General features: G+C 44.5%; 1 protein-coding gene across 1 annotated transcript; it reads left to right on the top strand.

Annotated features, from left to right (window-relative positions):
• Positions 1-33,626: 33,626 nt before the first annotated feature.
• ARGLU1 (arginine and glutamate rich 1) lies at positions 33,627-68,036 on the top strand. Its single transcript, XM_038758996.1, has 4 exons — positions 33,627-34,094; positions 46,578-46,803; positions 49,199-49,282; positions 67,763-68,036. The coding sequence occupies exons 1-4, from the start codon at positions 33,691-33,693 to the stop codon at positions 67,925-67,927; spliced, it is 879 nt and encodes a 292-aa protein (XP_038614924.1). The 5' UTR covers positions 33,627-33,690; the 3' UTR covers positions 67,928-68,036.
• Positions 68,037-72,089: the final 4,053 nt, after the last annotated feature.

Genomic DNA, 72,089 nt, shown 5'->3' with positions numbered 1-72,089 from the left:
CCTATCTGTAATTTATTTTGGTGTCTGTCATCTCCACTACACTATAAATTCCCCGAGGCCAGGGTTCCTTCATGTTCTAATAAGAAGTAGCATGGCCTAGTGGTGTTTGGGAGTCAGGATGTGGGTTTTAATCCCCACTCTGCCACTTGTCTGCTGTGTGACCATGGGCAAGTCACTTAACTTCTCTGTGCCTCAGTTACCTCATTTGTAAAGTGGGGATTAAGACTGAAAGCCCAAAGTGGGACAGCCTCATTACTTTGTATCTACCCCAGTGCTTAGAACAGTGCTTGGCACATAGTAAAAGCTTAACAAATACCGTTATTATCATTATTATTACCTACTAATTCTATCATGCTCTCCCCAGCACTTAGAACAATGTTTTTGCATGCATGAGATGCTCCAAAAATACTGTTGATTGATTAGTCATTTTTACCCTATTCCCTCTTCAAACTTACATTTTATTTTAGAATGGAGGTTCCAGAATCACTCTGCACCTCTAGCTTCCTCACCTGCTACTCTAATCAGATAAGCCAGTCTATTTCAAAGTAAACCACATATCCTGATTTTTTTCAGAGAATTGCACAGGTATGATAACGGTCGATGATGAAAATGAGCCCTACGTAGGACACGGGCGGTGGGACAGCTGATTATCTTATATTTACTCCAGTGTCTACCACAGTTCTTGGCACAGAGTAAGTACTAAATAAATACCATCATTATAAAAGCCACCCTCTTTGGTTTGACTAGCTTCCATGCAGTGATTTTATAATTCCTCTTGTTAATGAGCTCTGAACATTAAGATGTTGTTGTTTCAGATTTGGGTTTGGCAGACTTTCTCCCTATCCCCTGCCTCTCTACCCCCAAACTCTGGAGAACACAGCTGAGGAGGTAAATGTACCCCACAGAATTGCTCGAGGGGGTTTTCCCTAGACCCAGCCAGCTTCAGCTCTTTCCACTCTGCCCTTCCAGGGCTACTCACAGGTAGATAATAATAATGATGATAATAATAATAATTGTGATATTTGTTTAGCACTAGGATAGAAACAGGATGTTCAGGTCAGGCACAGTTTTTGTTCCATAAGTGGCTGGGAGAAGCTGGGGAATGCTGTTCTCATCTTTCTATGAACACCTTGAGTTCACCCCAACTTGTTCCTTTTATGTGAGTTGGGAATACAGGTGGTGAGGAGAACAGAGAAACTGAACCTCATTAGTAGTCTGAACTTTCTCAGTGTAGTGAAAACAAAGTAGCTGGATAAGCACATGAATAATCAATCAGCAATATTTAATGACTGCCTAGAGTCTGCAGACGTTTAAACACTCGAGAAAGTTCAAGAGAACCAAAAGACATAGTCCCTTCTCTCAAGTAGTTTTCAAAATAAAGGGAGAGATAGGCCGACCTAAAGTATTTAAAAGTAGTGGAAGCAAGAGGGGCAATTACATAATTAATGATAGCAAGTGCATGAAAGATGGATAAGTGAATAATGAGTAGCAAACTAGACCGATGTATACCTCTATTCTGCATATCAATAGATGTGCATTGGTGCTGAGGGTGGGTGTAATCACACTAAAGTGTAAAGTGTGTTTACTGGGCTGATACAGCAGAGTAGGAATTAATCAGGGAAAGATTCCTAGAGGAGGTGGAATTTCAGAAGGGCATTGAAGACAAGGAAAACTTTGGTGGGGCAGAATTTAGAAGGAGAGGGAGTTTCAAATGCGGGGAATGACTTGAGCAAGGGGTTGGAGGTAGAGGAAGTCTAGAGTAAATAAGAAGGGGCGATCATCTTGAACAGTGTTTAAACCCTCATACTTAAACAACATCATTTCAATTCATAAACTGGAAATCGCTTAGGCATTTTGGGAAACTGCAAAAATTATTCCAGGCTACTGGGCCACAATGATCTCATTTAGCAAATTACTAGCTCAGTGCACTAAAATGGTTCCATTAGTGTCCTGGAAGCACCTTTAAATCACATCGTACAAAACCATAGTGAATGCATCAACAAATTTAATAATAAACACATATATACTAACATTGATTTTATGTGATATGGTTTTATTACTGCATTTGAGTTCCAGCTAAACCTTTAAATAGATTTATACCTGCTATTAATTTGAAATTGCTATTTCAATTATTTTTGTACTCTGCAGATTCTGAGAAGTGGTTCATAATCACCTGCACGCCTTTTCGGGTGTGTTTTTGCAGAACACAGTCATTAGCATTTAGGAAATCCAGTATGAGTGATTCAAGAACTAATGTCCAAAGAATACTCAATTAAGTACCAGGCTGGAACTAGAAAACCCTTGTCACAGCTCAGAATCTCCATCAGCAAGATGCAACTGGGCAGCAGCCTAGAAAATGATGCAAGGATGGATAAAGAAGTGGAAAACCAAATCAATAACAGAGAGACACAGAGATAATTCTTGGTGCCATTATGTCATCATGATTCAGATCAACTTAAGGCTATAATGTAACTGTAATATACAACCTTCTTTGTGGCTCCGGTCAATTAATAAGTAGTATTTGTTGGGCCCTTATTCAGTGCAGAGCACTTTTCAAGGTACTTGGGATCAATAAATAAATGGCATTTATTGAGAAGTGCTCACTATGTGCAGAGCACTGTACTAAGCATTTGGGAAAGTACAGTACCACACAGTTGGGAGGCGTAATCCCTGCCCACAAGCAGAATGCATTCTGGTAAGGGAGACTGACAATGAAATAGGAGAGTTAGTAGAGTATAATAATATCTAAATAAGTATTGTGGAGTTAGTATGAATATCAAAGTGCTTAAGGGATACACAGCTTGGGAGAATACAATAAAATCAGTAGAATGATCTGTACACTGTAACTCGTTGAGTAAAAAGGATGTGTTTCTAATCTTTCATATGTATACTAAATGTCTCACAGTGTTATACACCTTATAAGGCCCTCAATAAATAAATTTGCAGATATATTCTGGAAGTAGATTGAATCACCACCTTCAAGTGTTCAAACTGTTGTTAAACCTAGAACTCTGTGCCAAACAGGAAAGCAATGGGCTTTTGGTTTCTACAGAGGCGGACGGATGTCATTGTTTCCAACTGTGAGATTTTTGAGAGGCTCCGACATGGTGGCATTATGTAATGCTTAAAGTGCAGCCTTATAATGATTTTCACATCCTCTCAGAAATCGTAATACAAGAAGGATCATTCTTTCCCATTTGTACTAACATGGAAACTTCCATCCAGTGGCCTTGAAACACCATAGAACTGTTCACTAAGACTCGTGATTCCCCTTGTGAGGGCCCTGACAATAGAGAAAATAAGAAACACAGCGACAAAGAGATTTCATTACACCAGGTCACATGAGTTAGCGACAGAATGGGACACAGGCTACGGCTTTCCCTCACCAACTGCTGGCGTTAGTTCCTGAAGTCCCTGTGGTTGACAAAAATATGGTTGGTAACACCAAAGGCTTACAGGACCAGGAAGTTACAGGGTCCACTGGGAATCCTCAGTTTCCTTATGAGTCTCACAGGAGACTCATTCCCACCAAAATGCCTCTCCCAAGGCCCAAGGCATGCTCCGTATACTAAATGAGCCAATGTTCTACTCTTTCCAAAGGACATCATCCTTGCCCTCTTATCAGATTACAAAATTTCCTTTTTACTTAGAATCCGTGATTCAGGGCAATGAAGATAGCGGAAGAATCTGTAGCCCTGAATTCGATCTGTAGACACCACCACCGTCATGAGCCAAGTACATAGACCACCCAGAATGGAGAGGGGGACAGGGAAAAGAGGGCTTTAATTGAGGAAGGCCTCCTGGAAATGTGACCTTAATAGTGCATTGAAGGTGGGGAGAGTGGTGGTCTGGTGTATATGGAGGGGGAGGGAGTTCCAGGCTTTAGGGAGAATAATAATAATAATAATAATTGCATTTATTATGATGAATGGATGAGATTGTGGCACAGTGAGTAAACTAATGCTAGAGGAGCGGGGTGTGTGGGCTGGGCTGTAGAAGGAAATCGTTGATGTGAGGTAGGAGGGGGCGAGCAGGTGGAGGGCTTTAAAGCCAATGGTGAGGAGTTTTTGTTTGATGCAGTGGTATGGGCAACCACAGGAGGTTCTTGAGAAGTGGGAAGATATGGATTGAATATTGTTGTTGTTTTTTTTTATAAAATGATCCATGCACCAGAGTGAAGTATAGCCTGGAGTGGGGAAAGACAGGAGGCAGGAAGGTCAGCAAGGAGTCAAATGCAGTAGTCAGGGCGGAATAGGATGAATGCTTGGATCAACGTGTCGAAGGCAGATGAGAGGTCTAGGAGCATTAGGATAGAGGTAAAGCCATCAGATTTGGCAAGAAGAAGGTCACTGATTACCTCCGAGAAGGCTGTTTCCGTGGAGTGATTGAGGAGGAAGCCAGAATTCAGGGGCTCAAGCAAAGCCCCTGAAGAGGAGAAGAAGGGGAGACCGTGGCTGTAAACAACTCTTAAAAGTTTGGAAAGGAATGGTGGAAGGGAAATGGGGTCATGACTGCAGAGAGAAGTGAGGTCGAGGGAGGGGATTTTGTGTGTGTGTGTGTTTTTCTAGAATAGAGGATACTGAAGCATGTTTGAAAGCAGTAGGAAAGAAGCCGTTGGAAAGTGAACAGTTGAAGATGGCAGTCAGGGGTATGAAGGGCTGTGAGCCCACTGTTGGGTAGGGACCGTCTCTATATTTTGCCAACTTGTACTTCCCAAGCGCTTAGTACAGTGCTCTGCACACGGTAAGTGCTCAATAAATACGATTGAATGAAAGAATAAAGGGCTGGGGTCAGAGGCACAGGTGGAGGGAGTGTATTTAGAGAGGAGGTGAAAGATCACTTCTTGAGTTACTGCAGGGAATAATAATAATAATGATAACATTTGTTAAGTGCTTACTATGTGCCAAGCACTGTTCTAAACACTGGGATAGATACAAGGTTATCAGGTTGTCCCACGTGGGGCTCACAGTCTTAATCCCCATTTTACAGATGATGTAACTGAGGCACAGAGAAGTTAAGTGACTTGACCAAAGTCACACAGCTGACAAGTGGCGGAGCTGGGATTAGAACCCACAACCTTTGACTCCCAAGCCTGGGCTCTTTCCACTGAGCCACGCTGCTTCTCTAAATATAGGAAGAATCTAAGAGGGTGGGAAGAAAGGGGGGATTGGAGAGGAGCAGGGGAAATTTTAGGGAGATCACATCTAATTGCTTCACTTTTGTTGATGAACTATGTGGGCAGGCCCATTAGGGGAAATAATGATGGCATTTGTTAAGCACTTACTATTTGTCAAGTACTGTTCTAAGTGCTGGTTCTACTGTTTCAAGCAGCGAGAAGCAGGGTGGCTTAGTGGAAAGAGCACGTGCTTGGGAGTCAGAGGTTGTGGGTTCTAATCCTGGTCTCCCATACCACCTTGCTCTCCCCAGCATAGTTTTGAGAAAACTTGCTTTTCAATGGCCATGGATAACACGCTCTGTCATTTTCTAGACAGTGAGCCCGCTGTTGGGTAGGTACCATCTCTATATGTTGCCAACTTGTACTTCCCAAGCGCTTAGTATAGTGCTCTGCACACAGTGAGCGCTCAATAAATACGATTGAATGAATGAATGCTGTGTGACCTTGGGCAAGCCATTTAACTTCTCTGGGCCCCAGTTACCTCAGCTCTAAACTAGACTGTGAACCCCACGTGGGAAAACCTGCTTGCCTGGTATCTGCCCCAGCGCTAGTGCTTGACACACAGGAAGCGCTTAACAAATACCGTAATTATTATTATTACAAGTTAATCAAGTTGGGCACAGTTCCTTTCCCACATGGGGCTCCCAGTCTTAACCCCCATTTTATGGATGGGGTAATTGAGGCACAGAGAGGTGAAACGAGGTTCCCTCAAAGCAAGCAAGAGGCGGATCCGGGATTGGAGATGGTGGGGGAGAACAGGAGCCTTGTGGAAGGAATTAAATGTTTGGAAGAGCTGGTGTGGACGGTGGGTATGGGAGTGAATTAGGAGGGAGAAATATTGTTGTTGGGCAGTGGAGAGGGTCTAGTTGAAGCAGATAAGAATGCTTTTATGGTGCACAAGATCAAGCAGTGTGGCTCAGTGGAAAGAGCACGGGCTTGGGAGTCAGAAGTCATGGGTTCTAATCCCGACTCCGCAGCTTGTCAGCTGTGTGACTTTGGGCAAGTCACTTGACTTCTCTGTGCTTGTTACCTCATCTGGAAAATGGGGATTAAGACTGTGAGCCCCACGTGGGACAACCTGATCAACTTGTATCCCCCAGCGCTTAGAACAGTGCTTTGCACATAGTAAGCGCTTAACAAATACGATTATTATTATGTTTGGTTAGGGAGACCAAACTGGGTAGGATGACTGTAGAATATTAATAGTAATTATTATTTAAGTGCTTACCATGTGCCAGACACTGTACTCAGAGCTAGGGTGGATAGAAGCAGCGTGGCTTAGTGGAAAGAGCACGGGCTTGGGAGTCAGAGGACCTGGGTTCTAATCCCTACGCCTCCACTTGTCTGCTGTGTGACCTTGGTCAAGTCTCTGCACTTCTCTGTGCCTCAGTTACCTCATCTGTAAAATGAGGATTAACATTGTGAGCCCCATGTGGGACAACCTGATTACCTTGTATCTACCCGAGCGCTTAGAGCAGTGCTTGGCACATAGTAAGCGCTTAACAAATACCATAATAATAATAATACAAGCATATAGGGTTTATTAATAATAATAATAATGGCATTTATTAAGCGCTTACTATGTGCAAAGCTCTGTTCTAAGCGCTGCGGAGGTTACAAGGTGATCAGGTTGTCCCACGGGGTTTAGACACGGCCCCTGTCCCTCGCTGGCCTCACAGCCTCAATCCCCATTTCTCAGTTGAGGTAGTTGAGGCCCAGAGAAGCGAAATGACTTGCTCAAGGTCACAGAGCAGACAAGTGGCGGAGCCGGGATTAGAACCCATGACCTTCCGACTGTCAGGCCCGTGCTCTATAAACTAGGCCATGCTACTTTTCTACAATATTGGAAGGGGTCAAAAGAACGAAGGTCTCTGGGTGGGGGGAAACAGGGCAGATTTGTGAGGAGTGGGTGTTTGGAAAAGAGGGAGGAGAATTAAGGCGTGGGGACATGAGAAGCAGCGTGGCTAAGTGGTTAGAGCAGAGGCATAAGAGTCAGAAGGCCCTGGGTTCTAATTCCGCCTCTGCCACGGAGAAGCAGCGTGGCTCAGTGGAAAGAGCCCGGGCTTTGGAGTCAGAGTTCATGGGTTCGAATCCCAGCTCTGCCAGTTGTCAGCTTTGTGACTTTGGGCAAGTCACTTCACTTCTCTGGTTCTCAGTTCCCTCATCTGTAAAATGGGGATTAAGACTGTGAGCCCCCCGTGGGACAACCTGATCACTTTGTAACCTCCCCGGCACTTAAAACAGTGCTTGGCACATAGTAAGCGCTTAATAAATGCCATTATTTATCGTTATGTCTGCTGTGTGATCTTGGGTAAGTTACTTCACTTCTCTGGGCCTCGGTTACCTCATCTGTAAAATGGAGATTGATTGTGAGCCCCATGTGGGACAGAGACTGCGTCCAACCAGATTAATTTGTATCTGCACTTTAAACAGTGCTTGGCACATAGTAAGCGCTTAATAAATGCCATTATTTATCATTATGTCTGCTGTGTGATCTTGGGTAAGTCACTTCACTTCTCTGGGCCTCGGTTACTCATCTGTAAAATGGGGATTGATTGTGAGCCCCATGTGGGACAGGGACTGTGTCCGGCCTGATAAACTTGCATCTGCACTTAAAACAGTGCTTGGCACATAGTAAGCGCTTAATAAGTGCCATTATTATTATTTATTATTATGTCTGCTGTGTGATCTTGGGTAAGTCACTTCACTTCTCTGGGCCTCGGTTACCTCATCTGTAAAATGGGGATTGATTGTGAGCCCCATGTGGGACAGGGACTGTGTCCAACCTGATTAACTTGTATCTGCACTTAAAACAGTGCTTGCCACATAGTAAGCGCTTAATAAATGCCATTATTTCTTATTATGTCTGCTGTGTGATCTTGGGTAAGTCACTTCACTTCCCTGGGCCTCGGTTACCTTATCTGTAAAATGGGGATTGATTGTGAGCCCCATGTGGGACAGGAGGACTGTGTCCGACCTGATTAACTTGTATCTGCACTTAAAACAGTGCTTGCCACATAGTAAGCGCTTAATAAATGCCATTATTTCTTATTATGTCTGCTGTGTGATCTTGGGTAAGTCACTTCACTTCTCTGGGCCTCGGTTACCTCATCTGTAAAATGGGGATTGATTGTGAGCCCCATGTGGGACAGGGGACTGTGTCCGACCTGATTAACTTGTATCTGCACTTAAAACAGTGCTTGCCACATAGTAAGCGCTTAATAAATGCCATTATTTCTTATTATGTCTGCTGTGTGATCTTGGGTAAGTCACTTCACTTCTCTGGGCCTCGGTTACCTCATCTGTAAAATGGGGATTGATTGTGAGCCCCATGTGGGACAGGGACTGTGTCCGGCCAGATTAACTTGCATCCGCACTTAAAACAGTGCTTGGCACATAGTAAGCGCTTAATAAATGCCATTATTTATTATTATGTCTGTTGTGTGATCTTGGGTAAGTCACTTCACTTCTCTGGGCCTCGGTTACCTCATCTGTAAAATGGGGATTGATTGTGAGCCCCATGTGGGTCAGGGGACTGTGTCCGACCTGATTAACTTGTATCTGCACTTAAAACAGTGCTTGCCACATAGTAAGCGCTTAACAAATGCCATTATTTATTATTATGTCTGCTGTGTGATCTTGGGTAAGTCACTTCACTTCTCTGGGCCTCGGTTACCTCATCTGTAAAATGGAGATTGATTGTGAGCCCCATGTGGGACAGGGGACTGTGTTCGACCTGATTAACTTGTAACTGCACTTAAAATAGTGCTTGGCACATAGTAAGCGCTTAACAAGTACCATATTATTAATAATAATAATTATTATTATGGGAAGTGTGGAGCTGCAGCGGGTGATCTGTAGAGCAAAGCAGATTCCTCTAGTAGGTGGGGACTATGTAAAACCCAGCTGGGGGGGAATCCACAGATTTTAAAACTCTCATTAGCAAGTCGTTGTAAAGGTTGTCCAGGGCGTTATCATAGTCGTTAGTTGTAATGGGTGGAGGTCATTATCGCCTTTGGGGAGTCCTTTGTCCCGCTTCTTTGGCAGGTGTCAGAAACCCGCTGTGCTAAGGGGTGAGGCTGATGGCGGGATTATTCATTCATTTAATCGTATTTATTGAGCGCTTACTGTGTGCAGAGCACTGTACTAAGCGCTTGGGAAGTCCAAGTTGGCAACATCTAGAGCCGGTCCCTACCCAACAGCGGGCTCACAGTCTAGAAAGGGGAGACAGACAACAAAACAAAACATATAAACCAAATAAAATAAATAGAATAAATATGTACACGTAAAATAAATAGAGTAATAAATATGTACAAACATATATACAGGTGCTGTGGGGAGGGGTTTAGAGATTCTTTCCTCCTGAAGTCCCAAATCCTCGGAGGGAAGGAAAGGGGGAACGAAGAAGCGTGGCCTACTGGCTAGAACACGGGCCTGGGAATCAGAAGGACCTGAGATCTAATTCATTCACTCGATCTTATTTATTGAGCGCTTACTGTGTGCAGAGCACTGTACTAGGGCTTGGAAAGTACAATTCGGCAACAAATAAAGATAATTCTTACCAACAATGGGCTCACAGTCTAGATGGGGGAGACAAAGCAAGTAGAAAGGCATCAATAGCATCAAATTAAACAGAATTATATTCATTCAATCGTATTTACTGAGCGCTTACTGTGTGCAGAGCACTGTACTAAGCGCTTGGGAAGTACAAGTTGGCAACATCTAGAGACGGTCCCTACCCAACAGCGGGCTCATAGTCTAGAAGGGGGAGACAGAGAACAAAACAAAACATATTAACAAAATAAAATAGAATAAATATGTAGAAATAAAATAGAGTAATAAATATGTTCAAACATATATACATATATACAGGTGCTGTGGGGAGGGGAAGGAGGTAAGGCGGGGGGGATGGGGAGGGCGAGGAGGGGGAGAGGAAGGAAGGGGCTCAGTCTGGATATAGACACATCATTAATAAAATAAATATAATAATAAATATGTACAAATATACGCAAGTGCTGTGGGGCGGGGAGGAGGGGAAGAGTAGAAGGAGAGAGTAGGGGTGATGGGGAGGAAGAGCAGAGGAAAAGGGGGGCTCTGTCTGGGAAGGCCTTCTGGAGGAGGTGAGCTCTCAGTAGGGCTTTGAAGGGGAAAGAGAGCAGTCTAATCCCGGTTCCACCACTTTTCTGCTTTGTGACCTTGGGCACGTCACTTCACTTCTCTGTGCCTCTGTTCCCTCATATGTAAAATGGGGATTAAGGCAGTCTATGTCGCCATGTCTTGCTCCCTTTGCTCTTCCCTCCATCTCCCAAAAGCCCCACAGCATTTATATTTATATCCGTAATTCTATTAATCAATCAATCGTATTTATTGAGCGCTTACTGTGTGCAGAGCACTGGACTAAGAGCTTGGGAAGCACAAGTTGGCAACATATAGAGACAGCCCCTACCCAACAGTGGGCTCACAGTCTAGAGCCCACTGATAGCTGTTTCCCTCCCTCTAGATTGTGAGCTCCTTGTGGACAGGGAATGCCACTGTTTATTTTTGCATTGTACTTTGCCAAGCACTTAGTACAGTGCTCTTCACACAGTAATTGTTTCTCCCCCTCCTCCCCCTCCCCATCCCCCCCGCCTTACCTCCTTCCCCTCCCCACAGCACCTGTATATATGTTTGTACATATTGAGCCCACTGTTGGGTAGGGACCGTCTCTATATGTTGCCGACTTGTACTTCCCAAGCGCTTAGTACAGTGCTCTGCACACAGTAAGCGCTCAATAAATACGATTGAATGAATGAATGAATTACTCTATTTAGTTTACTTGTACATATTTATTCCATTTATTTTATTTGGTTTTTGTGTTTTGTTGTCTGTCTCCCCCTTCTAGACTGTGAGCCCAATGTTGGGTAGGGACCGTCTCTATATGTTGCCAACTTGTACTTCCCAAGCGCTTAGTACAGTGCTCTGCACACAGTAAACGCTCAATAAATACGATTGAATGAATGAATGAATGAAGTGCTTAAATACTTTTGAATGAATGAATGAGGGGAGGGGAGGGGGAGATTCCCCCCTTGACTCAAGTTTTTTGGCCCCTGGCTTTTTAAGTGGGCAATGGAAAGGTCAGTGAAGCCTGGACCTCCCAGATGCTCTTTATAATAATAATAATTATGATGAAGGCATTTATTAAGCGCTTCCTATGTGCAAAGCGCTGTTCTAAGCGCTGATCTCTGCCTGTGTTTGTTCTCCTACCTACTCAGCAACTAAGTGGAGCTAGAATACATAGACTTTATGTGCATTTGGCTTCTCTGGCAGAATCCTGGAAGTGATAGACTGTGAGCCCACTGTTGGGTAGGGACTGTCTCTATATGTTGCCAACTTGTACTTCCCAAGCGCTTAGTACAGTGCTCTGCACACAGTAAGCGCTCAGTAAATACGATTGATTGATAGGAAGCAAGTTCCAAAAGTTGGCTACAACGAAGATCAATCCTGCAGGCGTCCAAATTTTGAGTTATCTGTAATACTCAAACATGTTTCAGCATAGAGGCTCTAAATCACGTATACTTTCAACCTCACCTTGTTGACAAATAAGATATCAATTTGGCAAACTCATCCAGAGCATTCTGAATTATTTTCACCTCTGGGTATTTTGTGCCAACAGTATTACAATCTGACCCAATCTTAATTTGACCAGAAATGTCATGGGAAAACGACTCTACCAAAGAAATCTGTAGCCAAAACTGTTTATGAAGTAAACAAGCAGCTTGTTGCTTCCCACATAATAGGGAAACAGTTGGGTTACACATCAATGTCTGGATGCTTCAAACAATACTACCAGGAAGTTAATGGAACTGGAACAAGGAAATTACTATGACTCTGCAGTCCATAAGAAAGTTCAATTTATCATCAGAAAAACAATGGAAGCTTTGCTGATAAATTAACAAAAGAAAATGCACCAACTACGTAGCCCTAATGGAGTAAATCAGCTATGTGTGTCAGATTAATCGTATTCACAAGAGTGGGCGGTCTAAATTTAGTGGAGAAATATGTAATCTTACAGAACATTTCTACCCACCAATAAATGTGTAGGTGTTATGGTTGAGAATGAGAAGAGCATTTGATGTCATCTTTGAAAAGACCATTGTATTCAATTTTTCTATATTACAGTTTTGCTACGTTGAGATTCTATAAATACCATTTTTGAAGTAGAGAACAAGCAACTTCTTATGTTAAAAGGGATCTGCACTGTAGAATAGTTAACTCATAGGTGTAATTATGGATGTATGTGTAGTTATATAATAAGTTTAGGTATGTATAGATCTCTTGTCTTTCTCTGTCGAGTTGGCTCCCATCCACGGCGACTCCATGGACGCATCTCTCCCAGACCGTCGCACTTCCATCTGCAATCTTTCTGGTAGTGGATCCATAGAGTTTTCTTGGTGTAAATCTGGACGTGGTTTACCATTGCCTTCTTCCACGCAGAAAACTCGAGTCTCCACCCTCGCCTCTCCCATGCCGCTGCTGCCCAGCGTAGGTGAGTTTTGACTCATAGCAGATTGTCTTCCACTCGCTAGCCACTGCCCAAGCTAGGAATGGCATGGGTAGGCCTCTGCTTGATTCTCCCTCCCATAGCCAAGATGGGTAGAGGACTGAAAACTCTGCAGGTATAATCCTGAGAGGGGTATATAAGCTCTAGTTACACAGAAGCATAATAAAAAGATCTGTTCAGGTTGAAGCTAATGCTACTGTTAAGGAGACAGATGTTCCCTGGGGACCAGCAGTCTGCCTGCTGCCACCACTATAGTTCCTTCCTCATTTCCATTTTTAGTGGTATTTATTAACTGTTTATTACATAATAGGATATATCTGTACGGGACTGGACTTGGTGTCTCTGGTGAAGCAATAATGATAATAATAATGATGGTATTTGTTAAGCACTTACTATGTGCAAAGCACTGTTCTAAGCACTGGGGGGTACAAGGAGATCAGTTTGTCCCACATGGGGCTCACAGTCTTAATTCCCATTTTACAGATGAGGTAACTGAGGCACAGAAAGTTGCCCAAAGTCACACAGCCGGTAAGTGGCAGGATTAGAACCCATGACCTCTGACTTCCAAGCCCGTGCTTTTTCCACTGAGCCGCGCAGCTGTTACAAATAGGTTGTGGTAACCATCTGCATCCAAAATCTGGGTCAGGGGTATGTCTCCTTCAGATAAGTGATAAGTTACAGTCCTGCAGATGTCTCCAAAATCTAACCAGAAGCTGTCCAAGAAGCATCATGGCCTAGTGGAAAGAATATTAGTCAAGGAACCAGGGTACCTGGGTTCTAATTCTGCCTCTGCCACTTGCCTGCTGGGTGATCTTCACTTTTTTAGTAGGAATGGGAAGAGAAACAGGAGACGGTTTCCCATGGGGCAATGTCCTGGACTGTGTATCTGTTTAAATATATTTATGGTATTTGTTACACGCTTTTTATGTGCCGGGCACCAAACTAAACTCTGGAGCAGATACAAGATAATCAGGTTGGACACAGTCCATGTCCCATAAGGAGCTCGCAGGATTACGATGAGGGAACTGAGGCACAGAGCAGTTGTGACTTGCCCAAGGTCAAACAGCAGGCGAGTGGCAGAGCTGGGAATAGAACCCAGGTCCTTATGATTCCCAGGCCCGTGCTCTATCCACTAGGGCACACTGCTTCTCCTGCATACCCCGAAAAATTAGTACATATTCATAAACATTTTCACCGTTGCATTGCACCTCTTCAGCACAGAGGTCTCCAAAACCCCAGACTCCATGACATGGGCGATTTGTACCCATTCGATTACTGCCTAAAATTTGAAATTAAGATCTGGTCCTGAAGGAGAAAAGGGGGGATTCTTTTAAACCGATTGTTTGGCTTCTGCCTTAAATTCGTACTGTACGGGGATCAGTTGACTAAGTAGTCAGAACCGGTCATTCCACGGCCAACAGCACCAACACCATCCCTGTTCGATTCATTCATTCCTCAAATTGTATTTATTGAATGCTTATTGTGTGCAGAGAAGCAGCGTGGCTCAGTGGAAAGAGCACGGGTTTGGGAGTCAGAGGTCATGGGTTCAAATCCCACCTCCGTCAATTGTCAGCTGTGTGACTTCGGGCAAGTCACTTAACTTCTCTGGGCCTCGGTTCCCTCATCTGTAAAATGGGGATGAAAACTGTGAGCCCCCCATGGGACAACCTGATCACCTTGTATCCCCCCAGCGCTTAGAACGGTGCTTTGCACATAGTAAGCGCTTAACAAATACCATCATTATTATTACTAAGCGCTTGGGAGAGTACAAGATAACAATAAGCTGACACATTCTGTGCCCACAGTGAGTTTACAGTCTAGAAGGAATTGATCCCAATGTGTTGATACTGGATCCTGCTGTCAGACCTCTGGCTTCAGATGGGTAGCTTGTCTAAAAGTCCTTCTTTCTGCAGGAAGAGTATGGTTTTTTGTGCTGCAACCTTATAAAGAGGAAAACCTGCTAACTGAAATCTCCCTACCTGAAGAAGGCCTCTAAGTTTGCTGTTCCATAGCTTTTACAGGCCGGCTTAAGCTCTCTGCCTAGTCTCTCTCTTCCTTTTCATCTATCCCTTTCATATGCAGGCCAGGAACTCGCCCTACCCCAGTAGCCTTGATTTTCCCCCAGTCCAGGATTCCTGTGCACATTCGCTCTTTTGGGATAGCGTTTCCTCTGTTTCTTCCAGTATTCTCTCAGCTTCGCTTCAACCACCTAGATGCTAGCAGAACGGTTTTGTGCTACTTACCGTACACGGATGTTGCAAAATTCATTCCCAATCAATCAGTGGTATTAACTAAGCCCTTCAGGTGTGAGGAACACTGCATTTCCAGGGGCTGCCCATCAAGCAGAATTGTCAAAGCAACGCAGACATTACCTCCTTTAGGGCTCAATCCTAGCTCTGTCCACCTTGATGCAGGGCTGAGGTTGGACGGGGTTCCTGCAGAGAAGTCCTGCAGTCCTTCTTAGAGAGGAAGGACTCTCTATTCCTACTCCCATGACAAGCTGTAGGAGAGATGCAGGATAATCAGCTCAGGCAGTCTCTGAGGCTCTGTGCCTTCACAACCTAAGAGGGAGGGACGGCTGGTTTCTTAATCTCATTCTACAAATGAAGAAACTGAGGCACCAAGAGGGATACAAAACCGATGGCATAGGAGGGGATGAGATCTCTGGTCTCCTGACCCCCAGTGCTACGCTTACACTAAAGTCCACACTTTTTCTCAGTGATGTTTAGAGTACCAAGACCACCGAACCTTTAGCCCATCCTAACCAGTGTGTTAACTCACTCACCCACCAAGTGCTGGATGATGTTCTCACCAGCGATGCTGCAAGGATTTATATTAGCATACAGACTCTAGGCTTGATATGCTGGGTTTGAGTATGGGCCAACATGGCCCTCAAGGAGCTTACTATCTAACGGGACAGACAGGAAGAGACAGATGGTCACCCACTAGAGAAGCAGCATGGCTCAGTGGAAAAAGCACGGGCTTTGGAGCCAAAGGTCATGGGTTCAAATCCCTGCTCCGCCAATTGTCAGCTGTGTGACTTCGGGCAAGTCACTTAACTTCTCTGGGCCTCAGTTCCCTCATCTGTAAAATGGGGATGAAGACTGTGAGCCCCCCGTGGGACAACCTGATCACCTTGTATCCCCCCCCAGCGCTTAGAACAGTGCTTTGCACATAGCAAGCGCTTAACAAATACCATCATTATTATTAGAGGGGAAACATAGATAAACTGGTAATCCAAATCAGAAAAAATGAATAAAGAAGTGGGATAAATAAACCAAATCATACAGGGTTAGGGGTAGGTGATGGAATGAACAGTTTCAAAGGGGTAGTTTTATAGAGGGGCATTAAAGGTGGGGAGAGTTGTTAGACTAAAGAGGGGAGGAATTTAATACAGGGGAAAGTATGTATGCTAGGGTCTGGGGATGGGAGAGTGAAGAGTGAGGTACAGCTAGGTTGTTGGCTAAATGGGTAGCCCTCACAGAGTGAGAGCTGAATATTGCAGAAGAGAGTGGAAATGCAAGAATGGAGATAACTGCTGAAAGTCTTGAGTTGAATTGTCAGGGGGTTTCGCTTGAGGTGGAGACAAGTAAGTTTACGTTTTAAGTTGTTTTGGTTTTTTTATGAAAAGTGATGTGCCCCCAAAGAAAGTGTTTTAATGAGATGAAAGAGATGAACTAATACTGGGCACTAAGCACCAGCAATTCTCCACTTTTCTGTCTCTTTGGCCCCACACCAGAGAAAAAATAGTCTTCTGTGTGACTTTGGGTAAGAACCTTAACTTCTCTTTGCCTCAGTTACCTCATCTGTAAAATGGGGATTAATCAATTGTATTTATTGAGCGCTTACTGTGTGCAGAGCACTGTACTAAGCACTTGGGAAGTACAAGTTGGCAACATATAGAGACGGTCCCTACCCAACAGCGGGCTCACAGTCTAGAAGGGGGAGACAGAGAACAAAACCAAACATATTAACAGAATAAAATAAATAGAATAGATATGTACAAGTAAAATAAATAGAGTAAGAAATATGTACAAACATATATACAGGTGCTGTGGGGAAGGGAAGGAGGTAAGACATCGGGGATGGAGAGGGGGAGGAGGGAGAGAGGAAGGAGGGGGCTCAGTCTGGGAAGGCCTCTAATCCTTTGAGAACCTGGTTTCCCAGAGATGTGAATTTCTTCCTTTATGATGGTCTTATTTGGGTCCTTTTATGGAGTCTGTGGAAAGCTGGAGGGAGATGTGCTTATTGATGAGATTTAATGGCAGTTACCCTCCTGGAACAGATTCTGTCGAGTTTTCACTTGTAAGGTTTCCCAAACAGGAATATCTCTGCTTTCTGCCTTCATCACAATGGAGGACATAGTCCATTAAGGATTAATCCTCCATTAAGGAGGATTAAGACTGCAAGCCCAGTGTAGACTAGGAACTGGGTCCAAACTGAATATCTTGTGTATGTCCCAGTGGCTAGTACAGTGCCTGGCAACATAGCGCTTACCAAATACCACAGAAAAGGCAGTCTGACTTTTCCTCGTCTCCCAGAAATTATGTGTTTACGACCAAAGCGGTCACCTACTTACTGTTATTTCTACTTTCCAGTCTGGTGTGAAAACTACCTAAAGAGAGGAGAAAACAGATCAAGTAACACTTTCCCTGGGTTCCTGGGAGTGGATGTGGCCCTTCTCTGGAGAAGAAGGGCAGAATCTGATCCAGCCACTCAACTTCCAACTTCAGTGCCCACCACATTTGAGTTCTTCTGAGGCCCAAGAGAAGAAGAGATGGCCTGTGTTCCCTCCCTATAGTCTCCTCTCCATCTTGTAAATTCCAGAATTCAGATGACCAGTCCTCAAGACTCTGACTCCAAGGGAAAAGGAAGGTGGGGGTTTGAGGAATTAATCGAGTTATCCAGTTGACTAAATTGAATCAACAGCCAAAATTGAACATATCAGGGTCCGATGCCTTTTTTCATCAATAGCAAGGTTTCGGCCTTAGATTATGTTTTGGCCTTAGATTATCAAGGGTATTGTCTTTCTCTGCACACTATCTCTGCCCATTTCCTCACAATGGGTAGAAGAGTCTGAATAGGCCCCGACTGGAAAGACAATGAAAGAGCTATCCGTGGAAGCAGAATCTGAGCCTTGAGTTCAGGAAAATGTAATATTATTTTCTTTCTCACTTTTTTTTGTTCTGGCTTCTTTTTTTTATTCCTCTTTTTCAGTGACTCTGAAAGTATGGCATCCTCCTTCAGAATTTTGTTACAGCTAAACGAATTCACTATACAACTGGATGTACAAATGTAGACAATAATCAGGCAATCCCATCATTCCATCCTGCCTGAACCCAGATACATCAGAGGGTAAGGAAAGGTCAGAGAGAAACTCCAATCTTATTTCTTCCTGGGAGGGAACATTGTCATGACCCTCTTGGGATTTCCAGGGAGAATTAAGTTCATGATAAGTCTCTTATCATTATTATTTTAAAATCAAGAAATAATCAGATATTTCAAATTCCCTTTACATGCATACCTGGCCCACAAAAAGTGAGGATTGTATTACTGTGATTCATTTGAAATTAGGTCAATGCTTTTTCAGAATATATTTCCCAGTGAACTTAATAAATACCTTCAACGTTCAACTGCTTTCTTCATCTGAGGTTTATGTTAGAGGATCAGCTGCGTCAGTTGCTTTGAGGACCAAACTGGGAAGTGTGTAACATTTACTACATGCATTTATTACCTCCGTCTTTCTTTATGGGTTAAGCTTTATTGTGTTTTGGGGTAAGCGGACTCTGGGTCATTGCAAGCATCGTTTTTCACTTGCTGACTCTTACAAGAGATTTGGTTTTGACCCATTTCTCCATATCATTATTATGATTATACAAATGTTTTGTATTTGTTTAAAGAAAAAGAGAAAGTATGAGTGCAACAAAGCTGCACTCGATTCCTCCATATTACAATGATCTTCACTTGCAATAAATATCATCAATCTGTTGTATTTATTGAGTGCTTACTGTGTGCAGAACATTTTACTAAGCACTTAGGAGAGCTGGTGGACTCATTCCCTGCCCACAAGGAGCTTACAGATTAGAGGGGCGATATGGACAGCCCTTAGAACAGAGCTGGGCACATAGTAAGTGCTTAACAGATACCATAATTATTATTATTATGGGCAGGGAACATGTCTGCTATTTCTGTTGTACTCTCCCAAGCACTTAGTAAAGTGCTCTGCACACACTAAGCCTTCAATAAATACCACTGATTTATCCATAGTTGGCAGGATACGAATTGTTCATATGTTGGTTTATATTTGGCATTGGCTATTCAAAAGTCCTGAAATGTTATCACAACACCAATATATTCTACCGATATATAACTCAATTTCTCTGAACTCAGGATTTGCACGTTTCCTACATCCTGCCAAAGAAAAAGTCACATCCTGTGTTTAAAGTTTACAGTTTAGTGTTCTTGAAATGATAGGACCTCTAATGTAAAGTCCCTTGGTCCATAAAGATCCCAAGAAAGGAGTGAGACAGAGCACTCCTTTTTTCCACAAAGGAGCAGCAGGATTTTGAGGCTTGACCTCATAGAAAGGCAAAATATGTGCTTCTAATGATTTTCGTAGCCTAAATTGTGATTCCTATGTTTTATATTTTCACCCTGGGTTGGAATATTGCTAATTCAAATGATGTAACTATATATTCCTTAGAAGGCAATGTTTGTATACATCAACATATTGATTTGACAGTAAATCTCTTTCTTGGCCTCCATCAATAATGTTTACTGTGCAGCCACTGTGAGCTGGGATGCTGTACATAATAATAATACTAATTATCATCATCATCATCGTATTTGTTAAGCACTTGCCAAGCGCCAAGTGTTAGATGTAAGATAATCAGATGGCACACGTGGGGTTCCTTCTAAAAGGGAGTAGGAGTTTAATCCCCACTTTACAAATGAGAAACTGAGGCACAGTAAAGTTGGGTGACTTGCCCCAGATCACAACGACAAGCAATAAACCCAGGAATAGAGCCCAGACCTCCTGACTCACAGTCCTGTGCTCATTCCACTAGGCCATGTTGCTTGAAAGAATAGAAAGAGGTAGAAGACAAAATCCCCGCCCACAAGCAGTTTTCTATTGAACTTTGGAGAATTATTTGACCATTATATTGTCCATATCTCATTGCCAACTGGATCTAAAATGTTTGAGAGGAAAAATCAAACTCATATTCTCTTGTGTTATTTCACCCCCATTCTAGTTTCTGAATTATGTTCTTCAGCTCCATCGCTTCTACCCCTCTTTCCCTTCTCCTCCCTCTTTGCTTCCTTCCCTCCAGCTACAGAGCAGCAGCTTTGAGACAGGACAGAGCCGGGAGCCCTCTCGCAAATGACCAGAACCCCATTTGTGGTGACCACATGTGAATGACAAATTTTAAGCGACTGATCCTTTGAAAAAAAGGACTCAAAAATCTTATAGCTTTCTAATCTTTGACATAAGTAATAAAAACTATAATTTGAAAGCATATTGGAAAAAGAGTTCATTTTTATACAAAGTCCCAACTCTCACCCACAGGTAAACTTTTTTTAATTTTTTTTCTTTATTCACCTTCCACTGGACTGCTGCTCTACTTACCCTGCTTTGCGTTAGCTAGTTATTTTGATATTTATTTAATGTTTGCTTTGTGCTAAATCCTCTCTAAGCCACTGGAGTAAGTAAGATCCATTCAGACACTGTTTCTGTCCTTTGGGGTGCTCAGCTTCTGGAAACAGTCATTCAAGAATTATTGCATACAAAGGACTTCTTCCTAAGAATTCACACCCAAGACATTCAAATGATCGTAAACCATTTCATCGTATCAGCCAGGCATTAATAATAATGATGATGGCATTTATTAAGCGCTTACTATGTGCAAAGCACTGTTCTGAGCGCTGGGAAGGTTACAAGGTGATCATGTTGTCCCATGGGGGCTCACAGTCTTAATCCCCATTTTACAGATGAGGTCACTGAGGCACAGAGAAATTAAGTGACTCGCCCAAAGTCACACAGCTGACAATTGGTGGAGCCGGGATTTGAGCCCATAATAAAAATAATGGCATTTATTAAGCGCTTACTATGTGCAAAGCACTGTTCTAAGCACTGGGGTTGATACAAGGTGATCAGGTTGTCCCATGGAGGGCTCACAGTCTTAATCCACATTTTACAGATGAGGGAACTGAGGCACAGAGAAGTTAAGTGACTTGCCCAGAGTCACACAGCTGACAAGTGGCAGAGCAGGGATTTGAACTCGTGACCTCTGACTCCAAAACCCATGCTCTGACCACCGAGCCACGCTGCTTCTCGCTGTATTACAAAATGATCATAAGTCTAAAGAAAACCAAGCTGAGTGTACCAGCCTGCAGCAGAAAAGCCTAAAATGGATATCGTCAGTGCAGAGCTAAATGCTGCTCAAGAATTCTATTACTTAGGCAGTTACTTCATCTGTAAAATGGGAATTGATCATGAGCCCCGTGTGGGATATGGACTGTATCTCACCTAATTAGCTTGTATCTACCCCCAACACTTAGTACAGTGCCTGACATATAGTGGGCGCTTAACAAATGCCATTAAAAACAAAAACACTACACAGTGCTCCGCACCCAGTAAGTGCTCAATAAATATCGTTGACTGATTGATGAACTTTTCTGTTAAAAAAACTATCCGGAATCTTATAGCTTTTTAGACTAGGGAGAGCAACCTGAGAACTTATCACATTCCAAAATAAAATGATAATAATGGCAATTTCTTTAAACTAGAGCTATTTCATCCTTAAAGTATTAGTATTATACCATGCAAGCTATTTTCCTGGAGTTCTGAATCCATTAATCATCGGCATTTGTTACTGAGGCAAATTGTGTCAATATAGACGTAAGGAGCTTTAAATTCCTAGATCCTTACATGTAAAGTAGTGGTAACTTAATATACTAAGAAATGTTAGCAAGAATCATGAATTGCCTTGCATACGCCAACTCCAATTTTTGAGGCTTAAAGGACACAACCAATAAAAATGGTTTAAATGCCCCACAGAGTTCATATTGTGTTGCAGTTTTTTAATGAAACTTTTATAATATTACTGGAATGCAAAAACATATTTGAAACTCAATTTTATATATATGCATATATATATATCACCTCATAATTTCTTTACATGGGACAAACTGATTTGTTTCATTTAATAATGACGGCATTTGTTAAGCGCTTACTATGTGTAAAGCACTGTTCTAAGGCCTGGTTGTGGGGGGTACAAGGGGATCAGGTTGTCCCACGTGAGGTTCACGGTTTTAATCCCCATTTTACAGATGAAGTAACTGAGGCCCAGAGAAGTTAAGTGACTTGCCTGAAGTCACACAGCTGACAAGTGGCGGAGCAGGGATTAGAACCCACGACCTGCGGCTCCCAAGCCCGACTGAAAATGACAAAAAAATTAGAGAACCGCTGACAGACCGCCAACTATAACAGCGTTAACTAAACTACACGAGTTCTGCCTTTGGTAGTCTGTACTTCATCTCAGGGGATCTGAGTTTAATGCTGACCCCTCTGCTTGACACGACTGCACACAAATCACTAGCTTGCGTGTTTTTTAACTTCAGTGGATAGCTTTGAAGAGAGACTTGTTTCACACGAGAGACACGAGTGAAATTGCCTAATGCCGAGTGTTAATGAGGGGCTCCATAGCTGATCACCTCAAGAAGGCGCCTTGGTCACAGTTGAAGTAATAACTTTATTTTCTCTTTCCAACACCGATCTAAGATAACCCTGACAACCACTAACAAGCCCGACAAGCAAGAACAGTGCTTGGCACATAGTAAGCGCTTAACAAATGCCATTATTAATTAAGCATTCAACCGCTGTGTATCTGTGGAGAAGACAACAAGTGCCATTATTAATTAAGCATTCAACCGCTCTGTGTGAAGACAAACCGTACTCGTTTTAATAATACATGTGGAATTAATTGGGGTTTGGCTGACTAGTTTGTTCACCTAAAATTAATTAAATATTCAAATCTATAGGTATACAGTAGGATGTTATTTAAAACAGAAAGGAAGTTCATCTTTTCAGTTTTTCAAATCCACACCATTGAGCCTCTGCTAGTATATTAGTCATTTTAGGGAATCAACTAGCCCTCCTTGACCTCCTTTCAGATTTCTTTCTCGCTTAAGAGTGGCTCACAAAGCATTATTCTCTGCCAGGAGATCTAGGACACGTCCTTTCTAGGAACGGTTGCTAGCCGTATCTAAAACAATTCTGTCCACCATCTGGCTTTGGAAGGGAAAAAAAGCACTTGTATGTGAAAATCCCAAACTGACCTCACTCCACTCTAAACTCATAATCTTCTGAGCTTTGCGGTCCACTTCCTTGCTAATTTCAAATGGATAAAAGTGTATCTTTTGGGCAGAGATCATACTCTAGACTGTAAACTCGTTGTAGGCGGGAAATTTGTCTACCGACTCTGTTATATTGTACTCTCCCTGACGCTTAGTACAATGCTCTGCACACAATAATAATAATAATGGAATTTATTAAGTGCTTACTATGTGCAAAGAACTGTTCTAAGCCCTGGGGAGTTTACAAAGTGATCAGGTTGTCCCACGGGGGGCTCACAGTCTTAATCCCCATTTTACAGATGAGGGAACTGAGGCCCAGTGAAGTGACATGCCCAAAGTCACACAGCTGACAAGTGACAGAGCCGGGATTTGAACCAATGACCTCTGACTCCAAAGCCCGGGCTCTTTCCACTGAGCCATGCTGCTCCCCAATCAATCAATCAATCAATCGATTGATTGATTGTAGATTGATTGATTGATTGTAGAGCGCTGTCGTAAGCACTTGGAAGGCCGTAATAAAGAGACATCATGGGTGTCCCCAAGGAGCATAGACTCTAGCAGGGAGAGAGACAGTAAAATAAATTACAGGTAGGGGAAGCATCAGGGAATGAAAGATATAGATAAATATATCTTATATATACATATAGATAAAATTGTTGTGGGGGTGGTGAATGAGTTGAGTCCTTCAGTATGAGTTGAGCATACTGACTCAAAGGCATATATGATGCAATCATCAATCAATCAATTAATCAATGGTATTTATTGAATGCTTACAATGTGTAGAGAGAGTTGTACTAAGTGCTTTGGAGAGTACAAGAGAAGCGGCGAGGTCTCTTGAAAAGAATACGGGCCTGGAAGTCTGAGGACGAGAGTTCTAATCCTGACTCTGTCACTTGTCTGCTGTGCGGCCCTAGACAAGTCACTTAACTTCTCTGGGCCTCGGGTACCTCATCTGTAAAATGGGGATTAAATCTTTCTCCCCCTTCTAGACTGTGAGCCCACTGTTGTGTAGGGACCCTCTCTATATGTTGCCAACTTGTACTTCCCAAGCGCTTAGTACAGTGCTCTGCACACAGTAAGCACTCAATAAATATGATTGAATGAATGAATGAATGAATGATTTAGGCTGTGAGCCCTATGTGGGACAGGGACTGAATCCAGCCTACTTATCTTGAATTTACACCAGTGCTTGATAGGTAGTAAGTGCTTAACAAATGCCATTAAAAAAATTTACAATACAAGAGTTAAAAGACAAGTTCCTTGTCCACAAGGATCTTACTAAGAGGAATAGGGAGGGAAAAGCATTTTCCTTCTTTACCACTACTGAATCCCAAAATGTTGGGCCCTGTTATCCATCACTCAGTGGAGGACCCACTGTTGGGTAGGGATTGTCTCTATATGTTGCCAACTTGTACTTCCCAAGCGCTTAGAACAGTGCTCTGCACACAGTAAGCGCTCAATAAATACGATTGATTGATTGATTGATTAATTGATTGAGGACGAAGTGGCCTTCCCTGACTAAGCCCTCCTTTCCTCTTCTCCCACTCCCTTCTGCATCGCCCTGTCTTGCTCCCTTCATTCATCGCCCCCTCCCAGCCCCACGGCACTTTGGTACCTATTTGTAAATCGAGAGGTAGGGTGGCTTAAGTCGGTCGTGGGGCCAAAGGGTTTCCTCACCTCTTCCCTCCTCCCCCTCTTAAAAATAATAATAATGATAATAATGATGGCATTTATTAAGCGCTTACTATGTGCCAAGCACTGTTCTAAGCGCTGGGGAGGTTACAAAGTGATCAGGTTTTCCCACGGGGGGCTCACAGTCTTCACCCCCCTTTTCCAGATGAGGTAACTGAGGCCCAGAGAAGTGACAACTTGTACTTCCCAAGCGCTTAGTACAGTGCTCTGCACACAGTAAGCGCTCAATAAATACGCCTGATTGAATGATTGACAGACAACATTTCTCCCTCCTCCCCATCCCTCCCGCCTTACCTCCTTCCCCTCCCCACAGCACCTGTTTATATGATTGTACATATTTATTACTCTATTTTATTCGTACATATTTGTTCTATTTATTTTATTTTGTTAATATGTTTTGTTCTCTGTCTCTCCCTTCTAGATGGTGAGCCCACTGTTGGGTAGGAACTGTCTCTATATGTTGCCAACTTGTACTTCCCAAGCGCTTAGTACAGTGCTCTGCACACAGTAATAAATACGATTGATTGATTGATTGACCCACAACATTTCTGCCTCCTCCCTCCTCCTTATCCCCCCCGCCTTACCTCCTTCCCCTCCCCACAGCACCTGTATATATGATTGTACGTATTTAATACTCTATTTATTTTATTCGTACATATTTGTTCTATTTATTTTATTTTGTTAATATGTTTTGTTCTCTGTCTCCCCCTTCTAGATGGTGAGCCCACTGTTGGGTAGGAACCGTCTCTATATGTTGTCAACTTGTACTTCCCAAGCGCATAGTACAGTGCTCTGCACACAGTAAGTGCTCAATAAATACAATTGATTGATTGATTAGAGCACAGGCCTTGGAGTCAAAGCACAACAGGTTCTAATCACGGCTCCACCACCTGCCTGCCGTGTGACCTTGGGCAAGTCACTTCACTTTATTATTATTAGTATTATTCTCCGGGCCTCAGTTCCCTCATCTGTAAAATGGGGATAAGAGTGTGAGCCCCATGTGGGTCAGGGACTGTGTCCAACCTTAGTTGCGCTTAGTACAGTGCCCTGCACACAGTAAGCGCTCAATAAACAAGATTGAATGATTGAATGAATGCACCTGGGCTCCCCTCCACTCTGCCCGCCAACTGTAGCTCTCTCTTCCTTCCGCGCTGAGGGCAGGCCAGACGGTCTTCCCCAGCCAAGAGGGAAAGACGTGCGAAGCTAACCCAGCTCTCACACTTCACTCCTCTAAGGCTACTTCTCTCACTGTACCTCCACCTCATCCAGTCGTTACCGATCTCTTTCCCACATCCTGCGTCTCCCTCCTCCCATCCCAAAGACAGTGACTCTCCCCGCCATTCGAAGCCTTCTTGAAGGCCCATCTCCTCCAAGGGGCCTTCCCCGACTAAGCCCTCCTTTCCTCTTCTCCCACTCCCTTCTGCATCGCCCTGTCTTGCTCCCTTCATTCATCCCCCCCTCCCAGCCCCACGACACTTCGGTACCTATTTGTAAATGGAGAGGCGGGGTGGCTTAGTGGATAGAGCACAGGCCTGGGAGCCAGAAGGACATGGCTTCTAATCACGGCTCCGCCACCTGCCTGCCGTGTGACCTTGGACAAGTCGCTTCACTTTATTATTAGTAGTATTATTCTCCGGGCCTCAGTTCCCTCATCTGTAAAAATGGGGATAAGAGTGTGAGGCCCATGTGGGACAGGGACTGTGTCCAACCTGAGCCGCTGGCCCGCATCCAATCTCGGGGTGGGAACGTCCTCTCTCCTCCAGTCCGCCAGACAATGACTCTCCCCCACCTTCAAATACTCTATTTATTTATTTATTTATTTATCTCACTTGTACATTTCTATCCTATTTATTTTATTTTGTTGGTATGTTTGGTTCTGTTCTCTGTCTCCCCCTTTTAGACTGTGAGCCCACTGTTGGGTAGGGACTGTCTCTATGTGTTGCCAATTTGTACTTCCCAAGCGCTTAGTACAGTGCTCTGCACATAGTAAGCGCTCAATAAATACGATTGATTGATTGATTGATTGATTCAAAGCCTTACTGAAAACACACCTCCTCCCAGAGGCCTTCCCAGATTAAGCCCCACTTTTCCTCATCTCCTACTCTCTTCTAGATCACCCTGAACCACTCCCTTTTCTCCCCTTCCCCCCGCCAGCCCCACAGTACTTATGTATAAATCTGTCATTTTATTTTTTATTGCTGCTTACTAGTCTCCCCCGCCCCCAGACTGTGAGCTCCTAGTGGGCAGGGATTGCTTCTCTTGCTGTATTGTACTTTCCCAAGCGCTTACCACAGTGCTCCGCACACAGTAAGCGCTCAGGAAGTACGATTGAATTCAACTGTGTCCACCCCAGTGCTTAGAACAGTGCTTGGCACAAGTACCATAATTTTTAATTAATTTATATTGGCACATTTGTGCCAGGTACATAGTAAGCGCTTAACAAATACCAGTATTATTATTATTATTGTATTAATGTCTGCCTCCCCTCTAGACTGTAAGCTCGTTGTGGGCAGGGAATGCGTCTGTTTTATTGCCTATGGTGCTTTCCCAAGCGCTTACCATAGTGCTCCGCACAAGTACCATCATTTTTAATTAATTTATATTGGCACATTTGTGCTTGGCACATAGGTAAGAGCTTACAAATACCAGTATTAGTATTATTGTATTAATGTCTGTCTCCCCTCTAGACTGTAAGCTCGTTGTGGGCAGGGAATGCGTCTGTTTTATTGCCTATTGTGCTTTCCCAAGCGCTTACCGCAGTGCTCCGCACAAGTGCCATCATTTTTAATTAATTTATATTGGCACATTTGTGCTTGGCACATAGGTAAGAGCTTACAAATACCAGTATTATTATTATTGTATTAATGTCTGTCTCCCCTCTAGACTGTAAGCTCGTTGAAGGCAGGGAATGCGTCTGTTTTATTGCCTATGGTGCTTTCCCAAGCGCTTACCGCAGTGCTCCGCACACAGTAAGCGCTCAGGAAGTACGATTGAATTCAACTGTGCCCACCCCAGTGCTTAGAACAATGCTTGGCACAAGTACCATAATTTTTAATTAATTTATATTGGCACATTTGTGCTAGGTACATAATAAGCGCTTAACAAATACCAGTATTATTATTATTGTATTAATATCTGTCTCCCCTCTAGACTGTAAGCTCGTTGTGGGCAGGGAATGCATCTGTTTTATTGCCTATTGTGCTTTCCCAAGCGCTTACCACAGTGCTCCGCACAAGTACCATAATTTTTAATTAATTTATATTGGCACTTTTGTGCTAGGTACATAGTAAGCGCTTAACAAATACCAGTATTATTATTATTATTGTATTAGTACCTGTCTCCCCTCTAGACTGTAAGCTCGTTGTGGGCAGGGAATGTGTCTGTTTCATTGCCTATTGTGCTTTCCCAAGCGCTTACCACAGTGCCCCGCACACAGTAAGTGCTCAGGAAGTACGATTGAATTGAATTGTGCCCACCCCAGTGCTTAGAACAGTGCTTGGCACAAGTACCATAATTTTTAATTAGTTTATATTGGTACATTTGTGCTTGGCACATAGTAAGCGCTTAACAAATGCCCGTATTATTATTATTGTATTAATGTCTGTCTCCCTTCTAGACAGTAAGCTCGTTGTGGGCAGGGAATGCATCTGTTTTATTGCCTATGGTGCTTTCCCAAGCGCTTACCACAGTGCTCCGCACAAGTACCATCATTTTTAATTAATTTATATCGGCACATTTGTGCTTGGCACATAGGTAAAAGCTTACAAATACCAGTATTATTATTATTGTATTAATGTCTGTCTCCCCTCTAGACTGTAAGCTCGTTGTGGGCAGGGAATGCGTCTGTTTTATTGCCTATTGTGCTTTCCCAAGTGCTTACCACAGTGCTCCGCACAAGTACCATCATTTTTAATTTATATTGGCACATTTGTGCTTGGCACATAGTAAGCGCTTAACAAATACCAGTATTATTATTATTGTATTAATGTCTGTCTCCCCTCTAGACTGGAAGCTCGTTGTGGGCAGGGAATGTGTCTGTTTTATTGCCTATTGTGCTTTCCCAAGTGCTTACCTCAGTGCTCCGCACACAGTAAGTGCTCAGGAAGTACGATTGAATTGAATTGTGCCCACCCCAGTGCTTAGAACAGTGCTTGGCACAAGTACCATAATTTTTAATTAGTTTATATTTTTATAAACTTAAAATTAGTTTATTTTTGTGCTTGGCACATAGTAAGCGCTTAACAAATACCAGTATTATTATCATTATTGTATTAATATCTGTCTCCCCTCTAGACTGTAAGCTCGTTGTGGGCAGGGAATGTGTCTTTTTATTGCCTATTGTGCTTTCCCAAGCACTGAGTGCAGTGCTTTCATTCATTCAATCGCATTTATTGAGCGCTCACTGTGTGCAGCGCACTGTACTGAGCGCTTAGGACGGCAAGCGCTCAATAAATTCGATTGAATGGAATTGAATATAATAATAATAATGGCATTTATTAAGCATTTACTATGTGCAAAGCACTGTTCTAAGTGCTGGGGAGGTTACAAGGTGATCAGGTTGTCCCACATGGGGCTCACATATGCAAGCACATATGTGCTTGGCACGTAGTAAGCGCTTAACAAATACCAATATTATTATTATTATTATTATATTAATATCCGTCTCCCCTCTGGACTGTAAGCTCGTTGTGGGCAGGGAATGTGTCCTTTTATTGCCTATAGTGCTTTCATTCATTCAATCGCATTTACTGAGCGCTCACTGTGTGCAGAGCACCGTACTGAGCGCTTAGGACGGTAAGCGTTCAATAAATTCGATTGAATGGAATTGAATATAATAATAATGGCATTTATTAAGCGCTTATTATGTGCAAAGCGCTGTTCTAAGCGCTGGGGAGGTGACAAGGTGATCAGGTTGTCCCACTGGGGGCTCCCAGTATGTGAGCCCACTGCTGGGTAGGGACCGTCTCTCTATGTTGCCAACTTGGACTTCCCAAGCGCTTAGTACAGTGCTCTGCACACAGTAAGCGCTCAGTAAATACGACTGAACGAATGAATCCCCATTTTACAGATGAGGGAACTGAGGCACTTGAAGTGACTTGCCCAAAGTCACGCAGCAGACAAGTGGGACAACCTGATCACCTTGCATCCTCCCCAGTGCTTAGAACAGTGCTTCGCACATAGTAAGCGCTTAACAAATGCCGTCATTATTATTTTCTAGACTGTGAGCCTGCCTGTTGTTGGGCAGGGGCCGTCTCTACATGTTGCCGACTTGTGCTTCCCAAAGCGCTTAGTACGGTGCTCTGCACATGGTAAGCGCTCAATAAATACGGTTGGATGGATGAATGAGGCGGAATTTGAACCCGTGACCTCTGACTCCAAAGCCCGGGCTCTTTTCGAGCCCGGGCTTTGGAGTCAGAGGTCACGGGTTCAAATCCCCGCTCTGCCAACTGTCAGCTGTGTGACTCTCGACAAGTCACTTGACTTCTCTTGGCCTCAGTTCCCTCATCTGTCAAATGGGGATGAAGACTGTGAGCCCCCCCGTGGGACAACCTCCACCTTATAACCTCCCCGGCGCTTAGAACAGGGCTTTGCACATAGTAAGCGCCTAATAGATGCCATTATTATTATTATTTGGGCAAGTCACTTGACTTCTCTGGGCCTCAGTTCCCTCATCTGTCAAATGGGGATGAAGACTGTGAGCCCCCCCGTGGGACAACCTGATCACCTCGTAACCTCCCCGGCGCTTAGAACAGTGCTTTGCACCTAGTAAGCGCTTAATAAATGCCATTATTATTTGGGCAAGTCACTTGACTTCTCTGGGCCTCAGTTCCCTCATCTGTCAAATGGGGATGAAGACTGTGAGCCCCCTCGTGGGACACCCTGATCTCCTTGTAACCTCCCAGCGCTTAGAACAGTGCTTTGCACCTAGTAAGCGCTCAATAAATGCCATTATTATTATTATTTGGGCAAGTCACTTGACTTCGCTGGGCCTCAGTTCCCTCATCTGTCAAATGGGGATGAAGACTGTGAGCCCCCCCACCCGTGGGACAACCTGATCGCCTTGTAACCTCCCCGGCGCTTAGAACAGTGCTTTGCACCTAGTAAGTGCTTAATAAATGCCATTATTATTATTCTTTGGGCAAGTCACTTGACTTCTCTGGGCCTCAGTTCCCTCATCTGTCAAATGGGGATGGAGACTGTGAGCTCCTCTGTGGGCCAACCTGATCACCTTGTAACCTCCCCGGCGCTTAGAACAGTGCTTTGCACATAGTAAGCGCTTAATAAAAGCCATTACTATTATTATTTGGTTAAGTCACTTGACTTCTCTGGGCCTCAGTTCCCTCATCTGTCAAATGGGGATGAAGACTGTGAGCCCCCCCCTCCCCCGTGGGACAACCTGATTGCCTTGTAACCTCCGCGGTGCTTAGAACAGTGCTTTGCACATAGCAAGTGCTTAATAAATACCATTATTATTATTATTTGGGCAAGTCACTTGACTTCTCTGGGCCTCAGTTCCCTCATCTGTCAAATGGGGATGAAGACTGTGACCCCACCCCGTGGGACAACCTGATGTAACCTCCCCGGTGCTTAGAACAGTGCTTTGCACATAGTAAGCGCCTAATAAATGCCATTATTATTATTTGGGCAAGTCACTTGACTTCTCTGGGCCTCAGTTCCCTCATCTGTCAAATGGGGATGAAGACTGTGAGCCCCCCGTGGGACAACCTGATCACCTTGTAACCTCCCCGGCGCTTAGAACAGTGCTTTGCACCTAGTAAGCGCCTAATAAATGCCATTACTATTTGGGCAAGTCACTTGACTTCTCTGGGCCTCAGTTCCCTCATCTGTCAAATGGGGATGAAGACTGTGGGCCAACCTGATCACCTTGTAACCTCCCCAGTGCTTAGAACAGTGATTTGCACATAGTCAGCGCTTAATAAGTGCCATCATCTTTATTATTATTATTTCCACTGGGCCACGCTGCTTCTGTGAATGTGTGAACTCTGTCCCCAGAAGACTCCATGAGTAGCCGTCGCTTTCTTCGTCGCTAAGGGCAGGACATGGTGCCTTTTCCCGGTCGGAGAGGTGTGAAGCGGAGCCTGTGTGAGGGACACTGTGGAGGGACACAGTCTTTTAGACTGTGAGCCCACTGTTGGGTAGGGACTGTCTCTATATGTCGCCAATTTGTACTTCCCAAACGCTTAGTACAGTGCTCTGCACACAGTAAGCGCTCAATAAATGCGATTGATGATTGATGATGACACGTGGGAAGGCTCGGCCCAGAACCGTCTTTAATAGGGACCGGCGGGGCTTCGGTCCTGAGGTACACGTTCGGAGAGCGCCCGAAACAAGCCGAGCGCCTCCGAAGAGAGGCCGAGCGCCTCCGAAGAGAGCCGAGCGCTTCCGAAGAGAAGCCGAGCGCTTCCGAAGAGAGACGAACGGTTTGGAGGGGAGCCGAGGGCTTCCGAAGAGAGCCGAGCGCTTCCGAAGAGAGACGAACGGCTCGGAGGAGAGCCGAGCGCTTCCGAAGAGAGCCGAACGGCTCGGAGGCGAGCCGAACGCCTCTGAAGAGAGACGAACGGCTCGGAGGAGAGCCGAGCGCTTCCGAAGAGAGACGAACGGCTTTTAGACTGTGAGCCCACTGTTGGGTAGGGACTGTCTCTATATGTTGCCAATTTGTACTTCCCAAGCGCTTAGTACAGTGCTCTGCACATAGTAAGCGCTCAATAAATACGATTGATGATGAGGAGGAGGAGGAGAGCCGAGCGCTTCCGAAGAGAGCCGAACGGCTCGGAGGAGAGCCGAGCGCTTCCGAAGAGAGCCGAACGGCTCGGAGGAGAGCCGAGCGCCTCCGAAGAGAGCCGAACGGTTTGGAGGAGAGCCGAGCGCCTCTGAAGAGAGACGAGCGGTTCGAAGGAGAGCCGAGCGCTTCCGAAGAGAGACGAACGGCTCGGAGGAGAGCCGAGCGCCTCTGAAGAGAGACGAACGGCTCGGAGCTGAGCCGAGCGCTTCCGAAGAGAGCCGAACGGTTTGGAGGAGAGCTGAGCGCCTCTGAAGGGAGACGAACGGTTCGAAGGAGAGCCGAGCGCTTCCGAAGAGAGCCGAACGGTTTGGAGGAGAGCCGAGCGCCTCAGAATTGAGACGAACGGCTCGGAAGCGAGCCGAGCGCCTCTGAAGAGAGACGAAAGGTTCGGAGGAGAGCCGAGCGCTTCCGAAGAGAGACGAACGGTTCGAAGGAGAGCCGAGCGCTTCCGAAGAGAGCCGAGCGCTTCCGAAGAGAGACGAACGGCTCGGAGGAGAGCCTAGCGCCTCTGAAGAGAGACGAACGGCTCGAAGGAGAGCCGAGCGCTTCCGAAGAGAGCCGAACGGTTTGGAGGAGAGGCGAGGGCCTCTGAAGAGAGCCGAACGGTTCGAAGGAGAGCCGAGCGCTTCCGAAGAGAGACGAACGGTTTGGAGGAGAGGCGAGGGCCTCTGAAGAGAGCCGAACGGTTCGAAGGAGAGCCGAGCGCTTCCGAAGAGAGACGAACGGTTCGGAGGAGAGCCGAACGCCTCCGAATTGAGGCGAACGGTTCGGAGGAGAGCCGAGCGCCTCTAAAGAGAAACGAACGGCTCGGAGGGGAGCCGAGCGCCTCCGGATTGAGCCGAACTGTTCGGAGGGGAGCCGAGCGCTTCCGAAGAGAGCCGAACGCCTCAGGTCGGCCTGCATCCCCCGGCGGGGGGCGGGGCCTCTCCCGACGTCCGTTCCGGCGCGGCGCGTCTCGTCGCGGGGGATTGTGGGCCCGTATCCGGCGGCGCGGCGGCCATCTTGTCGGCGGTCGGGGCCCGGCGCCTCCTCCGCCTCCGTCCGCCTCCGTCCGCCGTCGGCCGAGGCCGGTCCGGAGGCGCGTGGCCGGCGGGCGGCGTGGCCGAGGGCGGGGTCGGCGGGATGGGCCGGTCCCGGAGCCGCAGCTCGTCCCGCTCCAAGCACGCGAAGAGCGGCAAGCACAACAAGAAGCGGAGCCGCTCGCGCTCGCGCTCCCGGGACAAGGAGCGGGTCCGCAAGCGCTCCAAGTCCCGCGAGAGCAAGCGGGCCCGGCGGCGGGAGTCCCGCTCGCGCTCGCGCTCCGCCACGGCGGCCGCCTCCCGGCGCGAGCGCGACCGCGAGCGCGAGCGGGACCGCGACCGGGAGCGCGACCGCGAGCGCGAGCGCGACCGGGACCGCGCCGCCGCCTCCCCCCCGGACCGCATCGACATCTTCGGCCGCACCGTCAGCAAGCGCGGCGGCCTCGACGACAAGCAGAAGCGGGAGGACGACGAGAAGAAGGCCGAGTTCGAGCGACAGCGGAAGATGTGAGCCCTCTTTCCCTCCCTCCCTCCCTCACACGGTCCTCCAACAGCCGTGGGGATGATGATGATAAGAATAATAACGTCCCCTCGTTCCTTCATTTGACCGCGTTGAGTCAGCGCTTCCTGGGGGGCGGAGCGCCATTCAGTCAGTCAGTCGTGTTTAGTCGGCGCTTCCTGAGGGCAGACCGCTCTCCAGTCATTCATTCAGTCAGTCAGTCAGTCGTGTTTCTTGACTGCTTCCTGAGGGCAGAGCGCTATTCATTCATTCCCTCATTCATTCAGTCAGTCGTAGTTCTTGAGCGCTTCCTGAGGGCAGAGCGCTACTCATTCATTCATTCCCTCATTCATTCAATCGTATTTATTGAGCGCTTCCTGAGAGCAGAGCGCTATTCATTCATTCCCTCATTCATTCAGTCAGTCGTATTTAGTGAGCGCTTCCTGAGGGCAGAGCGCTATTCATTCATTCCCTCATTCATTCAGTCGTATTGAGTGCTTCCTGGGGGCAGAGCACTACTCATTCATTCCCTCATTCATTCAAACGTATTTATTGAGCGCTTCCTGAGGGCAGAGCGCTATTCATTCCCTCATTCATTCAGTCGTATTTATTGAGCGCTTCTTGGGGGCAGAGCGCTATTCATTCATTCCCTCATTCAGTCAGTCAGTCGTATTTCTTGAGTGCTTCCTGAGGGCAGAGCGCTGTTCATTCCCTCATTCATTCAGTCAGTCAGTCAGTCAGTCGTGTTTCTTGACTGCTTCCTGAGGGCAGAGCGCTATTCATTCATTCCCTCATTCATTCATTCAGTCGTAGTTCTTGAGCGCGTCCTGAGGGCAGAGCGCTATTCATTCATTCCCTCATTCATTCATTCAGTCGTATTTCTTGAGCGCTTCCTGAGGGCGGAGCGCTACTCATTCATTCCCTCATTCATTCAGTCGTATTTAGTGAGCGCTTCCTGGGGGCAGAGCGCTATTCATTCATTCCCTCATTCATTCAGGCGTATTTATTGAGCGCTTCCTGGGGGCAGAGCGCTATTCATTCATTCCCTCATTCAGTCAGTCGTATTTAGTCAGCGCTTCCTGAGGGCAGAGCGCTCTCCATTCATTCAGTCAGTCAGTCAGTCAGTCGTGTTTCTTGACTGCTTCCTGAGGGCAGAGCGCTATTCATTCATTCCCTTATTCATTCAGTCAGTCGCATTTCTTGAGCGCTTCCTGAGGGCGGAGCGCTACTCATTCATTCCCTCATTCATTCAGTCGTATTTATTGAGCGCTTCCTGGGGGCAGAGCGCTATTCCTTCATTCATTCATGCCTCCATTTAATCGTATTTATTGAGCGCTTCTTGGGGGCAGAGCGCTATTCATTCATTCCCTCATTCAGTCAGTCGTATTTAGTCAGCGCTTCCTGAGGGCAGAGCGCTCTCCATTCATTCATTCAGTCAGTCAGTCAGTCGTGTTTCTTGACTGCTTCATGAGGGTAGAGCGCTATTCATTCATTCCCTCATTCATTCAGTCAGTCGTAGTTCTTGAGCACGTCCTGAGGGCAGAGCGCTATTCATTCATTCATTCCCTCATTCAGTCAGTCATATTTATTGAGCGCTTCCTGGGGGCAGAGCGCTATGCCTTCATTCATTCATGCCTCCATTTAATCGTATTTATTGAGCGCTTCTTGGGGGCAGAGCGCTATTCATTCATTCCCTCATTCAGTCAGTCGTATTTAGTCAGCGCTTCCTGAGGGCAGAGCGCTCTCCATTCATTCATTCAGTCAGTCAGTCAGTCGTGTTTCTTGACTGCTTCCTGAGGGCAGAGCGCTATTCATTCATTCCCTCATTCATTCAGTCAGTCGTAGTTCTTGAGCACGTCCTGAGGGCAGAGCGCTATTCATTCATTCATTCCCTCATTCAGTCAGTCGTATTTTTTGAGCGCTTCCTGAGGGCAGAGCGGTATTCATTCATTACCTCATGCATTCAGTCGTATTTTTTGAGCGCTTCCTGAGGGCAGAGCACTATTCATTCATTCCCTCATTCATTCAATCGTATTTATTGAACGCTTCCTGGGGGCAGAGTGCTATTCATTCATCCCTCATTCATTCAGTCAGTCGTAGTTCTTGAGCGCTTCCTGGGGGCAGAGCGCTATTCATTCATTCATTCCCTCATTCATTCAGTCGTATTTATTGAGCGCTTCCTGGGGCCAGAGCGCTACTCATTCATTCCCTCATTCATTCAGTCGTATTTATTGAGCGCTTCCTGGGGGCAGAGCGCTACTCATTCATTCCCTCATTCATTCAGTCGTATTTAGTCGGCGCTTCCTGAAGGCAGAGCGCTCTCCATTCAGTCAGTCAGTCAGTCGTGTTTCTTGACTGTTTCCTGAGGGCAGAGCGCTATTCATTCATTCATTCCCTCATTCATTCAGTCAGTCGTAGTTCTTGAGCGCTTCCTGAGGGCATTCATTCCCTTATTCATTCATTCAATCGTATTTGTTGAGCGCTTCCTGAGGGCAGAGCGCTATCCATGTATTCAGTCAGTCATTCATTCAGTCGTATTTATTGAGCGCTTCCTGGGGGCGGAGCGATATTCATTCATTCCCTCATTCATTCAGTCGTATTTATTGAGCGCTTCCTGGGGGCAGAGCGCTACTCCTTCATTCATGCCTTCATTCAATCGTATTTATTGAGCACTTCCTGGGGGCAGAGCGCTCTCCATTCAGTCAGTCAGTCATTCATTCAGTCGTATTTATTGAGCGCTTCCTGAGGGCAGAGCGCTATTCATTCATTCCCTCATTCATTCAGTCATATTTATTGAGCGCTTCCTGGGGGCGGAGCGCTATTCATTCATGCCTTCATTCAATCGTATTTATTGAGCGCTTCCTGGGGGGCCGCAATTCATTCATTCCCTCATTCATTCAGTCGTATTTACTGAGCGCTTCCTGAGGGCAGGGCGCTATTCATTCATTCTCTCATTCATTCAGTCGTATTTATTGAGCGCTTCTTGGGGGCAGAGTGCTATTCATTCATTCCCTCATTCAGTCAGTCATATTTAGTCAGCGCTTCCTGAGGGCAGAGCGCTCTCCATTCAGTCAGTCAGTCAGTCGTGCTTCTTGACTGCTTCCTGAGGGCAGAGCGCTATTCATTCATTCCCTCATTCAGTCAGTCAGTCGTATTTCTTGAGCGCTTCCTGAGGGCAGAGTGCTATTCATTCCCTCATTCATTCAGTCGTATTTATTGAGCGCTTCCTGGGGGCAGAGCGCTATTCATTCATGCCTTCATTCAATCGTATTTATTGAGCGCTTCCTGGGGTCAGAGTGCTATTCATTCATTCCCTCATTCATTCAGTCGTATTTATTGAGCGCTTCCCAAGCGCTTAGTCCAGTGCTGTGCACACAGGAAGTGCTCAATAAATACAATTGAATGAATGAATGAATGACTAAGTGCTTGGGAAGTCCAAGTCAGCAACATCCCTACCCAACAGCAGGCTCACAGTCCAGAAGACAGACAACAAAACAAGACATATTAACAAAATAAAATAAGTAGAATAGTAGATATATACAAGTAAAATAAATGCAATAATAAATATGTACAAACATATATGCATATATACCTATATACAGGTACATATATACAATAATAATAGCGATAGCATTCTTTAAGTGCTTACTATGTGCCCAGTTGCCCTTCCCAAGCGCTTAGCGCAGTGTCCCGCACGCAGGAAGCGCCCACTAAATACAACTGAATGAATGCGTGATTTGTGCTGTCGTCTGTCTCCCCCTTCTAACAATAAGCAGCGACGTGGCACAGTGGAAAAGAGCCCGGGCTTTGGAGTCAGTGGTCATGGGTTCAAATCCCGGCTCTGCCAACTGGCAGCAGTGTGACTTTGGGCCTCAGCACTTAACTTCTCTGGGCCTCAGTTACCTCATCTGGGAAATGGGGATTGACTGTGAGCCCCCCGTAGGACAACCTGATCACCTTGTATCCCCCCAGCGCTTAGAACAGTGCTTTGAACATAGTAAGCACTTAATAAATGCCATCATTGTTACTAATAAGAAGAATGATGACATTTATTAAGCGCTTACTATGTGCCCAGTTGGCCTTCCCAAGTGCTTAGCGCAGTGCCCTGCACGCAGGAAGCGCCCACTCAAGTGAAGCCGCATGGCTCAGTGGAAAGAGCCCAGGCTTTGGAGTCAGAGGTCATGGGTTCAAATCCCGTCTCCGACAATTGTCAGTTGTGTGACTTTGTGCAAGTCACTTCACTTCTCTGGGCCTCAGTTCCCTCATCTGGAAAATGGGGATGAAGACTGTGAGCCCCCCGTGGGACAACCTCATCACCTTGTAACCTTCCCAGCACTTAGAACAGTGCTTTGCCCGTAGTAAGTGCCTAATAAATGCCATCATTATTATTATTACTATTAAATACGATTGAATGAATGCATGATTTGTTCTGTCGTCTGTCTCCCCCTTCTAATAATAAGAAGAATGATGACATTTACTAAGCGCTTACCATGTGCCAATCACTGTTCTAAGCGCTGGAGAGGTTATGAGGTGTTCAGGTGGTCCCACAGGGGGCTCACAGTCTTCATCCCCATTTTACAGATGAGGGGACTGAGGCCTAGAGAAGTGACTTACTAAAGATGGCATTTATTAAGCGCTTACTATGTGCAAAGCACTGTTCTGAGCTCTGGAGAGGTTATGAGGTGATCAGGTGGGCTCACAGTCTTCGTCCCCATTTTACAGATGAGAGCACTGAGACCGAAAGAAGTGACTTAATAATAATAATGATGGCATTCATTAAGCACTTACTATGTGCAGAGCTCTGTTCTAAGCGCTGGGGAGGTTACAGGGTGATCAGGTTGCCCCACGAGGGGCTCACAATCTTCATTCCCATTTTATAGATGAGGGAACTGAGGCCCAGAGAAGTTTAAGTGACTTGCCCAAAGTCACACAGCTGACAGCTGTTGGGATTTGAACCCATGACCTCTGACTCCAAAGCCCGGGCTCTTTCCATTGAGCCACGTTGCTTCTCTAAGCGCTTACTGTGCGCTTAGCACAGTGCTCTGCACGCCGGAAGCGTTCACCAAATACGATTGACTGAATGGATGATTTGTTCTGTCGTCTGTCTCCCCCTTCTAATGATAATAATAATGATGGTGGAATTTATTAATCGCTTACTCTGTGCCAAGCACAGTACTAAGCGCTGGGGAGGCTACAGGGTGATTAGGTTGTCCCACGGGGGGCCCACAGTCTTCATCCCCATTTTACAGATGAGGGAACTGAGGCCCAGAGAAGTGACTTGTCCAAGGTCACACAGCTGACAAGTGGCGGAGCCAGGATTTGAACCCATGATCACTGAGTCATGCTGCTTCTAGACTGTGAGCCCGTTGTTGGGTAGGGACCGTCTCTATCTCTGTTGCCCAGTTGTCCTTCCCGAGCGCTTAGTGCAGTGCTCTGCACCCAGTAAGCGCTCACTAAATACGGTTGAATGACGTTCAGTGGCGACGGTTGGCGCCGGGGCCTGAGGAGGAAGAGGAGACATTCCCTGCCCACAATGGGCTTACAGTCGAGAAAGGGGGGGAGACAGTCCTCAAAACAAGTAAACAGGCATCAACAGCATCAGTGTAAGTAGAATTAGCGATCTATACACTTCAAAACAAGTCAAAAGACATGAATATAAATAGAATTATAGATATGTCCATATATACATAGGTACTATGGGGCGGGGAAGGGGGATAGAGCAAAGGAAGTGAGTCGGTGATTGGGAGGGGCGAGGGAGCTGAGGATTTATTGAGCGCTTACTGTGTGCAGAGCACTGCACTAAGCGCTTGGGAAGTACAAGTCGGCGACATCTAGAGCGTGGCTTAGTGGAAAGAGCCCGCGCTTGCGAGTCAAAGGGCGTGGGTCAGCTGTGTGACCTTGGGCAAGTCACTTAACTTCTCTGTGCCTCTGACCTCATCTGGAAAATGGGGGTGAAGAGTGTGAGTCCCACATGGGACAACCTCACTACCTTGTATCTACCCCAGTGCTTAGAACAGTGCTCAGCACATTGTAAGCGCTTAACAAATACCAATATTATTATTATTATTATTATCCCTACCCTACGACAGAACAAATCATTCATTCAGTTGTATTTATTGAGCGCTAACTGTGTGCAGAGCCTCCAGAAGGGCTTCCCAGACTGAGCCCCTTCCTTCCTCTCCCCCTCGTCCCCCTCTCCATCCTCCCCATCTTACCTCCTTCCCTTTCCCACAGCACCTGTGTATATGTATATATGTTTGTACATATTTATTACTCTATTTATTTTACTTGTACATATCTATTGTATTTATTTTATTTTGTTAGTATGTTTGGTTTTGTTCTCTGTCTCCCCCTTTTAGACTGTGAGCCCACTGTTGGGTAGGGACTGTCTCTGTATGTTGCCAATTTGTACTTCCCAAGCGCTTAGTACAGTGCTCTGCACATAGTAAGCGCTCAATAAATACGATTGATGATGATGGTGATGATGATGATGATGGGAGAGTGCAAGTTGGCAACATCTAGAGATGGTCCCTAACCAGCGGGCTCACAGTATAGAAGGGGGAGACAGACAACAAAACAAAACATGAATGAGGCCATTTCCCGAGCGCTTACTCTCCGCCAAGCGCTGTTCCTGCAGAATCCCTCCCAGCCTGTGGAAGGACCTTAGTAATAATAATAATAATGATGGTATTTGTTAAGCGCTTACTATGTGCCAAGCCCTGTTCTTGCAGAATCCCTCCCAGGCCGTAGAAGGACCTTAATAATAATAATAACTGGAGTAACTAATAATAATAACAATAATGATGGTATTTGTTAAGGGCTTACTGCGTGCCACGCGCTGTTCTTGCAGAATCCCTCCCAGGCCTTTGAAGGATCTTAGTAATAATAATAACTGGAATACCTAGTAATAATAATGATGGTGGGGGTATTTGTTAAGCACTTACTTTGTGCCAGGCACTGTACTAAGCGTTGGGGTGGAAACAGGCAAATCAAGTTGGACACAGTCCCCGTCCCACGAGGGGCACACAGTCTCAATCCCCACTTTACAGATGAGGGAACGGAGGCCCAGAGAAGTTACGTGACTTGCCCAAGGTCACACAGCAGACAAGTGGCGGAGCCGGAATTGGAACCCATGACCCATGACTCCCACGCATGTGCTGTAGCCACTAGGCCCGTGATCAGCGCTCATCACGTGCCAGGCACTGCGTTCAGCATCGGGGTGGATACAAGGAAACCAGGTTGGACCCAAGCTCTGGGTCGCCTGGGGCTCGCAGGCTCGATCCCCATTTTACAGATGAGGGGATTGAGGCCCAGAGAGGTCGAGTGGCGGAGGAGGGATTAGAACCCATGACCACCTGAGTCCCATCTCTGCTTTTACCCGTTTGTGTGGCCCAGGCGGGGCACAGAATCTGCTCTTGGACAACAGCGTTGCGGCGTGTCTGTTAACTCTGGTAGTGTACTTTCCCGAGCGCTTGGTACAGTGCTCTCTACAGAGTTAGCGCCCAGTAAATCATCATCATCAATCGTATTTATTGAGCGCTTACTATGTGCAGAGCACTGTACTAAGCGCTTGGGAAGTACAAATTGGCAACCTATAGAGACAGTCCCTACCCAACAGTGGGCTCACAGTCTAAAAGGGGGGAGGCAGAGAACAAAACCAAACATACTAACAAAATAAAATAAATAGAATAGATATGTACAAGTAAAATAAATAAATAAATAGAGTAATAAATATGTACAAACATATATACAGGATATATATATATATACAACCAACCATCAGTTGATTGATTGATCCATAATTGATTGAATCATCAAATGGAAGCGTTGCTTTTTTATAAGGGGACTCACTCGACCGCATCAGCGCTAGGCCTCAGACACTCGATACCTACCTGTTCTCGGCGAAAAACAGTTAATGCCGGATTGAGTGGATCTTCGGTCAATCAGTAGCTTGTATTTATTGAGCTAGCCCTGCCGGGGTTAGAAAAGCTTGTAGGGCACGCTTAGGAGAGTCCAGCAGAGTGCTATTGACACAATCCCTGTCCTCCAGGACTTTCCAACCTAGCTTGGATGGCAGCCTTTTAGTACCTTGGCAAGGCCACTATAGTGACCGTGGCTTCTGCGACCGTCCTCAGTCTTGAGGAGGCCAAAGTCCTGCTGCTCCTGTCTTATTTATTGTTGGCCATGCCTTTTATACGTTTGTTTCATCTTGTGTCATCCCCCTCCTTTTCTGAGTTCTCTCCTAGGCCCTCCAGTGACCTGCCGTCTGACCTTGGACAAGTCACTTCACTTTTCTGTGTCTGTTTCCTCAAGTGTAAAATGGGGATTAAATACCTATTCTCCTCCCTGCTTAGTCTGTGAATACTCTGTAGGAGAGGGACTTTATCGTACCTGATTGTTTTGAATCTACCGTCAGTGCTTGGGGCATATAGTAAATGTATAAGCTTAGTATAGTACTTATTGAGCGTATTTATTGAGCGCTTAGTACAGTGCTCTGCACATAGTAAGCGCTCAATAAATACGATTGATGATAAATGCTTAATAGCAGCCCCCCTCCTCCCAGTATTCTAAAACCGTGAACCCCTGGGGAGGAGGAAATTTATCTGTCCCATCTCTGTGTACTTTTTTCCCAGTGACTGATGCTTTGGAAATGAGTGCTTAATAAATTACTACTGGCACTGCAGTAATAGAGTATGTATGATCGGTACAAAAGTGCTTCAAGGGGTATAGGAACATATAATTGGATCGTTGACTGCTAAACTTGAAATATGACTTGCTAAATTAGTTCTGCGACACAGATTTAATGGGTTGAGTGTTGTGTAATTTGTGGATCACAGTTAAGAATGGCTTCTGATCAATCAATCAATGGTCTGTATTGAGTGTATATTGGATGCAGAGAACTGGGGAGATTATATGGTAATTATGGTATTTGTTAAGTGCTTACTATGTGCCAAGCACTTTTCTAAGCGCTGTGGGTAGATAGAGTGTAATCAGGTTGTGCCACATGGGGCTCACAGTCTTTAATCCCCATGGCTCAGAGAAGTTAAGTGGCTTGTCCGGAGTCACACAGCAGACAAGTGGCAGAGCCAGGATTAGAACCCATGTCCTCTGACTCCCAAGCCCTTGCTCTTTCCACTAAGCCACGCTGCTTCTCCACATAACTATCTTGTTATAAGGAACTTTATAGAATAATCTCAAATAAAGTAACTGGGTGCTATTGATAGTTTAGGCATTTCCAAGACAATGAAAAGGAGCCATTAATATTCTAAATTAATAATAATAATGGCATTTGTTAAGCGCTTACTATGTGCCAAGTACTGTTCTAGGTGCTGGGGGGGGATACAAGGTGATCAGGTTGTCCCACGTGGGGCTCACAGTGTTAATCCCCATTTTCCAGATGAGGTAACTGAGGCTGAGAGAAGTGACTTGCCCAAGGTCACACAGCAGACGTGGGGGAGCCGGGATTAGAACCCGTGACCTCTGACTCCCAAGCCCGGGCTCTTTCCACTGAGCAACGCTGCTTCTAAATTATAGGGACAGTATACCTCAGATTATCCAGGCTGACCTTGGGTCCCGGTGAAGTGCAAAGGGAATGGCATGGATAATAGGAAATGCCTTTCATGGTGAATGTTAGTGTGTTTTTGGTTTGGGTACCCCTCTCCTCCCTGCCCCCCAGCAGGCACACGTGGCCAATCAACTGATGTGTACCCGAGCTGAATAACTTGCCCACCGTTGGGTAGGGACTGTCTCTATATGTTGCCAACTTGTACTTCCCAAGCGCTTAGTACAGTGCTCTGCACACAGTGAGCGCTCAATAAATATGATTGAATGAATGAACCCTGGTGGCACAGTTCTCAGGACAGAGTGGAAAGGAGAACCACATCAACTCTTTGGAGAGTTTGGAGAGGAAGCGTAGGAGGGAGATGGGGCGATTACCTGGAGGGTGCTGTAGGTGCCTGGCAATAGTAAGCACATAATAAATACCATAAAAATCCCCCCCAAAACAAATACAGGCCTCTGTATATTCAAAGCCTTCCCCCAATTCCATCCATTCTAACATTTATTCAGTGATTAGTTTCTAGTACCCCAAGTCGTGTAGCTTTGCTGGCAGAAACCCAGACAACAGGCCAAGCTCATCCATCTCGAACTCATCTTCATCTACTGTAACTCTGCCCAGCAGTAATACTTCTCCATCCTTAGACACCCAGGCCCGTTGCTTGCCACAGCTGTTTCAGACCTGTGTGATCTCCGTAAAAGCTACCTTGCACCTCTTCAGTCCCACCCTCCTCCTGTCCCCTCTTTGAACCTTTATCCTTTCCAGGAGTACTTCGAGAGCTCCAATTTCTTAAAATCTGCTCACTCCACCTGAGTCTCTGACCCCATCCCTTCGCCCTGTATTAAAATCTGTGCCCCCTTCTTTCTTCCCTCTCACCATTTTCAGCTGTTCACTATCCAGCGGCTCCTTGCCCCATTGCCTTGAAACATGCCCGAAATTGCGCTTTCGGAGGTCACCGATGACCTCCTTCTTGACACATTCAGTGGCCTCTATATCCTTATTGTTCTCATTCTCGACCTCCATGCCACCTTTGACACTGTAGGCCGTCCTTTTGGAAACACTATCAATCCTTGGTTTCACTGACACTGTTCTTTCCTGGTTCTCCCGTCTCTGGCTGCTCCTCGATGCCTTTTGATGGATCCTCTGCCTTCCATCGTCGTATTATGGGAATCCCTTATGGGGATCCCTTATGTCGTATTATGGGAATCTGTAGGTCTCCATCTTTTCACCACTTATACCAGTTAGCTTGAGTAGCCCGTTTGGTCCCACAGCTTCAACTGCCATATCTTCTCAGCTGATTCACAAGTCTCCTCCTCCAGGGCAGACCTCTTTCTTTCTCTCTTGTCACTGCACCATTTGAATGTTTGGTCAGAGAAGGTTTCTTCACACACAGTCAGCCTGATCCTGTGTAACACGATCCTCATGTTGAGGCAAGTAAATGTAGTGTAAGAAGATATAGTTGTGCAGATGAGTGGTGGCGTCTACAGTGTGATGCCGGACTTGCCCATCTCTGCCTCAGGCTCACAGTACTGAATGTTTGGCACTTGTTGTTCCTTTGCGGGGGGAGGTTTTGGTAACTTTGTGGTATACAGTGAAGCTACAGTGTGTAGCAAGGGTGTAAAGCACTCTTGGTGGTAGTTATTAATAGAGGAATGTATATTGAACAGTTTCGATAAGGTAGCCTCTTTGCCCTATCCACCCCGTGATCATTAATTCCCTCTGAGTCACTTGTTGTAATACAGTTTTTTCCCCGTAATATTAGGTTCTTCAAAAACCCAACTAATATAAGAGAAATGAATGTAGTTGAGAATAGATTTCTGGCAAGTGATTTTCCACTGTTCATGCCTAATTAAGTAGGTCACGATTGTGGTATCTGGAGGAGTCAAAGCATCAAATAATTATTGTTAAATTTTATCTCCAGAGCCTTCTAATAAGACACTGGGACCCGGGCCACCGCCAGGCCGGTTTAAACTAAGTTCATGAGGCAAGGGTAGATAGGAGTCATTTAATATTCAGTGTGCCATTACTTTCGGGCTAGTAGGGTAGTTAAGCTTGCAGTCATTAAGATTGGTTTCTTAGATAAGTAGGGTAGAGGGGACATGGAGAGAATTAATGGGAATCAGTTGCAGAAGATAAATTTTGAGCTATTAGTGAAGAAAAATTTATGCGTAGTGTTTCTCTAAGAATTAGTTAATGCTGCTAAGTCATTTCACTAAATGAGATAATAAATTGTCTAGTATAGTCAACTCAATTATCTATTTGGTGAGACAAGTTTATTATGGGTAAATCCACAGGAAGTCCCAAAATTTCATTTTTGAAATGGAGAGGAGAAGCGACAGTTGTTTTAGTTCGCTTTTTGTAAACTCTCCCCTCTGATTTTATTCTGTACCCACTCGCTAATAGCGGTAGTGGTATGACAATGTCTAACCACAATTGCCGGGTGAGATAGGGTGGGAAACAAACATTTTCATTGTTGTATGTTATGTCACTCCTTCTTAACTTCTTGGATTTTGTTGATTGCTAAAATAGTAAGGGGTGGTTCATTCAATCGTATTTATTGAGCACTTACTGTGTGCAGAGCACTGGGAAGTACAGATCGGCAACATATAGAGACGGTCGCTACCCAACAACGGGCTCACAGTCTGGGGGGGGACAGACGACAAAAACAAGTAGACAGGTGTCAATACCATCAGAATAAATAGAGTTATAGCTGTAAACACATCATTAATAAAATAAATGGAGTAATAAATGGGTGATAATAGACTCTCTTTAACGGTAGACATTTTATTTTTATTATTGGTTTTTGTGATGTCCATTTTGAAGAGTGATAGTGCGCGACGTAGACCTTTTTTTTTTCTTGGTAACTGAATCATTCATTTTTAGAATATTTGTGGCTAATTTCACTGAAGTTCTCTCCTTGTGTTTATTTGACTAGTCGGCAGCAGGAAATTGAAGAGAAGCTCATTGAAGAAGAGACGGCCCGAAGAGTAGAAGAACTCGTGGCCAAACGAGTAGAAGAAGAATTGGAGAAACGGAAAGATGAAATTGAGCGAGAAGTTCTCCGCAGGGTGGAGGAAGCTAAGCGCATCATGGAAAAGCAGTTGCTCGAAGAACTCGAGCGACAGCGACAAGCTGAGCTTGCGGCACAAAAAGCTAGAGAGGTAACGCTCGGTCGTTTGGAAAGTAGAGACAGTCCATGGCAAAACTTTCAGTGTTGGTGTGTGCCTCCTGCTCAGTTCAGAAAGAGATGGAATATGGAAAATCTAATTCCTTTCTCATATAAACGTACATTGCTGCGAAAGTTAATTTTTAGCCGATTCAGAAGAGCTGACTGATGCTTAAAACAGTTATTCTCCTAAAACTTATTCGAGGATACTTGATTTTAATGGAACTGGCCTACATATTTAAGAAGTGTTTGAAACTTTTGCCATGGCTGCAGGATTTACAACCAATCCTTTTTTTTTTTTTTCCTACTTCCTTCTTCTTTGGGGAGAGGGGAGGGAAAAGGTTTAAAAAAACAACAACCCACCTGTGGTGATGTACTCATTTTTTCTGTTTCTCACTCCATCTACCTAGACTGTGAGAGGCTTTTTGCCTTCAGTCAGATTAAAAAGAGCAGGGCCCAGCATTGAGCGGCAGTGCCTGCCTTTGACATCTAGGTCTTCTTACTCTTCTTTTTTTTTTTTTACCTCTCTCTCTTTTTTTTTTTTCCTTCCAAATCCTGCCTGAACATATTGGACTAATTCTGGCATTCTGGTTACAAGACCCTCCGCTGTCCTAATGTGTTTTAGAAAACCTTCTAGGAAAAATGTCCAGATCACTCTCCATTTTTCAGTAACTACTAACAACTCCTTTTTTCTCTAGAGAGTTATGAAGGAACAGGTTGTCCTTGTCTGGAGTCGAGCTAAACACATGATTTGTTTTTATCAGCAGCTGGAGCAGAAGCTGAAAATGTCTTTCTGTGAGACAGTAATTGGCTACTGAAGGCTTTAAGGCTTGTCTGCACTGATTTACTCCAGGATTCTAAAAATCGTCCCCTTCCCCTCCCCAAATCACACTCTTAAGGCAAACTCCAGCACTGAATGTCTGCTTATTTGTCATGTCTGCGTACATGAACGTCATTGATATTTACCGCAGGAATTCAAACAGTGAGATTTTTTTTTTTTTAACTTAAATGGACTCATTTGGCATTGTTAATCTTTTATCTGTTTTCTGGAGGTACACAAAGGAACAGAATGCTGAATCTCACTCGAGGTCAAAAGCTTAGTTTTTTTCAAAGGCCGATATTTTGTGTTGTCTTAACACGATGCACATTAATATTTTGCTTTTGGTAGATTTCAATCAGTATCCTAGATTTCTTCATGAGAATTTTATACACCACCTCGAATCCTCAGTGCTCTAATCCGTTGATACCTTTGGAGTAAGGGTGCTATCTTGTAGCGAGTTACTAATCATAGTAAGATTTTTTTTTCTCTTCATGTGCTTGCTTTGTTTCATATTAACTTTTTTTGTTTTTCACACGGACACAAATCTGTCAGTCTTTCCAAATACTCAAATGATTTGGAGATGTATGCTGTAAGGTGAACACTGCCAAAGCCATCATGCAGTTCTTCCTATATATATATATCTAACTATATATAAATATATATAGTTTGCATAACAAAATTTCATTAAATTCTCCAAGAAAAAAAGAAACTGCAGCACTTCCTGACCCTGCCTCCCCTGGATTCCTGAATTTCAAGTTCAAACTGTAGGTGACAATTTAAGTTGCCTTAAAATTGTCAACATACTGAATGCTAAGTCCATTTTCCCCATGGCAGAAGCCCTTAGTTCCACGAAGTATGGATGACCATTTGTATTTTTCACTAACAGTAAATGTATTTTTTCTTATTAATTGTTTGCCTTAGGAATGATGAATTACATATTTTTGTTCCTTCTTACCATAAACATCTGCATTCCTCAGCTCAGCCTTCCTTGTATGTTGTTTCTTTATAAATGGTTGAGCTGCCGATGCAGGTATTGCCAAGCTAACAGTACAAATCATTTTAAAGAGGAAGCTGGCGCGTATGGCAGCCGAGGAGCACACTCTGCAGGACACTGGACAAGACAGTAAATATTCAACTTTTAATGCTGATTAAAGGAGTATAGGTAAAGAATACGTAGGTATACCTAATTGGTGAGACAAACTCTTCGCTTTATTTATATTTTATATATTATTTTTTTAATTTGGTAAATACTATCCAGTTTTGTAGTTGTCCTTGTTGATTTGTGTGATATTAAAGTATTAGTCATAACTGACAGGAACTCTGATTAGGGAGGGTTTAGTTGATTGCTGTTTGGACTGGGAGGGGTGATTTAAATTTAGTACTAGAGATCAATTTTAGTGGCTGCGCAGTAGACCGTTTGTCAGACCAAAGGTGGCTATAGAGCTGCCCTGTAAGTCAGATCACCAAAATAAAAAAATAAAAAAAAAAAGAAAGAATCAGAGGAAGCTTAGCGAAGATGCACAAATTGAGATTTTACTTTTCTAACATTTTACCATGTCCTCCCCTCTAGGAGGAAGAGCGTGCAAAGCGTGAGGAACTAGAGCGAATATTGGAAGAAAATAACCGAAAAATTGCAGAAGCACAAGCCAAACTGGTAAGTGAAAAGGGAGATCTTCCCGAGACGTACAGGCGGCCCACCGTAAATCAGGGACTCCTGCTTCGAGATGATGCGAGGGCGGGCGGGGGTGCCTTCTCCCCCTCTCTCGAGACTTATAGCCTTTGGGTCACACACATCCCCAGGTGCTAGCTTCTAATGCTTAGCATGCAAGGCACATATATTACTCTGAGCATCCTGAAACCCCGCTGGGTGCTAGAAGACTGTGAGATTTGTCTAGAGCTTGTTTGGTCTGGGAATATCTCAAAGTGGAGTCTAATACATTTCCACGCTTTCCATTTTCCTAGGTTAGTGGTATGGCCATTCAGAATTGGGACTCTGGAAAAATCAGGGGGGGAAGATGGACAGTCTAGGATTAAATTCCTTGCCCGTGTGCCCCGTGCCCCTGTTTATAGTTAGGGAGAAACTTTCAAATGCATGTGGATGTGCGGTGTGGTTTGCAACAGAACCCCTTGGTGCTGGGAGGGCGCAAACTACCTTTGAGAGGCTCGTAATTGAAGGTGTTAGCATGAGTAATATGTGAGGGTCACATATTTAGAGAATGGCTAAAGTATAAACAGTAGTTTAACCCCGTTTTCATTCTGCGGAAGGTGACAGGAAAGGGTAGGGAGGGCAGTCCGAAAACGTAAGGCCAAGGACGTGAGCAGAGCAGTAAGGATGCCTGCCAAGGACTGAGGAAAGGGCTCAGTCCTAAAGCAGGAGTGACAACAAGGGGAGGATCAGATAAGTCAGTTTAAATATGCCTGGTGGAATAGCAATGCGAAAGAGTGAGGGACTTTTTGGAGTAGACTGAGTTGACCCCAGTCTCTGGCTGGTATGGTTTTGCACTGTTTTGCAAGTGGCTTCAGCTGGAGGTCTTGGTACTGTTTACTGAGCACCTGCTTGATATGGTGCATTATAACAGGTTCTTGGGAAGAACAAAATAGCAAGGTGACATGCTCCCTGTTAATAAGGAGCTTGCACTCTAAAGGGAGATGCGAGCGTAAAAATCTGTAAGACTAGGAAGGTCAGAATACATAAACATTAGTATATGTGAGTGCTAAGGAGGGTGTAAATACCTAATTTCTGGAATTGGTCGAAGGGGTGATCTGTCTCGGTGCCGGGAAATCTGGGAATTCTTATCGGAGGAGGTGGGAGTTAAGAGGGGCCCAGTCAATTGTATTGAGTGCTTACCGTTTGCAGAGGACTTTGGAGAGTACCTGAATGTTGGGACTGCTGTGGTCTGGCTAATGGAGGTTGGAAAAGAGAGCCAAGCCAGGATAACAGTGAGAGTGAGGGTGGAAGAGAGCAAAATCAGATGCGGTTAGGAGGCATGAAGAGGAGATGTGGGATTGCAGGTTAGATGAGCTGTCAGGGCTAGAGAGAGAGAGAGAGAGAGAGAGATTTGGAAATCATGGCGTAGAGGTTGCAGCTGAAGTCATGTGAATTAAGCTGCCCAAGAGAGTGGATGCAAAGTGAGAAAAGTAGAGTATCTAGAACCAGGCTTTGATGAATGGCCGTGGTAAGGCGATGATAAACGGGATGAACCAATAGACAAAACAGAGAGCAGACAGCAGGAGCAGGAGAGCCAGGGCAGTACTCTTTCAGTAAAACCTAGAGCTGATAGTGTTTGGAGCAAGAGGGAGTGATCCACTATGTCACTAGCAGCAGAGAGGTCAAAGAGAATCAGGGCATCCACAGAGCAGCTCCATGACCTAGTGGAAAGAGTACGGGTCATGGTGTCAGAAGCCCTGGGTTCTAATCCTGTCTGTTCCACTTACCTGCTGTACTTCCATGGCCTTTGGTTTCAAAATAGAGATTCAATACTTAGCCTATGAGCCTCATGCAAGACAGGGATCGTGTTGCTTAAAACCATTTAAAAAAAAAAGCAGCAGGGGCAGAATGGCACCGTTGTGGTGGTAGTGAGTCTGGATGGGTGGGTAGTCCCTGGGGTCTCAACTCTTTGCAATTGGGGTAGGGATTCCCTTGAGTCCATGCTAATGCACCCCTCGATTGCCACCATCCCGTGGATTCCTGGATTTGGGATCCCCAGAAGGCCCAATAAGCATTCCTGATAGCTGACTGCTGAGGTTTGTAGGATGCCAAACTCCCACACTCATTGTGATGGCAAATTTCCAAATTAGTAGATTCCCCAAATGGATTACACAGGCATTTGGTTATAAAGGGTTAGCCAGCATTACTTAGCTGAAGATGGCAATGGCAACAGTACTAATATAACAATATTGTAGCATAGCTCCAGCGGAAAGAGCATTTGCTATGGAATTAGGATACCTGGGTTCTAGTCCTGGTTCTGCCAACAAGGGCTGGGCCATCACTGCTGACGATTCCTGACCAAACAGCCAGCTAGAGTGTTAATGCAATCTGGACAGGCCCAGCAGGAATCGTGAAAAGCAGTTGGATAATATGAGCATCAAAGAGTGCAGTGGTTGCCAAACCATTCACCTTCTGCCTTAAGGCACAAGGGCACGGCCTAGCTGCAGTCACTTTTGGTTGGAGAGGGAGAGCCATTTACATTAGAACCCTTTTTGTGCACAGTTACAGTGTGCCATCTATGTGCTGTATCCCTGCCCGTACTCCCCAGTGGGACCATGGCTGGCAGGAACAGAAGAGTGTGAGTGGTGCTGTATGATGATCCATTAACAGTATGGCAGGGTTTTGAGCTTGAAATGTCCATCATCATCATCATTATTAACCTCCTGACTTAAGCCCAGGAGTAACTGCCCCCTTGATTGAAATCCTCAGCTCCCCTCCTCAGTTCTCCCGAGGACCCGCGGCCACAGGGTCCTTCCTATGTAGTTCATTGATGAAACCACCGGCCTTCCAGGTGAAACATCAGTTCCCTATCCACTCCTTGCAGACCTGAAGCTCAGGACCCTCTTTCCCTCTGTGACGGGAATTTCTTCCCGCTTCTCCTTGCCCAAATGCTTCCCTGTAATTGGTTGTTCGGCAGCGCTGGTCACCAGGTGGTTGGGCGGCCCTCCATGCACAGCCGCCTTTTCCCCTTTTGGCCTAGGACTAGTCATGCTTGAACCGTCTCTTTCCCCGTGTGGCCTTTACGTCAGAGGCCTCGGGAAATGTTGGTCCAGAGGGCCTGTGTGACCCAGCCAAAAATGATCCCTCTCCACTGGGGAGAACAGACTGGAGTCCAGTCCACGTATCCCTTTGTGGTACTTGCTCCCGTCCGCCACGGAATGGGTCAGAGTCAGAGCCAGTTGGGGTACACCCCCAACTGATCCTAGGTAATCCTGAGAGGCCGAGGCAGGTGCACAATTGCAAGTCTTTCCCAAAGCCCTGTGCCTTCTTGCTAGTTAGCGTTACCTAGAAGAGATCTCAGACCCACTTGGCCCTAGAAAATCAGGTTCCAGGCTACTGGATCTCTAAATTTCTGGGTATGCTCCCCAGTGTTCTTCAGGTGTCCCCTTTTAAATCAATCAAAAGGCATTTCTTGAGCACTTGGAAGGCACACTTTAGCCTTCGACATTCTCGTTCTTTTGGAAATGCATACATTTGATTTTTTTTTTCTTTTTCCTGGCATATGATCTGAATCTTTGGAAGCCACTAACATTCACTCTAATTGAATGTTCTGAAGTAGAGCTTCAAAAAATGTGGATGTACTGAGAAGTTGTAGAGGGTAAAGAGAGCGGACTCTTGGCTAGGTATCCTGGGCGAGCTATTTGGCGTGGAAATTAGAGTTATTTAGATCTGGATGAGTTTGTCGTCCAGGCACGGAAGTAGGCACTATTAAGTGCTGTGTTGAAAGGCTCTTGACGCTATTGTGGGTCCTGCTAACTGTTTGGCTGTAGGGCCTGGACCTTCTATAGAAGGCATATCCAGCTTCTAGAGCAGTAAGATGATCAACATTTCCACTCCAAATAGCTCTGCCCAGGATACGCAGTCGAGGGTATGCTCTTTTTTTCCTCTACAACTAGAATGTAGTCAGCTCACCAACATTGAAGCAGTGCTTGCAGCACTACAGCTCTGATGGATAAAATATATACTCTGTTGTACTCCCCTACAGAGTAAGTGCTCTGTAAAAACTGTTGATCGACTGGCAGGGTGTATTAGTCTTACATAAGCCTTTCCAGCCACACTCACATACATGGATGCAATTTTACCTTCAGTCAGTGTCATTTTTTGAAGATATAGCCAGTTGCAATACAGCCATACTTTTAGGGAACATAACCCCCATTGTTTTGTGGGTTACATTTTCCCCCCATTGAGTCTCTGCGGGAAACCGTAGAAGTCGACAGTGGCTGTTGACTAGCGGTGGTTTTATTCAGCCTCAGTGAAAAATGTATCCAGTTGAGGTGGAAAAATAGTTCTTTTTCTTCATAAAATGTCTTGTAGCCTACTAACTCCATCTGAACACCTTTGCACACTTTGAACTCATTTCCACATCAGGGTTGTCTTCATTCACTTTTCGTAAATTCATCCACTTCCTTGAAAATTGATGCCAAACTTGGCAATCCCTAAATTTTAACTGGGGGAGGAGAGACTGAATAAAATCCTTCATCTGTTTTAACGTGCTTCAAGAATGCAAGAAGCTGCGTGGCCAAATGGTTAGAGCTCAGGCTCGGGAGTCAGAAGAACCTGGTTTCTAATGTTGGCTCTGCCTGTTGTCTGCTGTGTGACTTTGGGCAAGTCACTTAACTTCTCTGTGCCTGTTACCTCATCTGTAAAATGGGGGTCGAGACCATGAGACAGGGGACTGTGTCCAATGTGATTACTTTGTAACTACCCCAGTATTTAGTACAGTGCCTAGACCATAGTAAGCACCCTAAAAAAACCCTAGAAAATTCATTGGAATGTTAGATCTCAGGGCCTCCTTGGTTGACAGTTCCGTAGAATGAGATGCAATTAGGTTGACTTCTGCCTCATCCATTTCTAATTAGCTTGTCTCCCCAATGTAGCAGCTTAATTGGTGTGGGGGGGAACCTCCAAAATTTAAACACGGTTGTTGATTGCTTAATCACAATTCGGGTGGAGGGGAAAGCAGGATGGGATTTGCTTACCCGTTAGACTCAGCCCACGTCATGTTGGGCTTTGTATGGGGAGAAGGCATCAAACGGTAGAGGTAGTTACCCTGGGGTGGTTTTGAACTAATGTATGTCTGCCAATACTGGTATATCCCTGAGTCGTCTTTACTTTTGGGGAGTTGCTGCAACTGGGGGTATGTGTGTATTAATGTTGTATGTTATAGTAGTGCGTGTAGCCACGAGTAGGGTATTGTTCAAAGAAAGTTGAATGAAGCTCTGTCCTCTAGAAGCTTATAAGCATCCAACAGCAGACATACAGGAGAGGATGTAAACTTTAAAACTAGGGTTTTCAGGGGAGCGATTCCCCTATCCACACCTCTTGGTGCAGAGAAGTGCCTGAGTGTTTAGATAGCAAACAGGGTATGAACTGCTCAGAACTCAAGGCTTGGCGCGTTCTCATTAGTGTCTGCTTTCTATGGGTAGATTCGAAAGCCTAGGTGGAGCGCTGAAACATTTCTCTCCCTCATCGCTGCCTGCCCCTTAGCTGGATTCTGACGAGCAGAGTCATAATACTACTGCCCCTTCTATCCATTGAGTGATGGAAGGGAGATATTTGGCTACTATACGAGGGGAAGTGAGTTTAAGATTTTAAATTGGAACAATTAGATCACTTGGGACAGTTGCAAGTGTGTTTAGTTGGCTTGAAAAGGGACTGGAAAGGAGTGCAAGGAAGGTAGTCTAGCCTAGAGAGTCTTGAAGCTGAAGGTGGGGTATTTATTGTGCTTTAAAATGCGGAGGGTGGTGATACAGTGAGACTGAGTATAGGGGAAGATCTGAACAACAATGGATCTGAACCAGTGAAATCAGTAGGATTATTTTCCGTGGGCAAAACTGTACAGTAAATAAGGTAGAAGTTCGTGTAGACCAAAATCCCAGGGCGTATGAGAGCTGTTGGCACACTGGGTGTGCAGTGTACCGGTTTGGGGATGTCTGCTGGGACTTTGTTGCATGTGCAGTTCTTTCTGCGTGCCCAGCAGCAACACAGAACTGCTCCCTATTGGCAGAGGAAACCGAAAGCAGTTGGTCCTGAACGCAGCTCCACATTCTGTGACCCTGGCAAAGTTTTTCTCTGTCCTCTGGCATTGAGTGATAGGGATTAACTGAGGTGATGATGGTTTCCCCTGGGAATTTTACCCCAAGATCTGCTGTATCGCGATGATTGAAGTCGGCACGGGTACATGCAAGAAGCGCAAATAACTAGAAAATGCTTTATAAAGCCCAAACAATGCTGTGCAGTCCTGAAGAGCCTATGGTATGCCCCTAGAAAGAATTTCATCTGGCGAAACACTCACTAATAGTTCTGTGATCTGGAAAATGTGATATTTGAACAGCAGTAAAAGCAGGGATGTGATTCCCAGCTTCCGGGATTTGAGCAGATCAGTGGAGCAGGGAAAGAGAGCCTTGCTGGATATAGGCATATTGGCTGAGGAGACGACGGAAGGAACTGCGGGAAAGGTTGACATCCCCGCCCCACTGCAGATTGCTATTTTCTGAATACGTTTTTGTCCCTGGAGCCTCTGATGAGAAGGAGAAAGCCAGGCCTTGAAGACTCATATATTACTGGCAGATAGGCAACACCGTATTAAAGTCCACCCAGATTCTGTACATAAGTACTATGGAGCTGAGGGAAAGCATGCAAATGCATTGCAGAGGTGACACAAAAGGAAGTAGGAGAAATGGAAATGAGGGCTTAGTCGGGTATAGGCTTCATGGAGGAGATGTGCTTCATAGAGCTTTGCACATAGTAAGCGCTTAATAAATACCATCATTATATAAGCAGAAGCAGTGTGCCTCAGTGGAAAGAGCCTGGGCTTTGGAGTCAGAGGTCGTGGGTTCAAATCCTGGCTCCGCCAATTGTCAGCTGGGTGACTTTGGGCAAATCACTTCACTTCTCTGAGCCTTAGTTCCCTCATCTATAAAATGGGGATTAAGACTGTGAGCCCCCCGTGGGACAACCTGATCACCTTGTAACCTCCCAGGTGCTTAGAACAGTGCCTTGCACATAGTAAGCACTTAATAAATGCCATCATTATTATTATTATGTAAAGCTTTGAAGGTGGGGAGTGATCATCTGTCAGATATAAAGAGGGAGGATGTGGGTGAGAGGTCAGCGGCAAGACAGACGAGCTCAAGGTACAGTGAGTATGTTGGAATTGGAGGAAGGAAGAGTGCAGGCTTGGTTGTATTTGGAAATTAGGAAGGTAAGATAGCAGAGAACGAGGTGATTGAGTGCTTTAAAGCCAGTGGTTTCTGCCTGGTGTGGAATTGGATTGGCAACCACTAGAGGTTCTTGAGGGGTGGGGAAACGCAGAGTGAGCGTTTTTGTAGAAAAATGATCTGGGCAGCAGAGCGAAGTATGAACTGGAGCGGAGAGAGACAGGTCAGCGAGGGGGGTCAATGCAGTAGTCAGGGTGAGGTATAGTAAGTACTTGGATTAGCATGGTAGCAGTTGGGATGGAGAGGAAAGGGAAAAGATAAGACCAGCCAATCTGACCAACTATTGTACCTGTTGCTTCATAAGAGCTTGTCTACCATTACCAAGCCCCATTCTAATCGGACAGAGTTTTAAGAAGGAACACTCACCTTTTGAGCCTGCACTCAGAATGAAAAGTGGGCACCTCTCTTCCATTTTGATAGTAATGTAGGAGCAGAACCAGATAGTAATGAGGTTGTGGAAGCATTATCATTATGCTCCATGTAGCGTTAACCATTGGATTGGTTGTTGGTGGTTGATCCCTAACTCACTGATGTGTAGAGACCCGAAAAGGAGTTCTTTGCTGTAACGACAGGGAACCCCATGTGGGACAGGGACAGTGTCCGACTGGATAATCTTATATCTACCCTTCTACAGTGTCTGGCATATTGCCACTGCTTAACAAATGCTATTATCGTTATTTATTGCTAATAAGAACAGAGAACTGCATCCTTGATGTGCTTAGTCCAGGATATTCATTAAGTGCTTTGTTTTGTATTATTAATTCTTAATAAATAGTACTGCTACTGTTAACCCAGCATATCTCAGTCACTTACCTAAACCAAGGCTTCTGCCTCCTTAATTTTGGGTTTCGAAGAACACCAGATACTGTAGAGAAATAGTTGACACTACAAGCTATCAGGCTACATTTATAGGGGAAGCAGTATCTAACTGCCTGTTAGTCTTTTTTAACCGGTCACGTAATGAGGCTTTTGCTGTAGAACCCTGAATATGAAGAACAGCCATATTAGGTGGTGGTTTCCAAAGGGCAGGAATTGGGGAAGGATTCCTTTCTCTATCTCCCTATCTTTAAACCGTAGTCATTTTTGAATAATAATAATAGTCATAATAATGGTATTTGTTAAGCACTTACTACGTGCCAGGCACTGTACTAAGACTGGGGTAGACAGAAGCAAATCAGGTTGGATACAGTCCCTGTCCCACGTGGGGCTCCTAATCTCAGTCCCCATTTTATAGATGAGGTAAATGAGCCACAGAGAAGTGAAGTGACTTGCCCAGGGTCACACAGCAGACCAATGACGGAGCCTGGATTAGAACCAATGACCTTATGACTCCCAGGGCTGTGCTGTAGCCACTACACCATGCTGGTTTGTTTCACCTGTTGAACCAGTGAGTTTGGTGGATGATGGTAAAACTCAGAATTGAACACTTCTTTTGGACTATCACCAACCTGAGACTGAAACCATGCACACCAACAGCAGTCTTAAGTGCCCAGTGAAATCTAAATAAAAAAAGCAGATCATGATTCAGTGGTGTTCCTCAAGCGCTTACTATATAGAGCACTGTACTAAGTGTACAGTTCCGGAGCAACCCATACACATTTTTAATATGAAGCCTCTCTCACCATGGAGGGGTTCATCCCATGAAGGTGAACCTTGATGTCGAGGATAGAACCTGGAAGAAAGATTGCAGAAAATAGGCTTTGCGGACCCTCTCACTCTTTGGTCTCAGACTGGACTCACTCCTAGTCTGGCTTCTGCCAGAGCAAAAGGTGCAGTGACTAAATGGGGAGACAGGGATGGAGCAAACAGAAAGTTGCATCCAATGTTTTTGGCTTTTTAAGGTGTTGGACCCATTTTATGGCAGCAGTAACTGCAGCATAATGTCAATCCTGTGCCATAGTGTCATAACTCAATAGGCTGTTGTCTTGGAAGCTGTTGGGGTCTTCACCAGTGTCAGTCATATTTATTGGTCACTTATTGTGTGCGGAGCACTGTGCCGAGCACTTGGGAGAGTACAGTATTACAGACACATTCCCTACGCGTAGCAAGCTTATAAGGTAGCCAGCTTTTTTCCAGGATTTCTGCCAAGCCTGTCCACTCCCAAGTGCCATAGGCCATTCTTCGATTAGAAATTTTTCCCACTGGTGGTGTAAGCCCTCTTTTCCCCGGCTCGTACTCCCTTCTACATCATCTGTGCACTTGGATCTGTGACCTCTGGACATTTGCTATTCCCCCCTAATGCCACAGCACTTACGTACATATCTTTAAATTATATATTATACATCACGTGTTCATATAAGTGCGCCTCCTCCCCTGGACTGTAAGCTAGTTATGGGCAGGGAACGTTGAGAACTGCTAATTCTGTTGTAGTGTACTCTCCAAAGCACTTAGTACAGTGCTCTGCACATAGTAACTGCTCAGTAAATACTCTTGATTTAACTTATAAATGTGTGTATATACAAGTAATGTGCTATGTAGGTCATTAGCCACAGATCATACGTAATCTGTATCAGTAGAGGAGTATCACAAAGCCATGTTAAGTGAAACCTTTTAATATTGAACAAGGTGGTTGGGTTCTAGCTACTGGTGAGGTTGAATCACTACCTGAACTGCAATAAATAGAATGAGTGTGAACCATCTGCTAAAGCTGAGCCATCCCAAACCTTCCCAAGACTTCAGAAAATTCAGTGGAGCTGCATATCAGGTGATGCAGAGTTAACGGTTTTCTACATAGAGGTTTCAAGTATCCAAACCTCAACTGCTGTCCTCCACTCTGGGCATGAGATGTCTTAAATAGCCTTTCTCTTAGATACTAGTCTGAAGGTGGCTCTTTATTTTTCTTTATTTATTTTTTTTTGCCTCGGGTACCTTTGAGGAGGTAGCCTAGAAGTGGCTCCATGCCATCCCCCTCAGAGCCTCTGCAGCCTCAAAGGCTCCAGCCTCACCCCAGAATGGGGGAAAAATCAGAACTTGGGCCCCACTTGAACCATAGAACCTAGTTCTGAGAGAGAGGTTTTTCTTTCTTTTAAAAAAAAATTTAGGTGTGGTTAGGAGCACACTGTATTCCTCTTTTGTGGGCTTCTGCTCTACTTCCTTCCCCCTACTGTGGGAATCCCACAAGTTCAGTTCTGAATCCTCTTCTCTTCTCCATCTTCACCCACTCCCTTGGAGAATTCATTCACTCCCATGGCTTCTACTACCACCTCTGTATGGATAATTCCCAAATCTACATCTGGCTACAATCTCTTTCTTTCTCTGCGATCTCTTATTTCCTTCCTGTCTTCAAGACAGAGACGCAGCATGGCTCAGTGACAAGAGCCCGGGCTTTGGAGTCAGAGGTCATGGGTTCAAATCCCGGCTCTGCAAATTGTCAGCTGGGTGACTTTGGGCAAGTCACTTAACTTCTCTGAGCCTGAGTTCCCTCATCTGTAAAATGAGGATGAAGACTGTGAACCCCCCCTTGGGACAACCTGATCACCTTGTAACCTCCTCAGCACTTAGAACAGTGCTTTGCACATAGTAAGCGCTTAATAAGTGCCATCATTATCTCTACTTGAATGTCCCACCTGTACCTCAAAATTGAACTCCTTATCTTCCCTATCTTCCCCCCTACTTTCCCATCTCTGTGGACAGAAGCAGCATCCTCCCTGTTTCACGAACCTGTAACCTTGGCATTATCCTCAACTCATCTCTCATTCAATCCACATATTCAGGGTCACCTCAGCCCTCGCAACATTGCTAAAATCTGCCCTTTCCTCTCCATTGAAACTGCTAACATGCTGGTCTAAGCACTTTTTCTGTCCCGCCTTGATTACTGTAGTAGCTTCCTTACTGTGTCTTGCCTCTCCCCACGCAACTCCATACTTTAATCTGCTACCCGGATCATTTTTCTACAAAAGTGTTTGGCCATGTTTTCCCACTCTAAAAAAACTTGCACTGATTGCCTATCCACCTCTGCATCAAAAAGAAACTCCTTACTTTAAACAACTTAAGAGCTTTAAAGCACTCCTTGCCCCCTCTTAACTTATCTCACTGCTTTCCTACAAACTAGCCCACACAGTTTGCTTCTCTAATGCCACCCTATTCACTGGTTCTTGATTTTTGTCTCTATCACCACCAACCTCTCGCCCACGTCCTGCCGCTAGCCTGGTATTCCCTTCCCTTTCATATCCGACAGACACTCCCTCTCTCCCCCCCAACCCTCTCACCAAATCCTTATTGAAGGGGCATCTCCTCCAAGAAGCCTTCCCTGATTAAGCTCTCATTTCCTCCCACTCCCTTCCACGTCGTTCTTGTACCTGGATTTACTCCCTTAATTCAACCCTCCCATCTAACCCCCACAGCACTTATATACATTTCCATAATGTTTTCATTTATATTAATGGCTTACTCTCCCATTAAACTGTAAACCCAGTGTGGGCACGGAATGTGTCTACCAACTCAATAAATACGATTGATTGTATTGCTTGTCTTATGCTGTCAAGTTGTTTCCGACCCATAGTGGCTTCATGGACACATCTCTCTCAGAACACCCCACCTCCATCTGCAATCGTTCTGGTAGTGTATCCATAGAGTTTTCCTGGTAAAAATGCGGAATTGATTTACCATTGCCTTCTTCCGCACGTAAACTTGAATCTCCGCCCTCGACTCTCTTCCGTGCCGCTGCTGCCCAACACAGATGAGTTTTGACTTGTAGCAAATTGCCTTCCACTCGCTAGACACTGGCCAAGCTAGGAATGGGATGAATATGCCTCTGCTTGATTCTCCCTCCTGTAGTCGAAACTGATAGATTACTGGAATCTCTCCCGGTGCGATCCTGAGAGGATATTGTATTTCTTACCACTATCCAAGATTGTCACTTGGAGTAGTGTGTGCATGCACATTTGTATCTGATGCTGTTGCAACCATTTGGCAGGCAGGATTTGTACCCAAATCGGCAGCAGTTCACATAGGGTCCCCGACTTTCCAAGGATCTCCTGGGTCGGGGCGGATGAGGGGCCGGCAGGAATTGACTAGTGGTAGTAGTACATGCCGGAACTATCACTTCTTCACCCTCCTAACACGGAGGTCAGGACCACTTTTCAGGATTTGTATTGATATTTGCTGAGTAGTACCCCACTGGGTGCAGTGCGCTGTAGTATTGTGCTTGGGATTTTTGCAGCAGGGCTTAATGAGTGTCCTTGGATGTCTTGGCAGGCATCTTTGCCTAATGACCTATATGGAACACGGTACTGTCGGTGATGAGATTGTATCCATGAGTGTTTTCACAAATTACCACTTGGCAATTGTGTATAGGCCATTTGGTGTAAATGTAATAACATTAATGGGCAGGGAGAGAATAAGAGAGGATCAGAGAGGGAAAAGTAAAGTTCCCACAGGCAAGAGTGAATATATGGCATACCAAGCTGCCCATGTATCAAGTTTTGTATGTTGGTATAAAGAGAAAGGTTAACTTTGGAGGGAAAGCAGAACATAGAAACTGTTAATGACCTTTGTGAATTTTAAAACTATAAACTAATTAAAAGCAGCACCTATCAGATAGCAAGCAAGAATCCTGAGGAGGAAACCCTTTTGGTCTGTATTTAATCAACTTGATAGATCAGAGGCCAAGCCGCATGAATTGAAGGGCCACAAAATAATGAGTGTCCTTGGATGTCTTGGCAGGCATCTTTGCCTAATGACCTATATGGAACACGGTACTGTCGGTGATGAGATTGTATCCATGAGGGTATGGGCAGGGTATGGCTGAGTACTGCTGATTTAAAAACCAGACAAACAAAAAACTACAGCTAGTTTTTGGGAGCCAAAAACTAAGATGGTGTAGAAGCATTTGGTGGGAGGGAAGCAGTGGGATATTGCTGCCAATCAAGTCAGTCCGTCGAGCCATGGTATTTGATGACTTTGTGCAGAACATTATACTAAGTGCTTGGTGAGGTATAATACAATAAGAGTTGGTAGGCATGATCGCTGCCCACTGGGAGCATACAGTCTTGCGGTGGCAAGGATGAGAATAAGGACTAGGGGAAATGGCAAAGTATAGAATATGTACATAAGTGCCGTGGGGGTGGGATGAATATCAAACTGAGATTCAAAGGCCTAAGCAATGCAGGGGTTGGGGCAAATAGGTTGAATAGTCATATTTGGCTATGAGGGATATGGGCAAGGGATCTGCAGCGAAACAGAAAAGATTGAGGTATAGTCAGTAAGTTGGCACTAGGGGAGTGGAGTCCGTGGGCTAGGTTGCTGTAGACATTCTTTCAAAGGTCACCCCTACTATAATAGTCAGTACTTCCATAATGCATAGATTTACTACATGTTTTGGTTAGAAGGCTGTTGGGAGAATTAGGAAACATTCTTCCAACAACTTAAGTCTGTGTGAAAAGCATAAGAGGAGGCAGTGTTTTGACATGTACGGCATTGTGTATTCTCCTAATTTTCCTCCATCTTAAAAGAGTGTATCGACCATGGGGATTGTTCAGCCACTCAATCATTCAGTGGTATTGAGCCCACTGTTGGGTAGGGACCATCTCTATATGTTGCCAACTTGTACTTCCCAAGTGCTTATTACAGTGCTCTGCACACAGTAAGTGCTCAATAAATACGATTGAATGAATGATGTCTAATGGCCGCTTCATTCATTCGATCCCATTTATTCGGTACTTACTGTGTGCAGAGCACTGTACTGAGGGCCTGGGAGAGCGCAGTAGAACAAGAAACAAACAGACCCATTCCCTGTGCGCCTAGCTTTAATTCTATTTGTTCTGACGACTTTGACGCCTGTCTCCATGTTTTGTTTTGTTGTCTGTCTCCCCCTTCTAGACTGGGAGCCTGATTTTGGGTAGGGACCATCTTTATGTGTTGCCAACTTGTACTTCCCAAGCGCTTAGTACAGTGCTCTGCACACAGTAAGCGCTCAGTAAATATGATTGAATGAATGAATGACCACAATTCGTTAGGCATTTAATACTGACTGTACTTCTCTAATGCAGTCTTTGTGGCCATGTGTGTTTCGGAATTACAACTATTGAGTGACAACAGACAATATTAAGTAATCAATAGTATTGGAGTGCTTCCTATGTGTAGAGCACCACACTAAGTGTGTGGGAGTGTACAGTACAACCTAATTGGTAGACATAGTCCCTGCCCAGATGAGCTTAAGTACCAACAATATTTATGAAATATTTGTGTAATTTACGATGTCTACTGCCGTGTTTTTTAGAAAGAGGCAAGCATAGTGAAATTTTCTTTGAGAACCGCTTCTCTTGGGCCTAGAAGTGTTTGCCCGTTGGTGCTCAAATACTTTTTGATATTAATGATACTTGATGGAAAATTGAGTTGCTGAAGAGGAAGGTTGTTTGGGTGAGGGTGTGGATGAGTATGGGATCTAATAAGGTCCTTTTACTTTAGTATTTTTCTGTCCAGTTGATCATTTCTAAGCTCCTTGTGGGGCTGAGATTGCATCTACCAGCTCTATTGTTGTACTTAGTAACCAAGTGCTTAATAACAATGCTCTACATACAGTAGGTACTCTGTAAATTAATTGATTAAAAACTTGGGTAAACCTACCAAAATATGTCTGTCCTCATGTCCTGCCACAACCACCACCACCACCTGCTCTGTACCACATTCCACTTGACCAAACACAGTTCATGTCTAGTAGGAGTTGATAAGACTGTGAGCATGTGGGACCTGGACTATCTACCCCAGTGCTTAGTATAATGTCTGGCACATAGTGAGCTCTTAACAAATACCATAAAAATATGCTTAGCCCGAACATCCACAGAAGCTTTGGCCCATCTATTTAGGATCCCATTCACTGAGGGAAAAGGGAAGGAATTGTACCCAGTGATCTCTGGTTCTGGCCTAGCTAGGATTGGGCAGAGTGGAAGGGAAAGTGTATTTATTTACCCAAATGGCTCATCTACTTGGCAGCAAATGTTGACAGAGGACAGTACCCTTTCCTCTGGCACAAAGTCATGGACTAGCAGCTCACAGGTTACAGAGCCAGTTTGAACTTCTGATTATCCAAAAGGTCCTTTGTCCCAACACGGTTAACTAATCAATAGCCTTCTTTCTGAGGCAGTTAGTGAATGTACTTTGAAAATGGAAATTTCAGTTTGGTTCATCGGAAAACGTTGACGGTAGTTATTGCAGAGGCTGTTTTAAAATTCAAACAAAAAGTGTGCTACAGGTATCTGACACCTCTCTCCTTTGTGGGGAGGGGCCACCATGATGCAGGGCTTTTTACCACTTGGTCCTCGGTACCAGGGCTACGGGTCGCTTTCTGGCATCACCACTGCTTTCAAATTCTTTGTCCTGGCTGCCCCTATATGTCCACTCACATCTCTGTTCAGAAGCCAGTGAGACTGCCTGGGCTGACCATAGGGTAGGAAAGACCAGTGGCAGAAACCGGTTTCTAAACCCCACGTTTAAGATGCTCTCCCGGTGAGTAGGATTTCAGAGGGGCCTCAGAGGTTGGGGCAGCAGCCGAAGGCAGGAACGGTCCTAGCACAACCTCAGAGCCGGGCCTCCCTCTTGGCAACAGTCCCCGGTGGCCTCAGGGCACGAAAGGGTTCCAAGCATTTGGTGCTGGGGCTTTCCAGAGAGATGCAGCACTGTTTCTGGATGGCGGGTTTCCTGCAAGGTGTCAATTGGTAAGCAGTGAAGAGACTTAACCCTAACCATGGAAGGTACCGAACATGGAGCAGTGAAATCTAGAGGCAGGACAATGAAACCTTTGGTGGCTGAAACGTTAACAAGCCTAGGAACCACAGAAGATGGGGACTACTTCCTAGCAGCAATCAAAAGTTCTTGCTCCTTGCCTAGCTATCCTGCCCACTTGCATTCATTCATTCATTCAGTTGTATTTATTGAGCGCTCACCATGTGCAGAGCGCTGTACTGAGCGCTTGGGAAGTACAAATCGGCAACATCCAGAGACGGTCCCTACCCAACAACGGGCTCACAGTCTAGAAGGGGGAGACAGACAACAAAACAAGTAGATAGGTGTCAATACAATCAATACCATCAGAATAGATAGAATTATAGCTATATACGCATCATTAATAAAATACATATAGTAAATATGTACAAATAAAATAGAATAATAAATATGTACAAATATATACAAGTGCTGTTAGGGGGGCGATGAGGAGGGGGGAGGAGGAGGAGAGGAAAATGGGGAGACTCAGTCTGGGCAGGCCTCCTGGACGAGGTGAGCTCTCAGTAGGGCTTTGAAGGGAGGAAGAGAGCTGGTTTGGCGGATCATCATCAATCGTATTTATTGAGCGCTTACTATGTGCAGAGCACTGTACTAAGCGCTTGGGAAGTACAAATTGGCAACATATAGAGACAGTCCCTACCCAACAGTGGGCTCACAGTCTAAAAGGGGGAGACAGAGAACAAAACCAAACATACTAACAAAATAAAATAAATAGAATAGATATGTACAAGTAAAATAAATAAATAAATAAATAAATAAATAAATAGAGTAATAAATATGTACAAACATATATACATATATACAGGTGCTGTGGGGAAGGGAAGGAGGTAAGATGTGGGGGATGGAGAGGAGGACAAGGGGGAGAGGAAGGAAGGGGCTCAGTCTGGGAAGGTCTCCTGGAGGAGGTGAGCTCTCAGCAGGGCCTTGAAGGGATGAAGAGAGGTAGCTTGGCGGATGTGTGGAGGGAGGGCATTCCAGTCCAGAGGAAGGACTTGGTCCGGGGTCGATGATGGGACAGGCAAGAGCGAGGCACAGTGAGAAGGTTAGTGGCAGAAGAGCGGAGTGTGTGGGCTGGGCTGTAAAAGGAGAGAAGGGAAGTGAGGTAGGAGGAGGCAAGGTGTTGGGGAGCCTTGAAGTCGAGAGTGAAGAAAAGACTGCCCCGGTAACAAAGTTGCCAGAGTCTGATCTATTGTGTTTCTTTTTTTCTGCCAGTACAAAAATGTACTGTGGAGACTCCCCAGTAAATGCTCTCAACTGTTTAAATAAAAGCACTAAGGTGTAATAGGAAATGTTATTATTACTATTATTATAGTATTTGTTGGGGTAGGTATAAGTTAACCAGGTTAGACATAGTCCCCTGTCCCACGTGAGGCTCACACTTTAAGTAGGAGGGGGAGCAGGTACTTAATTCCCATTTTATAGTTGCAGAAACTGAGGCACAGAGAAGTTGTGACTTACCCAAGGTCACCCACCAAACAATTGGCAGAGCCTGAATTAGAACCCAGGTCCTCTGTCTCCAGGCCCGAAGTCTTTCCGCTAGGCTGTTCTTCTTCTCAGTAATAGAAAGTTCATTGTTCATGCATGCATTTCCAAGATCCAGAGAGGTGATCTAAACAATATAAATACATTTTAGAGCAGTGAAAAAAGCATGCGGTAAATGTGGTTTTATGATCAAGCAGCAATGTAAAGCCATACCAGTGATAAACAATTTTTGGATTAGATACATTATGTGAAGTTGTAGATAAAATGTACCTTTCAAAGTGTTCTTTCTCAAAGCCCATTCAGGAAAAGGATACTTTGTTTTCTCATACTAAATGACAGACAGAGATGGGATTTTTAATCCATCTGGTCAAGCCAGTTAAAGTGCTTCAAAAATTGAGGATGGAAAAGTACAAATGTGAAAGGAGAGATTTCTTTGATTCAAGGTGCTGAGCGGTAAAGCAGGAGCCTGGAAGTCTTTGGACCTGGGTTCTGATCCCTGCTGCCCCATTTGTCGGCTGTGTGACCTCGGTGACCAAGATCAACTAACTTTGTGCCTCAGTTACCTCATCCGTGCATGGAGATTAAGGCTGTGAGCCCTATGTGGGACAAGAACTGTGTCCAACTTAATGAGCGGCTATGTACCCCAGAGCTTAGTATAAATTGCATTTGAAGAAAAGGAGGGGTGAGGTGAACCCCACATGCAGAGCCAGGGTGTTATTGGGAAGCACAGACTCTAAGAGGTACATGCAAGATCATGCATGCAGTAGCGGTATCCCCAAACTGCTTTATAGTTGGGAGAATTTCCTGCTTAAATGAAAGAACAAGCAGGGCTGTGTAGAGGATTCATGATGTAGATTGTGTTCTGCTTGGAATTTGAGAGTGTTTTGGAAGCTGGAAACCACAGTAGCTGGTTAAGGGATAAAGTTTGTTCACTGGATCAAACAATTTTATTTTGAAATTACTGAAGAACTCAAGGTCTAAGGTTTCCTGTTTTAATTTTCAGGCTGAAGAACAGTTGAGAATTGTTGAAGAACAAAGAAAGATTCATGAGGAGAGGATGAAACTAGAACAAGAGAGACAGCGTCAACAAAAAGAAGAGCAAAAAATGATCCTGGGCAAGGGAAAATCAAGACCAAAACTGTCCTTCCAACTAAAAAGCCAGGATTAAATCACAAACTCTGAACTTTTTACAAAGAGAAATGGAAAAACTTTGTATGGTAGCTTCATGTTGAAGTGTTTTGGGGTTTTTTTTTTTTTTTCCTGGGGGCGGGCAGGGAAGTGGGGGGGACAAAGGGATGGGGAGGGCTTTTTGTTTTTTTTTATTTGGAAAGTCTGGAAAATTAGCTTGTTCTAATAGGGGCTGTGCTCTGCAATTCTTTATTTTTTTCTTTTTAACATCCATTAAAGTCAAATCCTTATCAGATCATTGTTGTCTTTTAAAGAACGCTATATTTTCACCCATTTTGATTCTGCATTAGTGGTCTTAAGCAGATCAGGACGCTTTATAAATTATGGATGGTCTGATAAGGTCAGAGTTATACTCTGTTTATTACAACAATGCTGGTTTTACCAACTTAAGTTGGTAATTTCATTGGTATTTCTGGGCCCATGTGGTGTATTGTTAAATCAGTGTCTTATGATACTGTTCCACTGTTGCGCTTGATGTTCCTGATACAGGTAAGGAAACAATTGGTCATCTCTGCTATAAATTATATGTATATATATATATATTATATATATATGTGTGTGTGTGTGTACACACACACACACACAGTTCAGTATTGTCTGTTAAATTTGTTTTTCTTACATGGAAAGAAATCCAACCAGCATCCCCCATTGTGTAAATAAATCAATTTGCTGAATAAAGTAAAAGTCCTAAGCTCTTATGTTTAAGTAATTTTTTTAAGGTGACTTCTATACATTTTAATAAGGCTGATCATTCTTTTCCTCAGTCAGTATATGGTCATTTTGAATCTCAGTTTTTTTTCCTCATTTCTTTCCTTTAACATAAGATTAAAAGTATCAGGTATTTTAATAGTCGTCACTATTTTCACATTTAACTAGTGGGCCTATGGAATTATCACAATTGCAGTACTGTTCTGAAGAATCTGGTTTACAGGACCTAGGCAAATATTCATTTTTAATTCCCAATTGATGCCGTGGCACTGAAATCATTTTGCTACTCTAATAATTATTTCTAGCTATATTAAAATGGTATTTGGCTGTGATTTAAATTCAGCAATATGAAAGTTTAGAATTGTTTATACACAGAAAGAACCATTTGAACCTGTTTTCAGTATTGAATGCATCGGTTGATTTTTGATAACCTTGCATCTACCCCAGCGCTTAGAAGAGTGCTTGGCACATAGTAAGTGCTGAACAGATACCATTATCATTTTTTTATCGTTATTATCATTAAAACTTGTTTACCTTTATTCATCGGCTTCATTCATAATCAAAGATTCAAGAAAAAATAGTTGAACAGGTACATTGACTCAAAATAAACACCTTCTTCACTATCACACTATTTTCTACATGAAACCTGAGAAAAATACTTAGAACTTTCACTTCAGTTCTCAATTTTAAGATGGAATAAACATCGTCATTCAATTAAAGTCTATTAAAAACTTTCCACACTTTTTAATAGGGTACAAAATGAAATGTAAGTATGAAATTTTGGGAGAAGCCAGTTGTCTTTTAGAAACGCTTTGATTTCGTACAGTTCAATTTATCCTGATGGAAATATTTCCAGATATTTGCACTTAAATGTTTTTATAATAGAAACATCTACATAATCCTTCATTGGATCTATTGCTGTGAAGTTCTGAAAACTGATGATCACTTTCCTACTTTGCTTTCATTATAGAAGAAAACATTGCCTGTGAAAGATTAGATTGTTGAGGCTTCTTCAGGTGACATCTCAACTTTTTTTGATATTTCTCATTTTGATGAGAGATAGGGTCAAATCACAGTTGAGTTTCATATTGACGGGTAGTACAGGCCACAGGAAAGAGCGGGTAATGAATGGAACAGCTTTTGCTATTTTATGAAGTATTGTGTATACCCAATTCTTCCTGTAATGCTCTACAACCATGTAGTGTACTGCCTTTAAAATTTATGTAAATGTTGCCTCTGATAATATTTGGGCTGGTAAAATGTTTATCCCACAATCACAATTTTAAAAGATATTTATTACTGAGGTGTGCCCAAAATCTATGAACTTGGGATTTTATTTTCTCCTTTAAATTCGCGATCAGTTAACATTGTCATTCTTGATGTACCGTAGAACGGTTGGTCTGGACACAATCATGTTTTTAATTTACTATGCTTAAAATTTTAATTATCACTGCTTTTGTCCTGATGCGAAGTTTTCAGAATTGCCTGTTGTATAAACTAAGCATTTAAAGTAGTTTGGTGTGAGTACTCTTTCCTCTCTTGGAAAAGAAAGATTTTCCTTGGATGTTCGGCGTCTTTTTCTCTGTTGTACTCTCCCAAGCGCTTAATGCAATGCTCTTCATACAGTAAGTGCTCAATAAATGCCACTGACTAAATATAGTTTGATTTTAAAACCATAGAATTTCCATTCCAGATGAAGCCAGTGCTTCTCATATCTACAGGACACGGGCAGTATGGGTGTTCATATTATAAGGAAATAAATCCCTGCCAGCACAAAACTACTTGTCCCTAAAGTTTTCTTCAATCTACTCAACTCTTTATAATAATAATAATAATAATGATGAAGGCATTTATTAAGCGCTTACTATGTGCTACTGTTGTAAGCGCTGGGGAGGTTACAAGGTGATCAGGTTGTCCCACGGGGGGCTCACAGTCTTAAACCCCATTTTACAGATGAGATAACTGAGGCCCAGAGAGGTTAAGTGACTTGCCCCAAGTCACCCAGCTGAGAGTTGGCAGAGCCGGGATTTGAATCCATGACCTCTGACTCCAAAACCCGTGCTCTTTCCACTGAGCCAGTGGAAATGAATTTGTGGTATTTGTGGTAATGAATGAGATAGCGAGTATTATGGCTCATAAAAGCCATACTTTTATTTTAGCCAGCCTCCTGTGTCTTGACTCAATACTGTCGAGCCGTCTCCGACCCGTAGCAACTCCATGGACATTTCTCCCCCCTCTCCATCTGCAGTTATTCAGGTGGTGGATCCATAGAGTTTTCTTGGTAAAAAAAAAAATACAGAAGTGGATCCATAGGTTTTTCTTGGTAAAAAAAAAATGTGGAAGTGGGTTTACCGTTGCCTTCTTCCGCGCAGTAAAGCTGAGTCTCTGACCTCGACTCTCTCCCGTACTGCTGCTGCCCAGCGCATGTGAGTTTTGACTTGTAGCAGCATTCATTCATCCAGTCGTATTTATTGAGCACTTACTGTGTGCAGAGTGCTGTACTAAGCGCTTGGGAAGTACAAGTTGGCAACATAGAGACGGTCCCTACCCAACAGCGGGCTCACAGTCTAGAAGCAGTTTGCCTTCCGCTCGCTAGCCATGGCCCAAGCTAGGAATGGAATGGGTATGCCTCGGCTTGACTCTCCCTCCCATAGCCAAGACTGGTAGAGTACTGGAAACTTTCCAGGTGTGATCCCGAAAGGGGCAATCTCCTTTATCAAACTTTATTTTAGCCAATTTCAGGCCTCGCCCCCCACCAACCCTTCTAATTAACAAACTCACCTCCCTTCTTCACATACTGCGATCTGTACACAGTTAAAAGGCTAGTGGCTGGGAGCAGTACAGGAGAGCTTGGGGCATCCACAAATTTGGACAATTGGGTGCTCGATTTTCAAGAGTACACTCTACACGATTACTAAATCTACCTCCAAGCTTTGAAACCGGGGATCAAAATATGCTATATTTCCTGAGCAGCTCGCTTCCCTTCCCTACCATTTCCCAGAAAACAAATATCTGAAAGCATTTGCCAGCTGCATATTTGTTTAGTACCATGCCTTATGTATTTGTGGCTCTGAGGTACATTTTTGTATGTTTGTGTACAGAGAGATTTTTAGGTACATTTTTGCATGTGTACAGGGATTTTTAGGTACATTTATATATATACATATATATACATATACATTTAAATATCACAGTAATTGTCTAATGACATTACAATCCATTCACTGCAAATGAGGCCAGTTCTACGTAATGCATTTCTTCATTACACACTTTAGAGCCATATTGCAAAATTCAGGAATGTTCTTTTTGGCAGTGCAAGTACGAATCTGACAGTACGTGATGTAGCATCGAAAGAAATGGTTTTGCGGGAAGTGGAGGATACAGCCCGAATACTGTGTGACGAGACTTGTCATGAAGGTGACTTTATTCAGGAG

This window comes from Tachyglossus aculeatus, chromosome 17 (assembly GCF_015852505.1).
Source record: "Tachyglossus aculeatus isolate mTacAcu1 chromosome 17, mTacAcu1.pri, whole genome shotgun sequence".
Taxonomy (NCBI): domain Eukaryota; kingdom Metazoa; phylum Chordata; class Mammalia; order Monotremata; family Tachyglossidae; genus Tachyglossus; species Tachyglossus aculeatus.
Note: the sequence above shows the minus strand (reverse complement) of the source record. Positions and strands in the feature narration are given on the sequence as shown.

Coding starts and splice junctions, on each gene's coding strand:
- ARGLU1 (XM_038758996.1), top strand. CDS start 33,691: ATGGGCCGGTCCCGGAGCCGCAGCTCGTCCCGCTCCAAGCACGCGAAG. Junction 46,804..49,198: donor CGGCACAAAAAGCTAGAGAG/GTAACGCTCGGT, acceptor CCTCCCCTCTAG/GAGGAAGAGCGTGCAAAGCG. Junction 49,283..67,762: donor CAGAAGCACAAGCCAAACTG/GTAAGTGAAAAG, acceptor TTTAATTTTCAG/GCTGAAGAACAGTTGAGAAT.